The 72,089-nt window shown below is 39.2% G+C and overlaps 2 protein-coding genes and 2 long non-coding RNA genes across 9 annotated transcripts; 2 read left to right on the forward strand and 2 right to left on the reverse strand.

Annotated features, from left to right (window-relative positions):
• Window positions 1-3,191: 3,191 nt before the first annotated feature.
• DNAJC19 (DnaJ heat shock protein family (Hsp40) member C19) lies at window positions 3,192-7,371 on the forward strand. The gene is made up of 6 exons (XM_086754889.1): window positions 3,192-3,297; window positions 3,798-3,849; window positions 4,134-4,207; window positions 4,574-4,650; window positions 5,527-5,597; window positions 6,663-7,371. Exons 1-6 carry the CDS (start codon window positions 3,295-3,297, stop codon window positions 6,731-6,733), a joined length of 348 nt encoding a protein of 115 aa, XP_086611015.1. The 5' UTR covers window positions 3,192-3,294; the 3' UTR covers window positions 6,734-7,371.
• A 1,348-nt stretch (window positions 7,372-8,719) lies between these two features.
• Window positions 8,720-46,326, reverse strand: FXR1 (FMR1 autosomal homolog 1). Of its 6 annotated transcripts, none has more exons than XM_086754887.1 (18): window positions 46,172-46,326; window positions 36,184-36,236; window positions 31,426-31,519; window positions 30,081-30,152; window positions 27,725-27,873; window positions 27,179-27,272; window positions 25,407-25,523; window positions 25,137-25,307; window positions 19,822-19,900; window positions 18,862-18,971; window positions 17,842-17,928; window positions 17,050-17,107; window positions 16,900-16,968; window positions 15,012-15,179; window positions 14,128-14,328; window positions 13,273-13,353; window positions 10,657-10,748; window positions 8,720-9,739 (listed from the first exon to the last, which is right to left on the reverse strand). In XM_086754887.1, exons 1-18 carry the CDS (start codon window positions 46,220-46,222, stop codon window positions 9,569-9,571), a joined length of 1,917 nt encoding a protein of 638 aa, XP_086611013.1. In that variant the 5' UTR covers window positions 46,223-46,326; the 3' UTR covers window positions 8,720-9,568. The 6 variants fall into 6 exon arrangements, with proteins under 6 accessions (XP_086611013.1, XP_086611012.1, XP_086611010.1 ...); XM_086754886.1 differs by having other exon boundaries at window positions 15,012-15,215; XM_086754884.1 differs by having other exon boundaries at window positions 16,900-17,107.
• Window positions 46,327-47,207: 881 nt separating this feature from the next.
• LOC147599727 (uncharacterized) lies at window positions 47,208-58,770 on the reverse strand. The gene is made up of 4 exons (XR_015259358.1): window positions 58,200-58,770; window positions 53,491-53,765; window positions 48,747-48,909; window positions 47,208-47,582 (listed from the first exon to the last, which is right to left on the reverse strand). It is a non-coding gene; the product is annotated as an uncharacterized LOC147599727 (long non-coding RNA).
• Window positions 48,318-50,775, forward strand: LOC147599728 (uncharacterized). Its single transcript, XR_015259359.1, has 2 exons — window positions 48,318-48,687; window positions 50,573-50,775. It is a non-coding gene; the product is annotated as an uncharacterized LOC147599728 (long non-coding RNA).
• Window positions 58,771-72,089: the final 13,319 nt, after the last annotated feature.

The raw sequence follows: 72,089 nt of genomic DNA on the forward strand, positions 1-72,089 counted from the left end.
TTTCACAGCACAGACGTGCAAGTTTCAGGGTCAATGCAGGCAGAATACAAATTTCAAAAATTAAGACTCAAGAGTAATAACAATCAACATAAAACCAGAAATAACGTAACAGCCCTGGTAAAACATGTCAGCATTATGGCATTGCTTTCTTCTCAAATAAGAAGCGTAACCCAGGACAAGGCAGGTAAAAGATAAGGTAAAAAAATCCACAAGCATTCTTACAAAGTGAGAGAATCTCAGTTTATAATTAGTTACACCCACACTATGCTCTAATAATTATGATTATCAATTTAACGACAAAGTGATGCTACATATACCCAGCTAATTTAGCCACAGGTGAGAGAGTCCAGCATTGTATTCTAATACAGATATTGAGCACACAAAAAGATAGTAGAATCTCAAAACTTGCAAATGAAAAGAAAAAGAAAAGAGCTGTGAAACATATGATTGGCAGACTGGCATAGCCAAGGAAGGTGGTGTATGGGCAAAAAGCAGGAAAAAAATGTTAGCAGGAAGAAAAAAAAAAACCAAGATATTCTGCCTAAGCTCTATTTTTACAACATATATCTTAAAATACTAATAAATACTTTGCTTAAAAGTGCTTAAGAGATTCTCTATTTTGGTGCTCCAAGGTGAAAGTCTGCAAGCTTTTAACAGCCTGGTAGTTCAGCCACTGCACATACAGGAACAAGCAATGTAAGATCCGTCTGTCTGTGCACATGACAAAATATAACTCTGATTTTCACTTCAACAGATGTTTAACAGTCTTATATAGGCATTTAACACGTACATCACAAAACTTCTGAAAGCACAACCATCCATTTCACCTTCTGTTCAGTTTGTGGAAGATACAGTTAAGAGAAAGTACTGTCAGATTTCTGCAGATCTGGTTTTCTTATGTACTACACACTAGCTGCTTTGGATAGTCCAGTAAGATAAAGCTTCCAAAAGAAAAATAATCTTCTATCATAAGGTATTTTAACCCCAGAGTGGAAAACCTGAAGATATCAGTAGGATAAAACCCTTGATGGAAGAAACTAAAAAGCTTCAGTGTTTCTCTGGAAAATAGGAAGGGAGCAATTTACAAAACACAGTAGGCAAAATAAAAGGTTTCGTACTCCTACTGAGAGTCTGTTTCTTAAACACTCAACAATTTTGCCTTCCTCCTGATTTCAAAAGCAGACCTTCTGCAGAAGGCATAAAAACTGTAGTGCATCTATTTCATTTGAGCCCATAACAGATTATTAATTTTCCCGTGAATGACCTTCCATACACCACCGCAAGGCTGAGTGACAGAAGATCCAGAAGAACATAAAACGAAGTAAGCAGGCAAATAGAACAGAATTTTGATTTCTAAACAAATTGAAATTCTTATGGCAAAAGAAGTCACTTCCAACTTTATTTGTAGGGGAAAAAAAAAAAAAAGAAATCTTGTTCCATGAGGTTTTCTGCATTTTCTGGTTTTGTTTGATTCTAATATTCCTCATGATGCCTGATTCCTGCTTCCTATAAATCAGCAGTCGTAACTACTATTTCAGCATTGTGCCCCTGTGTCTATATGGCCACCAACACGGCCAAAAAGGTCCAGCTGTAGCAGCGTGAGGAACCAAGGCTTAAAAACCACAAAGCTACCTGTTGTATAACAAGCACAAGATAAATATTTATGTACAGAACCTGTACAAAATCAACTTTCAGGATTTAGCAAGACTTAAAATACCACTTGCCAAGAGGGTCACCTAGACAATTAGCTTCTGGAGAACACAACCTATATATAGATAATAATAGGAAACCATCTTCAAACCAAATCCTCTTCTACGTATGAAGAAACTCTAGTTAGCTACCAGACCCATATATCTCTACAGACTTTTTTCTTCCCGCCTAAAACAAACATCTAGTTGTTTTCCACTTCCTAGCTCCCCTTTCCGTATTTGAAAAGGTCTTAGAGGCTGTCAGGGGCCTTGTGCTCCACAATGAATGGGTTTGATTCCTTTATCAAACATAAACACTTCCTTTTGTTTCCATCTCATGAAACACTTCTACAACAAGTGTTTGGTTAAGTGCCTTAACCAAAACCTTTCTTCTATCCTCTTTAAAGTGCAGCAGGGTATTTTCTTGCAGTGTTATCTGGGTGACAAGGAAGGAAAGAGCCAGGAGTCTACCTCCAAACAGAGGTAGACAGAAGACATTCAATGAGGCACTTGAAATTTTAGTGAAAAAAAAAAAATTCCAGCTCAAACTGAAATTACGACATATTCAAAGTGAACACAGTACTTGCAGAAACTATACAGTGGAAAGGAAAAATCCTATCTTCCACTGCAAGAGCCAGCAACATTACAAGCTGCTTAGCCAACGATCAGCTCTCCTACTAAACTGCTCACGTGAGGGCTTGTGAGCCCCAGGCCTCGAGCAACCAAACGCTAGCTGCCTTCCGTCCCCACGTCCTCCAGGAGCCCAGGAGGACACTGACACGCTCTACAAGCACAGAGGATGACACTAAAGCTTTCCACTCCCGCAAACTAAATATCACTCAGGCTGTAGCACTCGGAGCTTTGAGCTGGGACCAACATGAAGCAGTGCCTTAGGGGCAAAGGTCTCGCTGCCGCCTTAGTCAGTTTCCAAAGCCGTGACTTCAGACTAGAACTACGCACAGACGGGCACTGCTACGACACTGCGTTATTAACGGATCCCTGAATCCCAGAATCCCAGGTTGGAAGGGAGCTCAAGGATCATCCGATCCAACCTCTCTTGGCCAAGGCAGGGTGTGGACAAGACGCCCAGCACCCCGTCCTTCCCGCAGCCCGCACGCTGTTACTCGTGCTACCCAAACAGCAGTGCCAGGCCTGCCATTCCCCCTCACAGCAACCACGTAACGGAGCTTGTCCACCTGCAAGCAGCGCCTGACATCCCCCTGGGCGGCCGGCGCCCGGTCCCGCAGCGCGGCCGGGAAAAACGACTTTTTCTAAAACACCGCTCCTTCCCTTCGGCGCAGGGCTGACCCCTCGCACAGCTCGTCTCCGTGCGACCCCCTCGCTGCCGCCGCCGCTCCCAGCCGCCCCAGGCCCGGCTCAGGGTACGCGCTCCCGCGCCCCCTCCCCCCGCAGGCAGCGCCCCCGCGAGCGCGCACCCCGCTCGGCGGCCCCGCCGCGCCCTGTCCCGGGGCGGTGCCCGCAGCTCGCTCCCCGCCCCCGCCGCTTTACGGCAGTCGGTGGCAGCTTTGCGGTCGGTGCCGTGCGGCGAGCCGCGGCGCTCCGCGAGCTGGGCCCGGCGGTAGCCGGGGAGGGGGCCGGGGCGGCCATGGTGAGTGCGGTGGGGGGCCTGGGCCCGGCGGGTCTCGCCGTAGGAGCCGGAGGGCGCTTACGCCTGGGCCAGCACGTCCCAAATCCTTCCCTGGGCCCAGGGGCTCGGCTTGTCCTTGGCCCGGCCGTGGTGCCCCGAGGGCCCCAGTGACCCTGGGCCGCGCAGGGAGGGCGCTGCCCCGCGCAGGCCGCGGTGCGGCCGTTGGCTCGTGCCTCGGCCCCGGTGCCTGCGGGCTTAGAGCGGGGCTGCCGGGCGGGACGGGGCCGCCTCCTGCCCCACAGCTGGGGGGGTCCCGCCTCTCCAGGCGCGCCCGACCCCCACCGCCAGCAGCAGCTGTGCCGCGCCAGAGCAGCGTAGCCCAGGTGCATCGTATTATGGCTGCTTTCCCCCAGGCGTGCTGTTTTCAAAGTCTGTACTAGTCTGACCTTCGGTAAAGATGGCCCGGGCGGGCTTTTTTCTTTTCCTTTAGTAAACAAATACTTTGTGTCTTCCCTGTGTAGGCCAGTACAATGGTGGCGGTTGGCCTGACCATAGCAGCGGCTGGATTTGCAGGTCTGTAGATGATGGGAAGACACTGAGCACCCAGGTGTACTTGTCATTGCCTGCTTCGGTACTGATGAATTTCAAGGTAGTTTAATAGCTGATACAGGGCACTCTTTTGGGAGAGCCTGTAATGAGAACCATGACTGTAATTATACAATATATCAAAGTTCTTACTTTTTGATGTCTCCAAAAAGTTTATTCCATGTTCTAATCCACCAGTTACCAGTTGCACTGAATTGCTAAATCTTTACGAAACTTCATACTTAGCTTTGTTCAACAACGGTTTCTTTAAGGTCGCTATGCACTAAAAGCCATGAAGCAAATGGAGCCACAAGTAAAACAAGCACTTCAGAATCTACCAAAACCTGTAAGTTTTTGTTTTATCAATAGCACCGTTTTATTTAAAAGTTTACTTGGTGAAATAACTACAGACAATTGTCTCTGTATAGCATTGCTATATTTTCTTCTAATACTAGACATAACTTTGTCAGTAATAACAGAATTAATCTCAGCAATTCTGGTGGTGGTTGGCTAACAGAGAACTTGTTTTGGCAAGTTTAAGTACCCATTTACGTGATGGTACTCTACTTTAACTGAATTTGTTTTTACAAGTGCAAAAAAGGCTTCGCAGTATTCTTACAGACTAAAAGCTCAGCAGCTACTAAAGCAATAATGAGCTGTTTTATCTGATAAAGTTAAAGATTAGTGGCTTTTAACAAATTTTCTCTTTCAGGCCTTCAGTGGTTATTACAGAGGTGGATTTGAACCCAAAATGACTAAACGAGAAGCAGCTTTAATACTAGGAATAAGGTAAAAGGAAGTTTATTAGAAATAAAGGGTAAAAAGGAGGCTACGGTGTTACCTCGCTGCTGGCCTGGTTTGAAAAGGATCTCATTCTTGGTGCTTGAGACTGGCCTGTGCCCAGCTTCCCTGGGAATGTCACTGCTGAGTCAGGAAATATGAAGTGGCCTTTCAGGACTTTTTGTACTTATTTGGGATTCTTTGCCACATACAGATCTGAGTAAATACGCCGTTTTCAGGAAGCCCTGGGGTTTACTCAGTATGGAGAAGACAGTTGTGGTGTTTGTTTCTGGTTCCTGTCGCTGCTGGTGAATTTCAGATGAATGCAGCGTGAAGGTGCTACAAACCCACTGCTTGCACGTGGGGTAAATTCATCATTTACTCTAGAGTACCTTAGGTGTGAGTGTGGCAGCTGTCCCTGCCAAAACTTGGAGACTTACCACCAAATACACAAATTTATCTAATAAGATACAGAGTAATAATCACTTCTGCTTGAAGGCAACTTCCAGCTGTGAAGTTTGTATATGAACAGTTTCTTGTTTGTTAGTTTTAAATAAATCAAGAGCAAATTTTATTTTATTTTGTATCTCCAGCCTTTAGGAGGTTGTCCCAGTAAAAGTGTTACAATACAGTTCTGTTTGTTTTGAACTGTGTGAGTGACCCCGTACTAGACTGCTATCGCTTGTCTTCTTCAGCACACAGAGTTTTGGAAAAACCTTGGAAACTCTTTCTAGGCTACACATCAATAATAGGGAAAGAAAAACATACACGTAAGCCAAGGAGTTATGGATAAGATAGAGTGCTTGCTTGTTCTAAGACAGCTTTTAAAAGTCTGAGGGATTTTATCAGGTTCCCATCAGTCAGTTTTTTCTCTCTCTTTTAAAGCCCTACAGCGAACAGAAGTAAAATTAGAGAAGCTCATAGACGGATCATGCTTCTGAATCATCCAGATAAAGGTAAGCAAATGAAGTCACATTGGTTAATTAATACATATTTTTAACACAGATTAACAGAACTGTGTAGGGAATAAGTGACTGATGTATGACTACCTCAGCTACTAAAAAAACCTAGAAAACTGAGTGAAAACAAATTTTAGAGTGCCTTAATCCTGATGGGTTTTGAGCATATTTTTGTGTTTAAATGCTCTAAAGCAAGCAGATTCAGTAGGTCAGCTTGTTACTTGCTCTGTTTTCTGTACGTATTAAGTTAAAATCTGATTTGTTAAAATGATATTTAAAATCACCTTAATTTTGGCGTTTTTAACTTTTTAATCCTCACTTAAAAGGTAAAATGGCTTCCTTTGAAGTGACTGTTGAACAGCCATTACTTTTGTGCACCAAAATACAAAAATAATCCTTGGGATACAGCTTTTATATATAATATCTAGCGGAAGTTAACTCTGAAATTAACTTTATTGAATATATGCAGAACCTAAAAGACTGCTAGGAGCATTTTGCCTGCTTTATGTGACCTAAATAAGTTAAATTAAACTTCAATAGAGTAATTCTAGTACTAGTAAACGGTACACATGCTACAAATACACACTACAAATCTTTGCACCTCACGGTCAGTTACAGTGTCAGTGCATTTGCATTTGTGGATTTTGTTTCCGTATCTTCCTAAGTCAGTGGTGTGTCATGTTTAAAATCGGAGCTAGTCCATGGGTACAGCAGCAGTTCATATGCTGGCCTCGGACGAGGGCTTCAGCTGCAGACTTGTTAGTTTAGCACTTCTGTATTTACAGACTTTGGGCTAAGTCATTAGTGACCAGTTCATTTATGACTGATAAAACTGGAGACAAAAACCACACCAGTAAACTAAAAGCAACGAAACAACAGGAATGAGCTGTCTGCACATTTAGCTGCAGTGACATGGCTCCAGTCATAATGCAGTTTTTCTTTCACTTGCGTAATTTTCAGACCATATGCTTAGCTTTTCCTTCCTGTGTACTGTGGCATTATTAACAACACAAATAAAATATTGCATTCATCTGATGTGATATGAGGTTATTTTTCTTTTAGGTGGTTCTCCATATGTAGCAGCCAAAATCAATGAAGCTAAAGATTTACTGGAAGACCAAGCTAAAAAATAAATGAGAGAGAAAATCAGAGGGTTTGTCCATGCAAATTATTATTTTTGATAAACGGCTTAAGAAAAGTTCTAATGTCAGTCTTTGACTTTATAAATGAAGCTGGATACGTGAATCCAGGGAGGTTCTTCCATCCCCATGCACTTCTTAGTCAGTTTTTGGCAAAATGTGTGAGGGAGTGAGGCTTGAAGTTTTTTTCATAGCTGTTCTTTATTAAGCAGCACAATCTGCCACTCAGAAAGATTTTCAGTGTAAAAGAGAAATAACTTGGTTTGGCCAGTGCACGCTACCAGATACAGGTAGGCTTACATGCTGTTACCTAATTTTTGTTAAACTAGCTGTGTTTAAATTCATGCTGCTATTCTTTCATATGCCAAATTTCACATGATGAACTGGTTTGGGGAGGTGGGTGGGGAAAAAATAAAATCAAGAGGATTTGTTTAATGGGAAGAATTGGGACAGATATGCGATTGTTTCTGAAATAAAGTGTAGGAAAACTTACTCAGTTGTCTTTGCCTTGCGAAAAACAAGGTTGGTTGAGCTGCTTAAGTGTTACTGATGGGTCTGGATTTTTTTCAGTAACTTTGTTTTTAGTGGATTTTTATAGCATTTAATAAATTTCAGATCTGTAATATCAGTAAGTACTGTAGTCCTATACATTGTTTTACACAACAAAGTTAGAAATCCCATAATAAGGTTTGCATTTGTGGTAATTAGGAGACAGGAACTCTTTACATAGTAGACCACTGAAGATACCTGAGCTGGATTTACTCTGCTGCACAAAGCCTAACGCAGACCAGCAGCTGTCTTTGTAAGTACCTGAATTAGGGACAGAGTTCTGTCATACTCTTAAGAATCTTGCCCATCTTTCTGCAATACAGTGGAACTGCTCTACAGCCCCGGTAAGGGTTAACACTCGTCTGCTCACAAATACAATGGCTCTCAGAACTTTCTCTTCTCCAGAACTACTCAGCCTCTACTTGTAGTGCAAGCTGTCCTAAATCCCCTGTGAACACTGGCTGCTCTATGGCTGCATTTCTGCAGAGTAGTCTTAGGCTATTTAGTGGGTAGTACCAGGACACCAGTAAAGAAGAGTTCTATGCCTGCACAAGAGAGGATCACATCAGTAACAGGTGTATGACATGAAAAATGTTTAGAAACTATAGAGACAGGGAGGGACAACTTTGCTTTACTACAGAATTTAAAGTGGAATAAAAAAAAAAACCCAGAACAGCTGGAACATTGCCATGCAGCAGTTCCAGAGCATGTGTATTTCAAGCCACATGCAGAATGGTATTGTACTTAAGTTTTTCCCTGCCAAATAATACTTTTTAAACATAGGTCTGTTCTTGTGTATTTTAAAAATTTTCTCCACTTTTGTAGCTGCTTGCTCTGTCCTGAGCATCAACACTTACCTTGTATTAAAAACTGCGCGTCTCCTTAAATGCAATACATACCCAGCCGCAGCGGGTACAGCACTGCAGCTGTAGCAGGCAGAGCAGCTGGGGTGAGAGGAGGTTCAGGAGACTCATTTTTGTCCTTACTCAGTTCTGATGAAATCAGGTAAGACAATTTTTTTTTCTTTTAAGTCAGTGCAACTTCAGCACTACCCATTTGCTCTGAGTTCTTAGAGCACCTCTTTGCTACCCATGTTTTTCCACACCTGTGTTTCCTGCTTGATTGCCTTTGCTTATGTGCCTGAAAAGATGGGTTAGTGTGTTATGTGCCTAACTTCTCCATCAAAAACAGCATCTGCATTAATTCCTATATATGTTAGTCAGATTCTCCAAGGTAAGTCTGGTTTTAGACTTGTTAACTGATGTTTTATATCATCACCTTAAAGAATGGAAGATTAGCATGTTAGAAAACTCTTATGAAAGAGTTAACGGTTCAAGCTGCTTTGCAAGTAGGTTTCAATTGTTAAAGTTAACAGCTTGAAAACCTTAAAGTCAATAGTAATTTAAATTTCTGATAGAAACAGTCAACAGATGGAAGATCAAAGTTTATTTTCTTTTACTACCAGCATACAAAAAAAAACATATTGCACATCAAACAACCAAAACAAAAATAAAAATACTCTACTAAGGACTAACATATGTAGTTTATACAGAATAAACTTTCTGGAAATTGATCTTTTCAGTAGTTCAGGTTATGTCTTAATGGACATGACTAATTCAGCTTAGTGTTAACTAAAGCTATGTTTGATTTTTAAATACTGTACAGTTTAATAAATAAACCAAACAAAGCCTCAATGTAGAACAGTCACTGCCAATGTCACCCAGTATCCCTGCAGATTATGAGAATTTAACAAATGTATTCCAGTGGTCTGCAGATTTTTCCTCTACATACAGCATTTAAAAAACATGTATTAAAACAGACCAGTTTCCAGACTAAACTAATGGAGAAATTACATTTCAGTGCAAAATATTTTAGACTGCATTTCTTTCTAGTATTCCTCAGGTGAAGAAGTGGTTGCATATTATTAAAAATGTAACAAAAGCAGCTAATGCTTTCATAAAGAGTATTATGTTAGGGATCCCCCTCACATCTTTGCCATATTTTGAAAACAAAATAACATTTCCTATAGCCAGCAATTTTGTTTATTTAAATGTTACATATACTATCTCAAGGCACATCTGATGATATATTTATAACACAGTAGGTGTCAAAGTATGTTTAACATATGATTTCTTCAGGATCCCTCCCCTTTCTGTATTCCAAAATGGAGGAACTGAAAGTGCGGTGTCAAGACTGGCGATCCATATTCTATCTTTGGCAAGCTTATACAAGCACTATTTTAAATGTAATGTAAGAGAACTGTAAACTAGGAACTTCAGTTTATGAAACACCATTCAGCACTGCTTCTTCCTGATTATTTCCATCCTCTTGAACAGTAACTTTCTTCTCATCAGGACTGTGCTGTAGTTTAGAAGGCTCATCCCCAGCAGGTGTAGCAGGACCATTCACTGCCTTTTCAGAAGGGCTGTTTTCATCAATCGCATCTTTTGCCTTGCAAAACCAGAGACAGGGTAATATTAACAATTCTGTAAAAATATACAGAGCGTAATCTAATTCTGTCCAGCTCACAGAGCAGCTCTGCAACAGGACACACCTCGTCTGCCTGTGCCAGCACCTGATCATTTACAGCATCCGCTACTTACCTTGTCATTTACAGAATGCTTCTGTATCAGGCACTTCTGAGGAAATCGTGCCTAAGTAACCCTGAGACAGCACACCCCCAGCATACCCAGTGTTTTACTTCACAACTTCAGTTTGTCTACGCCAATAAAGAAGTTAATTGAAAAGTTCAGTTTTACACTCCTTTCAAAGTCTATAGCAAGATGATTGTTAACTATATAGCAGTGGATCTTTCTTATTTTACTAAACTCAGACATAACACATGTTGGCAAGTTATATGTTACATTAGAAGTAAAGGAATTCTGCTTTATTCTGAATATTCTGCTTTAACCACTGGATAGTGTGGTTTTGGTGGTTGGGTTTTGTTTTTTTTTTTTTTTTTTTAAATACCAATTGCCACTCTGATCCTTTAAGTGGAACAGATCTCAACTCTAGAATCTTTCTAACATGAATTCTTTCTAAAATAGCTTGTACAATGTCACTAGACACACTACCTAATATCCTCTACTTATTAAGTGTTTTACAGATTAATTCTCAAGACTCATCCATGGATCATTTTCACATTTTATTATGTAATGCTACATTACTAAGTATAATATTTACACTGGTCACTAAAGTCTGCAATGTCAGTTCTGCTTACTCTGGGGCATTTTTGCTTGTAATGATTTATTCTTGAACTCAAATGCATTTGTAGTCAAATAAGCATGATCTAAATGAAGCACTCCTTTACTGTTCTGTTGTGAGGAAAGAGGAAAAAAGGAAACATGCGTTAACAAAAAAAATCTTACCGTTTCTTTCTTGGTTTTGGCTAGTGTCTCCTTTGGAGGGTTTCTCTGTCTACTTTGCGATTCAGCTCGTGATATATAATCAGCTACTGTTACTGTTCAAGGAAAGAAATTACAGTGATGCTTACATCAGAAGTAAAACTTAGCATTAAGCTTCATATGTCTTTTCTGTGCAAGTTAATGCTATAACTGGGAGACATCTCACAAAAGGCCTTCACACTTACAGGTATCAACTGCATAGCAAGGATCAATTTGTTTGTTGTTAAATAAAATTTTTACTAAAATCAGTGGTAGCATGATGATCTGAAGGTGGAACCTTAACATTAATAAAATAGTAATTTTGGTCCAATTGTAAATTTGATTGGAAAATAGGGGCTTTCTGTACTGAGTTTAAAGAAATCAGACTGCAGGCTCTTTAAACTACAGACTGTTTGGCACTGGGGTTTTACAGTCTTGAGTAGTGAAGAATTGCACACTGATTAAATGAAGGTAAGTTAAAATATGCAAAGAGTTGGGGGAAGTTCAGAGCATGGTATCACTTACGATAAAGCAGCATTCAAATCTTTCTTACTTCATGAAGCAACTGGCAAGAGAACTCTCCCTCCTCCTGGTATTCAAAATGCAATCCACAGTTCATTCTGGCTCGTGAGTGGCTGCATTAATCACGGTGTGTGTGCAGGCGCTCGGAGCGGCTCTGTACGAGCAAGCCCCTGCTTGAAGGCAGGACGGCCGTGTCTGCACTGCTACCGCTACACTTACGGGATGCCGGCCAGGGGTTTTCTGGCCTCTCTTCTTCTCACCACCTCAGCACATGTTCTTGTAGCCTGGGTTTGTCTTATCCTGCCCTCTTGTAACCACACCAATTGAGAGTCAATTCTATCTTTAGAACACATAGTACTACAAATTTAAATATACACTTCTATCTTTGATGAGCTAAAGCATATGAGAGTTGGCAAGCATTACCTACAGAACAGTACAGTCAATTCTATTCAGTATGCCATGCATTCAGGTGAACTATTTTTCTGGATTTAGGAATGACTGTGCATGAAACCTATGTCAGAATAGGAAGTACAGCACATTAATTTTCTGTTACAGTAATGGGACTTCTTACAGCTGGCTCCTTGCATAACTGTCAAGACCAAGTGAGTTTTTTGCACAAGGAGAATTATTTCTTTCAAAGTGAGGTTCTGCACCCAGCTCTTCTAATGTCAAGATGAAGCATGTTTTATGCACACAGTGTAAGACACCGAGTCTTAATATTCATGGATGTACTAGGAACCCAAACATACAGCAATGTAAATCAAATAATACAACTACATGACTGAAGAACATTGTTAGCATTTAAGGGAGGGGGAGTTCCTTCTGTCCCAATTTCACTCACTATACACTTACTAAGTATTTATGAAGAGATTAAGTTGTTAAAACATTTTTCACAAAGATGGTATAACTACCAATGCTCTTAGTATTGTATTTAAAAATATTTATTATGCAAACTGAAAATGGTATCTTGAACAAAGACATCAAGAGGAAGAAAACAGAAGTCCTGTTTGGAAAATGTTAGTTTGTTCTTGGAATACTTAAGATTTCAAAGAAAAATACCATAGCTTTTGTAGAGATGACTAACATCTCTATGTTGTTGTCTGAAATTAGTTTTTTAGAAGTAAAAGCTGAAATCCATTTTTACTTTTTCTGCCCCTTTATAAAATCCTATCACTGTTATAAAACTAGAATGTTGAGAAGCAATGGGTTACTTTGGGTGTGGTTTTTCTAAGGGGGTGGAGTGTTTTTTTTTTCCTTCCCCTAGGTTTTAGTGTAATGCAACAATTTTTTTTTTGTCTTAATCAAATGTTGTATGAGCACCACAGATATAAGACAAATATGGGTGAAATTTTGAACCTGTCAATCTAGAAGACCTTCTGTTACTACCTTAAGCCATGTAGGTACAAGCATTTTCTAATTAGGGCATTATATTGAAAATTAGCTAGTTCACCTTTAACATTTCAAGTGTTAGTACACACAAAAGAAATGCAACAAGCCACAACAACAAAAAAATCAGAAACATGCAATTTCATTTAAATTCCTCCTCCTTCCCACCCTCAATTTGCAGATGACTTACAAATATCCACAAAAGCCGAGGACTGATAGTAGCAGGCACAGGACTGGCAGATCCCACGTGAGCTCCCTCACAGTGCTCTGCCAGGGCACCCGCATCCTGCCATGCCAACTCTCGGCCTCTCAGCCAGTGCTGAAAAGGTTGTGTCACATTCGGTGCAAGTGCACAGGTGCCAGTGAGTGCAGATCATGAACGTTCTGGTTTGTCTGGACCCTGGACCACTGAACTCAACAGCAGTTTGGCTATTGACTTCAATGAGAATTGGATCAGCAGCGTAACTCATACATATGTCCAAGCAAAAAGTTAGACATCATAAATTAGTTTCATTAGGCAGATTAAGAACTTTTATAAGTTCTCCTAGTAGAAGAAACATCTTTCATCTTTATCTAGTAGTCTTATTAGTTATTGAGTAACCTTTTTATATTATGCAGCTATATGTAAAACAGCAGACACAACATTCTCTCATGCTTTTGACCTGCGATTACCCACAGCTCCACTCGAATTACCTGGCTGTCTATCTTCTGCCTGACCCCTGAAGCGACGCCTGCGGCTACGATTGCGTCGCTGGGGTTTTTTGTCACTATCATCTGCAATTGCAAAGTTTACCATGAACTATTTCTGATGATAAAATAAATAAATAAATTCTTCAGCAGTTTCAGCATGGGGCATTTAAAATGGCTTCTGTTAAAAGAGACAGGCTAAATAAGACAGGCTGAAAGAAAAACATAATTTTATACTGAAAGCATACACAATAATGCAAAAGCTAAATTTTACTTTTTTCTTTTTTGCTCTTGGCTCATTAAAACATTTAGGCATATGCTTAATGACCTCAGATTTCATTTATTAAATAAGTAACCGTATATCAGATTTTAGCCAGATAACCCATGAAAGAAGAGGGTTTTTCCTACATTATAAAGCAACAGATTGTATTCTTGTCCCAGTGAGTATCAAGAGAATTTACTGAGAGGAAGTACTTAAGCAGAAGCTGAGTAGAGACAAATTCACAGCTACTTAAGTAGCTTCCCTACACTGAGACTGAGATTACCAAGGAGAAAACAGAACGCTGGTCCAACAGCACTGTTTCTATCAAAAGAGCAGTACTAATGGGAAATAACAAGTTATAGTCTTTGGTATCTCATCAGACAGTTTTACAAAAAAAGAGGCACATGAAAATATTGGTGGAGCTCATTGAACAGCAGATTTCATGGCATAGCCATGAAGGAAGTCTTTAATCAGACAGCAACCTTTAACAGAACAATGACTCGTCACTAACAAAAATGAACACGTGTTTCACTACACTTACATGGACAGCACATTTTTTCTTAGCTTGTTCAGGGACTACCATCCAAATGTTTACATACCTAAACCATTCTCATTAACAGAAGCTGTATCAGACTCTGTCATTCCATCCATAAGAACAGCATCTTCATCAGTCCTTCGCCGGCGCGACCTCCTGCGACGGTTACTACTGTGGTGAGACTCACTAGCATCGGTATCCACCGTCTGGTCCGACTCGGTGTTATCAAGCAAGCTGTAAGGGTTGCTGTCCGGATCTTTAAGCACTAAACAAACAAAAGTTTTCATCTCAGATACTGTAGTTACAAATAAGTTAATTTCCAGGCTGACTTACATCTGTGTTTGAAAGTTTCAAAATCTAAAGCAACCTTATGAAAAACTACGGTATTTATAATTTCATACTGGTTCCTTTCCGATTCTAATCCAACAGTAAATATTCTGAGGCACCGCAACAGACACTTGTATTATTTCATCATAAAGATTTCCAAGGTGACATTTAGAGAATTTTTACTCAAAACTACTAAATGTGTGAAATACACCTTTCACTTCATAGCAGCATGGTACTTTTGACACTACTGAAGAACTACAAATCAGCACAGTCAAATTCTGAGACAACATAAGACAACTTCTGCTCTATGATTTCTTCTCTCATTCTGTATCTAAACGAAAGCTTAACTGAAAAGGCAGCCACAGGGACCGTGCCAAAGACTTATAAACTTGGATAATATCATTGTTATGTTTGTCAAGGAAATGAAGATCACTGTGAGCAGAAGATAAACAAAAAAAATCCAACACCACAGTGGATACAAGAAGGTATCACACAACTTTACTAAAATCCCAATGTATTAAGATTATAATGTAAAAATGGAGTATTTTAAAATAGTGAACAGTTATACAGAAAATTTCCAAGAACAAAAACTAAATTCCAAATACATTTGAAACACAGTACCAGAGCTAATGGATGACTTGCCACCACGAGGCCCACCACGCCCACGACCTCCAGATACACTACGTCCTCGTCCTCCAGGACGTCGTCTATTGTCACGTTGATGTCTGCTTTCTCTGTCGTCTTCTCCTGCCAAGGACCAGTCACTAAGTTCATCTTTTCTCTCAGATTCTGTTTCAGAGGGATTAGAGAGCTCAGAGTTTGTACCTTGTACAAGAGGGAAAAGAAAATTGGAAATTAATATGAAATTTGGGTTATATTCTGGTTTCAGATTCTCACAGAACTCTTCCAGCCAGCATGGCTGGATATATACATAGGTTTTATATACGCACACAAAATGTATAAATATAAAAATTACATAGATTTATTAACATATACTTCAAAAAGTATGTAACTATATATATACTTTTATATTATATATACTCATATATAAAAACATAGCACATAAAATATAACTAGAGCATAAGCGATCTATGTTTCTAAGATTCTCAACCTAAGTTTGCTTGTAGTAACATGAGAAATAAGGGCTCAGAGATTACCAGAACCGTAACGCATGTACACGGCTAAACCAAGGATTAAACAGCATTCCCTCTCTTTGTGTATACACCACAGGCATTTGGTGCAGTTTCTACACAGCTTCTCTGAAATTCCCAAGGACAACTTTGCCACCTTATAGCTGATGGCTGTTGCTAAGCAACCTCTTCTGGCCGCTGCAATGCTGCTGGAACAATTTAACTGTTTATATTAAATAGCATCCATAATATCCCACTGTCTCTGAGCTAACCAGACCCACACAGCTTTTTACTACCTCAAAATTCAACACCTGCTATTTATTTTAAGCATCCAGGAGCTCTCCCTGCTAACCATTCTGAAATAAAGATGTTTTGATCCATATTGTTCTAACATGCAAGTCCTGCCATTTTGGGGTGGGGTGAAAAATAAAAAACCAAACCATGAAGTTTTCCAAATGAACATCTGTGTGTATATAAACAAACTGAACCACCTTCACTATAGTTTAGTCAAACAATTCATGGGGTAAAAAACAAAGTTACAAACATTAGCATTATCACCAGAATCAACCTGACCAACATGGCATGATCCTGGAAGCTTGTCAGTGACAGACTACAAAATCCAAAAGAAGAACTTGTCTGATTTTTTAACAGAAGCAAGCTACGTGTAGATTATCAAGAGTAATTTACTGTATAGAATAAATACATTTTTTTTCCATGTTTACTGAAGAACCTATGTTTCTTTGTGAAATAAGTCTCTACTGAAATGCAGACTGTCTCCATTTGGGGAGCTGCTGCTGAATGAAAAGGGAATGTGCACACCTCCAGGGAACTCAATAGCAGTTCCTTGTTAATTTAAAAATACATCAGAATATCTCACTACATCTGAAACAAATCCAATGAGTTCCTCATCAAATTAAAGAAAAAAAAAAAGTCACCCAGGATTTTGTGCTCTCCCCATTTTAAATTACTTTGCTTTACTTTTCAAAAATACATTCATAAAATGGCCATGATCACAGACAAGCATTTTTCTCTTCCTTAAGCAGGACAATGCTAATTCCAGTTTGTTTTTTTTTTATTTGCATCTCCTCAAGAGTATCTGTAGCTCTTTCTCTTTCCTAGCTTTGTATGCTGGAACTACTGCTGCTGAAGGACAAGATCTTACCAGAGTTCAGTTTGCTCATTTTTTCCAGTTTAAAACTTAACTTCAACAAGACTGTAAATCTACTTAGGTGTTGTGAGCTATGTGAAAAATAAGATGACCATCCTAAATTTTCAACCCTACTGTCACTCAAGTAGGCCGAACACAGAGAAACCCAAAGACAGTTAGGGATGCAAAAGTATACCAAGGACTCACCCAATGGATATTCAAGAAAACTCACCGTAACCAGACGTGTAATTGGGGCCCCTGCGGCCTCTCCCTCTTCCGCTGTAGGATCTGGAACCTTGCACTGAGGAGAGGGTGCTCTCGTCAGTTGTGTAACCCTTTTCTTTTTCAGGAACTCTAGCAGAGGAAGGTCTGAAACCCATACCAATCTGACGCAATTGTTCATCAATCTGGAGCCTTTCCAGTCTTAGTTGTTCTACCTCCTACGTAAAAGGAAAGAAAAGAATTGCTGATAAAGAAACGTTCTTTCCCCTCACAAAATGCCATTGTCCATCCAGTCAGCTTAAAAACTAGCATTCCTGTAGGAGAGTTAACACCACCTCGAAGGTGACTGCAAATAACAGAATTCAGCTATGAGTTCTGCAATCTCTGAATTTGGGAAGAAATCCAAAACCTCTCTCTTAAATCACCATGCTGAAAGACTGTTTTTCAGATTACTATTACCTTTTTTAACTACGCTTCACCACACATCATCTAGTCAAATTACAAAAAAACCAAACTGATAATGTAACCTGGTTCAAATTCGTTATTCCTGTTAAGTCAACACCACAACTCCATACAAAGCCAACTGCTCTAATACCACACAGTACCTGTGTGTTACTATTAGAAATTCCTATCCTACCCCAACAGAGCATTAACCTCAGAACAGAACTACTACAGACAAACAAGATTACATATTACATCCCAAATGCCACTTAAAACAGTGTTCTTTACAGTCCAGCCCTTCCAACACCAACAGCACCAAGTAACCGTGATAACTTATTTAAAGGCCTCCATAATACCTGTGGGCAAGGGTGGGTTCGAGGCACCAAACCTTAAATCCTGATATACACAGAACAGTTTATTAACTGCAAATCCCACTGAAGTTGTTGCTCAAAAGTTCTGTTACTTCAACCAAACTTTCCTCTACAGATTCTTTCTTCCAAAATACACTCACCTTTAGATATGCGATGTGGTACTCTAAAAGAACTTGGACATTTCCAATGCTTTCTTTAGTACCAACAAACACAAACGGTACCATTCCCTACAGGAACAAAATGTCAGATCTTACTTTCAAGAACACCACTATCATCAAAACAATGCTTTCTTTTTAAATTATTAAAAAAATCTGTTTAAATTACAGAAGTGAGCTAAACACACACACACAGTAATTGGATCTTAAGCTGCACTGATGCACTAGAAACAGCTCAGAACAGGGTGAGGGTAGGGGCTTATACTGTCCAGCTTTCCCAACAACCTATGCTGGCAGTTGAGGTTACTTGACACAGTGTTTATATTCCCCCCACACAACACAACTGTGTGTGTTTATCACAGTAGGTGCGCAGAAGCACAGTTTACCAAGAAGTGTCCAGTTGTTAATTAAACCAACTTTACAAGACGAAGCACCTTTAGGAGATTTGATGTTATGATCTCAAATATTTAAGATATGTGAACACTAACACTGTCAAACTCAAATTAGTTCTGCAGCTGAAATACATATAGGAGAAAGATTAAAAGTCTTACTTCAGTAGCAAAAAAAGATCTCTTGATTTGTTTCATGTAAAATTTACTACAAGATGCCAGTCTGAAAAATCCTTAACAAGTGTTCCCTCTATATCCTCAGAAAAGTTATAAAACTGGCTTTGTTGAATAATCCACAAGCATCTACCCTAGGAACTACCCAAATCACAAACAGCACTTTTTGTAACATGGACATCACAAGCCTTAAAGGTCAGACATGGAAAGAAAAAAAAAAAAAAGGCGCATAGGCCACAACTTATTTATAAACTGTGTAACAATGTAGGGATGAAACAACGATCCCACTCTGACACGGTAAGGCAGCACTTTTAACTCATTTGAGTCACGCCCCAGTCTCTCTCTGCATATATTTCCCTACACATTCTTTGTTAAAAGATTTTCAAATCCAGTCATGTTGAATAAAAACCTAATCATAGGAAGAAAGAATAAAAGTACTTACATCTTCACGGGGCAGTTTATTTTCATTATCTCCTTCAATTCTCACCCTGACGACTCCAGACTTGTCTACAATCTCCTGAATCACTTTTCCATTTTTTCCAATAACTTTTCCTTCAGAGGGCAAGAATGGTTAATTTTGCACCAGTGCGCAAAAATATTTTAATGGGTTTCTTGATATTTTAAGTTATGTTTAACCTAATTGTAACAACCACCTCACTCTCCTTTACCATTCACTTTGAAGTTTTCTCCTACTTCACAGAGGTATGAAAAAATCAAAGAAAAGCCCACACTGTGCCAGAAGAAAGAGTTGAAAATTTCCAAAATTCAGCTATATATATTTATATACATGCATAGAACGGTAAGGACTGATGAAGATCATCACTATACACAAGTTTCAAACAGACCCAGACTAAGAGTAAAATGACACAAAAGTTTTGCAGAAAGCTACCATAACATGCATTTACAAGTTTTGGGAAGCTATACCTTCATAAAGCCGGAACACGGAAAAATGCCTATTTCTAACAAAGGATCAGACTGAGCAGCACTGCTTATTTATACAGCAGCGCACCACCATCCAACCACCACCTCTAACAAACCTGAACCCAGGAGGGAGCAGCAACATGAGAACTTCTATATTAAATTGTGGAATTCAGTTTCAGCACTTCTGAGTAGTCAATTTATCAAATAATGCTTTTACTAGAATCTGAACTTCAAATATTACCATTAAATTATACAGTACAAGTCTAATGAAACCGTTTTGTGTTAAAATCCTGACAAAGTATTATTCAACAATAACTTATGTAATTTCTTAATAATTCCCTGACACAGAGTTTTAAAAGATTAATTGCTTTTACTTAAATGGAGAAATCAAATATTGTACTGGCATCTAAACCTTCTTTGCAGAGTCATACTGATAACATTCCCTTTTCCCGAGTTCTCAAATTTTAGCAGTATTACATACCAACAAGATTTCTGGGAACTTGAATAAAATCCTCCACAAATTCCAAGTAACTTCTAGCCTTTTTTACAGCATCAGCAGTCTGGAAATGAATTTAAAAAAAAAAAAAAAAAAAAAAAAAGACAAAGTATTTACTTGTGAATGTAGTACGTTAAAAATAAAACTTAGTACCAACAGCTGCAAGCCTTCCTAAACATCAAAATTATTTTCCAAAATAAAAGAACAGAGATAAGATTGATCTAGTTTTCAATTTAATGTTAAATAAATAATTGAGTAAAATGCCCAGAAACAAAATTCAGGAGCAAACCATCAGTAATGAATAAAACAACTTTTTCTATGCTATTTTAAGATAGTTTAAACTATTATCTGCAATTTATGACAAGTAAACCTCAGACGTAAAATATCTTACAGGTATATCTTGAAGCATTTTCTGGTAGACATTAATTGGAAAAAAACCAGCTAATTCCCCCCCCCCCAATCACGACACAATTTTTAAATCTAGAGTCCATTTATCAAAAAAACCCCAATATAACAATTGTCACAAAGCTTCTGTACCAAAAAGAAACAAATTTGTATTATGTCCTACCAGCATTCACAGAAACTTCAGATCACAAGAATGCTATGTTAAGAGAAACTTTAAAACACATCTCATTTTGCCTGATGTCGCTGTGAATGACTAGTTATAGGGGCTATCATTAGATGGGCAAGCCAAACTGTAGTTTAACCTCTGCATTTCCTCTAAACCGCTTTGGAAGCATCCATTTTTTCTCCACAGAAACTGTGCTACCATCGATATAGCCAGCAATGTAAGTTTATTTTGCAATTTTGAATGTAGTTTTTAATGTGTAATACACTACTATATTTCCCAAAGGGCCACGTGGAAAAAAGGGGAAGGAGAAAATTAATTTTACATTTGCTTGTCTCTCGATAGTATCTAAAGACTACATCACCTGATAAAGGTAAGACAGTTCCAAGGTTGAAGAGCAATCTCTCCATAGAACTTCACTGGCTCACTGTGAGCAGTGACTGGCTTTACACCTTCTCCATAAGAAAGGTGTACTGATTTTTCAGAACAGCCTAAACAAAACAGCCACTAGGAAGTTCTCTCTTCTACAAAGTTTTTGTTCTCTTACTCATTATTCAAGACTACAGAAAGAAAACAACAAAAGTCAGTCACAGAACCTTTGCTGTAAGAGACTGATCCATACTGCACCCAAGTCTCAGTACCAAGCACAGTTTGCAAACATGCATTGATCCTCAGTGAATAAACGCTGCCAGAGCAACACGGTAGCTACTCCTCTAGGTGTGCGCGCACTGACAAGGCTTGCCCACCGCACAACCTACTTGTATCTTCAGGAAAGAGACTCGCTGAGGAAAGGCTGGGAGGCCACGGTCAGAGCACAGTGCTCTACAGGAGCATCTGACAGCAGTCAGGCAAACCGGGGATTCAAAGGAGCAATAACACTGCAGGATGGCATGGGAGTGTACAGACACAGCACACCAAGCCTGTTCAAACTAACTACACGTAGAGAGTTTTACATTTGCTCTACAAAAATTCTTCTACTTCTGTTTATCTCCTGTCTTATACTTGACAGGAAACTAAGCCTGAATAACTAACACGCACCTTCGGACAAACTCTCTCCTGTAACTGCAGGCAAACTACACTAGTGCAACCTGAAATTTACAGTGATCACTAAAACGGTGTACAGTATGTACAGCACCAAGGAATCTGTCCTAATAATGTATCACCTCTACATTGCAAGTAATATTACAACCAAGGCACTCTCCTTCCAGAATGCTGACTTCTGGCCATAGTTCACCTACAATGTTTTCCAAGACAGGACAGTGTCATTGCTTAGCAGGGAGAACTCATATAAGCACTCTCTTATAGCTTTATTATTAAACAACAGAAATTAACTGACAGTTAATTGAGGCTATACACATGCTGAAACATGAAACAAAGCTACAAATCAGCAACAGCAAAAGTGTAGAATTAAGGAACATATATCAGCACCTAATCAGTCATGATGGCTTTTGAGCAGTTTCCATTTTACACTCATGCCTCAGCCCTTTAATCTATTATTTTTTTTTGGCAACACATGAAATAAAAGTACCACCAGCTCCTGCATCTTTCAATCAAATTAGGGAAGTCCTAGAAGAACAAAAAAATTTATAAACCTCTACTTCTGGTAGAAATAAAAATGATAGCATGAGAAACCATGGGCAAATTGAATTTCAAGATAATGAAACAAGCAATAAAGCATGGAACACAGGTCATCACAGGGAGCAGAGGCTGTGCTGCACACTCAAAGCAGCTGCTAAAGTGATACAAACTTCAACACACATTAGCAATTTTTCACCTTCAATAAATCTGGCAAACAGGACACAACTAAGGTGTTCACAATGCTCTGTCTCAAAGGTATGTTTTATCAATTCTCTCCCAAATAAAGATGAAAGAACAGTGATGGCTTTCACAGAAGCAGAGTCGGGACGAGAAAATAAACAACTGCCTGTAACTGCAGATCTCCAGAGCACCCATATGCAGATCTACACTTTGCCACAAGCACTCAGTTTTTGCAGAAGTACAACCTGTATGACTCATTCACACCCCAACACGCGACAACATATAAAGTTGATTGGGACAACGTGTTCTCAATTCCTTATAGTCAATAATCCAGAAAAGGAAAAGAAAAATAATTTCTCTCTCTAAAAATCAGTGTGGACATGGACTAAAGACCTCAAAGAATTCCAGTTATTAGTAACTATCTTTCTACTAGTAACTACCTTCCTAACTTTGACTGACAGTCTACACGCCCATTCGTGCTTTGGTTACTTCACATAGGAGCCCATACAAGCAAGAGGCATCCAGGTTACCTGAAGAGTCTTTAAAAGAAAGATTAAGTGTAGTGTATTCTTCTAAACTCAGCATTATATCTCTTGCAGCAGGAGAGTTCTACATGAGAGTGCCAAACACTGTCTACTGGCTGTAGATTTTAGGGAAAATGTTTTTTAACAGTCACTAAATGTAGATCTAGTGGCTACATGCTGGTGGACTGCACTCTTATTACAAATGGTGGATCTGTCTCAGGAGTCTCGTATCAGTTTCTGACACAAGGTTTCAAGAGTCTCTCCAAAGTCCTGGTAGCTGTTTTAGACCTTCCCAAACAGAAAAAACAAAACCACCTGTGGGAACCATTTGAAATGCCTTATCCCATGTAGAGAAGGACAAAGCCCTCCTAAGTCATGACAGGGAACAATGCTTTTTCCATTGCGATACAAGTATTTTTTTCAAGAAATAAAATAAAAGGCATATTACTCTCCTAGTTTAAATGGAATTGAGCCCATGAAAGCTCCAAAGGGAAAACGAGTTTTCTTTCTCCAAAGGGAAAACAAGAAGTAACAGTCTCCTCAAAAAGCCAGGATAGACAGGATCTTGCTATCCTTCTATCCAAAGGAATAGTTATCACACAGTTAAGCATCTTAAAGAAAATGGTGTAAGAGGGAAGAAGCTCAAGTGTTAAGAATTGCACAAGAACTGAATATAACTGAATTTTGCCAGCAATGAAGGTTTAAGAGAAGCCTTTTGCATTTCTGGTAAGACTCTCTCTCTGAGGAAGCACAAAATTTCAAAAGTAGAAATAGCCACTGACTGTCCAAGCTCTGAAGTTCACAGTACTGTGGTCTCTGTAACAGGCATCATAAGCACCAGTTCAGGCAGAAGGGGAAAGGTCTTGGAACCAAAGTGGTCTAGACCAGACAAGTAAAAAGCATGAACAGCATCCCATACAGTTTAGCTTCCTTCTAATCATACAGCTTTTCCAATATTCTTTATCTCCCTGTTCCTTCCCTCAGAGATTCTGGCCCTGAACAACACTGAACTTTTATTTGTATTCAAAAGGTTAGGTATGGGAGACCCTCGGACCTTGATTACAATGTCAGGGACACTGGATCACTACTCCCACACATCTCAGAGCCTAAAATTGTCTGCCTGCGCACTGAGCCATTAGGGCCTGGCTGTTTGACAACTTCAGCTGAAAAGAGGCAAAAAGAATAGACAAGTATACTCAGATGCTGAAGCCCTCATCACGTGGAGTATTTAGTTTGTCTGGCTTTTTTAGAAGCAGCTATCACTTCTAGGAAGGACAAGGCTGGAGGTGTCTAAAGGCATTTTTATTTACGGGGCATCTGGTATTTATAATCATTGCTGTGCAATACTGTAAGAGGCTGGTGACAGTCATAACCTTTCTGCAAGTTTCAGCATCACACCGTTCATGTTAAAGAGATCGGAACTGGAATACACTAGAAATTCTACTGCGTTTAAGCTTATCCGATTCTTCTTCCTGAACAGTGAGATGTCAGTTACTGGTAGTACTAGGTTAAAGAAGGATCTGTTGCCACCCTGATACCCTGGAAATGTTTAAGGTTTCCAAAAAAAAAAAGGGCACAACTTCAGAGACACTGAAGAGTACAGAAGTTTGTCCTCCTCTCAGCAATATCAACTTCATTTGATGCTTGCATCACAGCCACGTTCTACTCCTGACATGCATGGAGCATAATTCAAGACCACAGATTCCTGAAACAGTAGGCAACCAAGGATTTCTGAAACACCAGAGACTCGGGCGTTAGTGGCACCTGTAGAGTTGGTAACAGGAGATAAAAACCCTCAAGAAATGCCCTGGCAGGGCCCTCCTGACAGTGGCATCTCTGTCACTACTCTTCTGCCTCCTGAATGGATCATTGCTCTGGTTCAAAGGCCAGCCACATTTTAAGGCACTTGTAAGATTTAAAGCACATCGGGTAAGAGTCACCTCCATCAGTTAATGGAATTAATTTAGAGCAAACTAGTATTATCTTGCCAAAACCAGGCTTAAATTGCCAAAACAAAAGGGTTCAAAGCAGCAGCTACAGGCTTTAACACATTTGGCTAGATGGGAGGATCAGACACCACACAGCAAATGAACTAGAAAAGGGGGAGGGGGAGAACCAACAAGAACAGCATATACAGTCTGAAGGGAAAAAAAAAAAAATCTGTGATCGAATAAAATAGCAGCAAATGATACTTCTCTCAGGTTAACCAAGACATAGCAACACAGTTATCACATACATCAGCACACAGACTGATTAGGACAGAACACATCTCAGAGGCTACCACTGCAACAAAGTCTTGTATTTCAAATACATGTAGTAGAAACTGCTGTAGCATGAACAGATGACTACTCAGCTATTTCCAGTTCTTAGTTCTGGGTACAGCTCTCACTACTGTAGAAGCAGAAAACAAGAGAAACGCTCATTAGATTCGTACAAAGTTTCCCCCTTACCTCTCCATAGATTCTGAAAGTACCAGTATCCTCCTCAAGTTCAATGGCAGTAACTCCTGGAACCTTTCTGGCTTGCTGTATGTTACTGCCATGCGTTCCTATAGCAAGTCCCATTAAATCTTCTCTGACTACAAACTCCTCATGAAATGCTGCAGCAAGCTGTTTTGTGCACTGAAGGGAAAACAAAGTAAGACTCATCCATATGCACTCAATGTAACATACAGTTATGTGCTCAGCTTCAAGCAACAAGAATTACAAGATATGGCTTACTTCCAAGTGTTTTGTAGCTTCTTCGTTTCTTGACATAAGCATAAGTTTGGTACGAATGCTGCGCAAATGCATGTCACTCAGTATATTCACTCTCTTCACTGTCGCTTCGCTGGCAGACTACAAAAGAGAAAGAACATGAAGTTTCATTTTTTAAGAAAATCTATTTAAACTAAATCACAAACATGATCTAAATTTCCGTTATTTACATGAACATTATTCTTCCTCAAAACAAAGCATCAGAAATTCAGCACAACTTCTGCAATCCAACAATTTTCTGTTTTCACTCACAGCATATTTTACACTAAGTATTTTGCTGGTGGATATACACAGTTACTCTTTCGCTTTGATGTTCCCCAGACAACAAACATCATTCTACCATACACATAATTGTCACTCACTGTCTGAATGGGAGAGCTAAGGGAATAAGCAAGGAAGACACAGTTGTGGAGAGTGAGGTTCAGGTGGATAATATTAAGTAAATACAACTGTGAAGAGAAACTAATGCTGGGAAAAGTCTGTGTAACCACATCACCCAAGCCACAGAAGGCAAAGGCAGGTATCAGGACCAGCACTGTTTAACACCTTTGTTTGTGACATAGATAGTGGGATTGAGTGCACCCTCATTAAGTCCACTGACAACACTAAGCTGTGTGGTGCCGATGACACACTGGAGGGAAGGAACATCATCCAGAACGCCAATCACATCCCGGGCTACATCAAAAGAAGAATGGCCAGAAGGTCGAGGGACATGATTCTGCCCCTCTACTCTGCTCTCATGAGACACCACCTGCAGTACTGCATCCAACTCTGGAACCCTCAGTACAGGAAAGACATGGACCTACTGGAGTGGGTCCACAGGAGGACCACAAAAATGATCAGAGGGATGGAGCACTTCTCCTATGAAGACAAGCAGAGAGAGTTGGGCTTGTTCATCCTGGAGAAGAGGAAGCTCTGGGGAAACCTTATTGTGGCCTTTCAATACGTAAAGGGGGCTTAAGAAAAATGGGGACTAACTCTTCAGCAGGGCCTGTTGTGATAGGACAAGGGGTAATGATTTTAAAATAGAGGGAGGTACATTTACACTAGATGTAAGTAAGAAATTTTTTACAGTGAGGGTGGAGGAACACTGGCCCAGGTTGCCCAGAGAGGTGGTGGATGCCCCATCCCTGGAAACGCTCAAGGCCAGGTTGGATGGGGCTCTGAGCAACCTGATCCGGTTGGAGACGTCCCTGCTTCTTCCAGGGGGGTTGGACTGGATGGCCTTTAAAGGTCCCTTCCAACCCAAACCATTCCGTGATTCTATGAATAAGAGAAAACAGTCACAGAAGAATCTAAATGTCCAATTCCTTAACAGCTATGCTGAACTGGTGCGGTTCTTCACATGGAAATGCAGCTGTAGGTCCAAATACACAGTGTAATATAGTACAGAGGGAAACCTACTGCTCCAAAGCAGAGTAAGGTAGAGTTAGCTTTGAGACATCTCCACAAATCAGTGAAATGGCACTCTATTGCAGATGACAAAAATAATAACAACAATGCCATTGAAAGCTGCTACTAAATTCAGGCTCTACACAGTGTAGTACTTGTAGCCTCTCCAAAAGGCCTACCCTCAGAGATAAAATTTAAACACATCTACTTATATTAAATCTCTCACAATTTACACAGCTTGACAAGTTAAATCATCTCCCATACAAATATAGAGCTGGCTATACACTCCCCATAAATAATACACTGAAATTTCATGCAACATTTACATAAAAATAATTACTTACCAGTATTATTAGTTGAGCAGTTTCAGCATGGTAAAAAATTCGACATGCTCCCACAGCTTTCTTGAAATCTTTATGTGCGTTTTCATTCGCACATCTAAGGAGACAAAGTGATTGTTATTTCAACCTGCCTCATCAAAACAGAACACACACTATCATGATCAGAATCAAGAATGTTTCGGTAGTTTGTGGCAAATACTGCTCAGAAACTGGAAAATTCCCACTCTCCTTAACATAGTCCCAGAGTTTATTTCTCTGGGGACTCTATGCCATCATAGTTACTTGGCAAGTCTCAGTACTAGGGGCACACTGTTGAGTGCATCACCCGTACAAGCCTAAACCAAGACGTGAAGCTCCCATCTCAGAACTTTCTTTTTCCCCACCCCAAAAGCTCAGCAAGGATCCCAGTCACTAGTTTCTAAACCAGCTATGGCATCCATAGCCACTCTTGAAGTTCTTCATGGACCTGAAAATGGGCCTCTAAAATAGAAGCCAAGAGGGGTTTTTCCCCACTCAAGTAAATGCCTTTAAGTGCGCAGAGCTACTCACGCATCTCTCAGATCTTCAGGAACATCCACTGTGCACTTGAAAAAGGTGTTCTTTTTGACAGTTTTATTCTGATTCACAGGTCGGAGTCGTTCGTAAGTGACAATTTCATTGTAAGTGGCATCACAAGCAGCATATTCAATGACATAAAACTATGGAAGAATATTTTTTCTTAAAAAAATTGTAACATCAGTAAGGAACAAAGACATATAACATTTCCAGCTTCACCAAGAAAATACAAAACATTAATATATAGACTAAAACATAAATCTGAGTTGATATAATGCTACATTTCTACACAAATTAGCCTGGACATATTTCAGTATCCATCTGATACCCCAGGGAAGTCAGGACACCGTATCAGCATAATTTCAGGCCTCACAAAAGCATCTTTGATTTTTCTCATGACCATCTCTCTTCAAATACCTACTGCAGTTCTGTTCCAAGTTCCAACATTCAAAATGTTTACTTGAGTTCTAATTCTAAAAAATACTTAATAGAAAACAACTCACTCTTCTTTATTTAAAAAAGGCAAATACACTAATTCAATGGGCAAACTATCTGTGAATCATGACATGAAAAGGAAAACAAAAAATCAGCCTTTTTGATACCTTCCTAAATTTGGGATAGTATGTAAGACAACTAAGAAGACGTAACAACTAACCAATAACCTACTGCTACACTTCTACCCAACACATGCAAAGAAGCTTGTGTGCACAGTATCCTCAAAGCCTGGCTTTGTGTTAGGAAAGCAACTTTCTCCTATGCTCCCTTTCACCTGTATGCAACTTAGGAAAATAGCAGTACTTTCTCCTCTTCCTCCTTCAAAGTTGTTATCTGTTTTTTTTGTCAACACACACAATTTACTCAAGTATCAGGAAAAAGTAAATCACTAAGGTTGTGACATACTTTTCCACATGCTATTTTCCAATTTCAAGAATTTAAGTTGAGCTCAAGTATCATCCTAACTATATAAAGCTGCTTTGACACGTATCACAAAACAAGTAAAAATAATGAAAAATAAATACAACCTCTGCATCAAAAAATTAACTCCTACAGTTAAAGATAATTCTGGTTATCAGAACAATCAAAGCTATCACTAGATACACAGTTGTTTGTTAATTTCACATTTACTTCAAGGAACAAAAATGCTTAATAAGGAACCATGTTAAAGACTGTACAAAGTAGCCAAAATTGAACCATGCCTTTTTTCAGGGGGGACAATTCCATAAAGTAACTAATTTGACAACACTGTATAAAGATACAAGCCATCTGAGGATGAAAAATCTTATTTTTTTCCCGTGCTCAAAAAAACTAGAAAATTAAAAATTGGATAAAACTGCATTTAAATTCAGAATTTTTAAAAAATTTCTCTTACTACTTTTTAAAAAATAAGCAGCACAGCAAGGTAACTGATAGTAAAACTCTAATTTTTTGTGACATGTAAGAGAAGCAGATTAGCCTCAAATGACAAACAGTTTGTCATTTAAATTAAATCTGTTTGTCTCGTTTTCTCTTTTTCTTAATGAGCTATTTATCCACAAGGATGAAGACACAGACTCTTCCTTTGATAACTGTTTACCACAACCTTGCCCTCACAAAGCTCAACAGCAGTTACTATTTGTTGAGAGGTTTTAAACAATATTAGAAATTCAACAATTGTTTTTTCTCTACTCTGTTCCTTTGGTTTTAGGAATCTACTACAGTAGAAGTATCAAAAAACCAGGACCCTTCCTACTAAAAAGTTAAATTCTCTTGCAGTCATTTCACAAAATAAAGCTTTAATGAGACCGTATCAGACACTCCCACAGTTCTATACGCTTAAGCATCTGAATCTACAAGTTACTTTGCAGGTGCAACTTTAAGAGTCAACAGTAAAATACAAACCTGACATATGTAAAAGCAAACCAACTAAAGCAGTGTCTTTCCACTACAGTCAATAGAAATACATACATGAAAAAGAACTCACAGCAACATATACTGGTAGCTACAGCATGCTTAATTTATGGCGTTTAAACACTGACTTTAACCACAGGTAAAGTGTACTGCTTTACTTAATTCTTAGCATCAAGATCCATTCACAAGGTAGATTTGCAGCAGTCCTGTTCTTATGCATGCATACAGTCCTCCAAGCAATTAAACACCTAATCATGGAAGTGACTTGCTCAGGTATAAAAACATAATCCTCAGTTGTGTAACACAACATGAGTAATTCCAAAGTGATTTCAACTTACAATTCTGTTTTGTCATGTTTTTGTATTGGTAGTATTTTATTCATAGTTTTTCCGTCACAAATATATTTCATATTTACTGTATTTAACGTAACAGCATGAAATCAGTAGGTTTTAAAATAATTTACCTCTCCTTTCATCATTCGAACTTTTGCCAGCCACCAGCCACAAGGTTCTTGGTCATTTGCTCTAGAATAAACCTGAAAATGAAAGTAGTAAGAAACACTGAAAGCACAGACAGACATCATTCACTTCTCTGCATGTATAATGAAGGAAGAACATCCTAACTTTTCTAATTTTCATTAAAATGGAACAGTATGCTACACAAAAGCAATTTTTGTATAACTTATCCAGGTGCATGCTTCTTGCACAAATTTTTATTATTTTGCACTACAAGGATTGTGAATGGATTTCCTTTGCATACGTTGCTGACAATTCAATAGAAATTTCTAAAGGAAGATAAAATCCTGGCTCAATGCTTATTCAGAGGCAATTCCCCACTAAATTCAAACATTGTCTTCACACTGAAAGTTCACACATAGGAGTAACTTCACAAGCAAGATTTTTATTTTGTTCTTGGATTACTTGGTATATCTAGGACTACTAAAATGAAACAAGTCATGACTACATATTTCACATTTAACAAATGCTACCAAGTTAATGCAAGATCAGATATATAGAACAGATAACTTCTGAAACTAATTTTCCACATCTTCTGTCAGTTTCATTTACTCCTTATACACTCCTCATAAGCCACAGTCAGTAGCATGCAGACTAAACAAGAAATTTTGCAATAGCAAGGAGGTAGAAAATAATCCTTTACATTTAACCTCTAACAAAGTCAACAAATAGCATGTATTTCAAAATAACTGAAAGACCCAGCACCTACACTACATTGTTTCTTAGATTACTAGCCCAAAACTATAGTAGTAACCTAAAGAAACTCATTACTTTGATTTTAAGGACAAGTAAAGTGAAAAGTAGAAGTTAAACCAATTGCTAAAGATACTACTATCAGTTGCGAAGAGAACATACACCTTTTAATTTCCACATTTAATACATCGGTTCTATTTAACACTGTTTCTCTGTAAAACAGTACAATTCACACAATTTCCTGCCAGGTTGTACCAGATGCTGGATCTGGGTTAGAACTCTTGTTATGGAAGAGCTTTATGACATCTTCACATCAAAACATTTCCAACAGTTACATTCCAGATCAAAAATGAAAATTACCTAGCTTTGTTTTTAATTCCAAAACATTCTCAGCAATTTTATGTTTCAGATTCTGAGAAAGTTCCATTGATAACTCTGTGAAAAACCTGTAATACCAGTTTCACTGAAAGCCTAATAAATCCAGTACCAGAGACAGGCTCCATTTTAAACCTTCACTTTGCTAATGTACTTACAATAATCATCACCACCTTGAACAGACAATGAGTTATGTATCACAACAGTTCATTAGGATAAACTCACCTCCACTTCATCTCCTTCACCAATTTCTTTCTTGATATCAGGTGGTGGTGGTAATCTGACTTCATTAAAGGGTACCTGGCGCTCTGGTTGCCAGCTGAAAGTTGAAGAGACATTACACATTATTGCTCGAACTTTCCTCTTGTTTTCTTAGTTTTATTTTTAGAACGCCCAAGTTTAGTTAAAGTTCTCTCTTTCCATATAATCAAGTCTGTTTCTTTATTGCTAAAAAGCAAACCTTATAAGCAAAGGAACAAAATAACGCTGTCAAGACAAAAATAATACCTGGGAAGATATTTAATGACAAAATTTTTAAATTAACTTAAAAATTTGACTTGACAGTGTTCACTAAACAACTTTCATAAAACCCCAGTGAAAAGATTATTAGATGACATTCTTACACTTCTACTGTTCAAGTCATAAAGCCTTTACATAGATATAAGCTTATCTTTGCAGTCCACCATGGGGGTTCATCCATTTATTCACCTCATACTTAACATTTAAATGACTTACCATTGACGTTTTAAGTATTCCAGGAAAATCTGACTCTGACCTTTAACAAAACTTTACATTTCTACCTATAAACTTGTTAACACTCCTCAGTGTCTGGCAAATAGATTCAGTTAAAAATGTACCTTTATATCTGCCTATCAATACCAATTATTTGCTAAGCATATAAAATTAAAATTTTACCTTCTTGTATGGAAAGGCTATTTATTTTACCATAGCTGGCTCTATAAAGCCTTTTACTTGTAAAAGTGTATATTTTAGGTGCATTTTACGAAGACTGCTGGAGCAATTCACATCCTCCATGTTCTCCTGAAATTCCTTTCCCTGCTACTCTGTAATACCATCAGCCGTTCCTCACTCTTAGTCAGAAACCCAAGTGAAGACTCTACAGAGGCTGAAATAAAACGAGGGGAAAAAAATACTCCCCAAAAAACTTATTAATTAGAATATGTTAGACTTTGACATGATATCTGTCAAAGCATTTGGGCTGGTTTTGGCTGGGATAGAGTTAATTTTCTTCATAGTAGTTGGTACGAGGCTATGTTTTGGATTCGTGCTGAAAACAGCATTGATACTACAGGGATGTTTTCGTTACTGCACAGCACTGCTTACAGAGAGTCAAGGCCTTTGCTGCTTCTCACATCACCTCACTAGCTGAGTAGGCTGGAGTGCACAAGAAGTCGGGAGGGGACACAGCCGGGACAGCTGACTCTAACTGACCAAAGGGATGTTCCATACCATATGACACCATGCTTAGCTTATAAATCTGGGGGAAAAAGGAAGGAAAGGGGGGGGACGTTCAGACTGATTGTATTTGTCTTCCCAAGTAACAGTTACACACGATGGAGCCCTGCTTTCCTGGAGATTGCAGAACACCTCCCTGCCAGCGGGAAGCAGTGAATGAATTCCTTGTTTTGCTTTGCTTGTGCGCATAGCCTTTGGTTTACCTATTAAACTGTCTTATTTCAACTCATGAGTTTTCTCACTTTTGCCCTTCTGATTCTCTCCCCCATCCCAGAGGGGGATGTTCACATCAGTACAGACAGGATCCAGTACAAACTTGTAATGGTGAGTATTACTGCAAGTTATTTGTTTTGCTTACCTCTAACACATGCAGACAGAGCAGCCTAAATTAGTGGAACAAGTCTCAGCATTAAGAGCAAAGGCACTTCCGTAACTTTCTACAAGACAGATACATGTATATGTTTTCTCTGAAAAGACAGCTTATGCTGAATTATCTCACTCAATAAAGATGTGAGGTATCCACACAGTTTTGCTCTAGCCACTATTGTGCACTTTACTTTTCTTCTAACTATAGTGTAACTTCAAAAAACCCCATAAAGATTACGGATAGCTTCTGTTGGAGTGGTAAAGTATTTTGGCCATAAAATGTTAAATCTCATTCTGTTTCTGAGAAATGGTGAAAGGGGCTGGCAAAAAGCCCTTGCAATTTAATTGCCCTTGTGCAACTATAATGGTCGCTAAATTCAGGATTTGGGTTTTTCCTTCCTCTCCTCGCCTTTGTGAAGTTATTACTGTCACAGATGCAAAGGCAAATAGTAAGACTTGAGGACAAAATGCATACCCTAAACTATAGGGTATATAAAACTTCAGTTTAGAAACAGTATGAGCATAATAATCATAGCTGAACAACAAGATCAAAAATGTTGCAAACTTAAATGAGCTGCTTAAAGTTGTCTTGAGCATTTCAACTGTGCCTTGCAGTTAAAGAGTCTAGCAAATGGGATCTTACAGAAAGTTATAAACTGCCCATAATGAGATGCTATGACAGAAGAAACCTTGCACCTTCAACGAAATCTGCTTGAAGTTGCAGTAGGCTAATGGTGGTTCTATCTCTAATCGTTTAAAGGAACTCCATCCACTAGAAGCAGATGGGTCAATATTGACTTACCCCTATCAGCTGCAAGATGTTTTGGTACTTTTTAATAAAACAGTGGAAAAGTGCACAGAAGACTCAGTTCTCAGAATATGAGGAGTCAAAAGTTTTGATGGCAGAAAGTCCAAAATTGGAGGACCTCACTGGTGAAATGCAAAAAAAAAAGATGTTTTCAGAAATGACTACTGACTGGCTACAAATTGTTTACTGAAAGGATTTGACAGAACTGATGCCTAACAGTCAGAAGGATTATCCAAATATCTGGCATCAATTACAAAAAAGGAAGTACTTGTCTCTTACAGCGAAGTCTTTCTTTCAATAGGGTTGCTTCAAACTCCAATGGTCCTATACGAAATGGCACCTCAAAATACAATTGTATCTCACAAAGTAATAAAAGTTTCCAGTTCCTGAGGCTTCTGCATCCGTTCTCCACCTCCTTACCTCAAAAAATGTCTCTTAAAAGGAATTAAGAATATCTGCCCAGGGATTAATTATTGCTATGGCCACAAAATCATCACTAGCAGTCTGTGCTAGTACACCAACTTTGGGAACCTTACAATAGCTGTAGATAAAGACCAGTTAACAATAGCAGAAAATGCAAACTGACAATTTAGATTGCCTTCAGCGGAGTAGATGTGTCTACTTCATTAGTGCTGATCACTATCACAACAGAATGATGCATTCAGGACAGGACACTTGCCAACTTCAGTTCTACTAAAGCCCTTATGAATTTAACTCAGTAAAAAGGGTAATAATTTATGAGACTTATATAACAGAATAATTCCACTAGAACTGTATATACACTTCCTGATAAGACCTATTTTTGGTCAACAAAACATTTGACATATGTTGTAGCCCATTCTTTTTGGAACAAGGCTGCTGCTGCCAGACTTTCTGTAAAAAACATGGATGACACGGATACTAAACACTAGAAATGTGTTCGCCAACAATTAGACCCCTGCTGTGAACCACAGGCACTTCCTTTAGCTTACTTGGCTTCAGATGTGAAAGCATATGCTTTGAAAGCAAAAAGCCTCCTAAATTAAAGTAATATGGACGTTGAAGATGAAACTGAAGACTTGTCACATCTCCTCAGACGTGGATAGGACGAAGAACTCTTTTTTTTTTTTTTCCCCTGTTTGTTGGGTATGAAAACCCAGGAGACAGTAACAACTTCCATAATCACTTCAGTAAGCATTAATAGAGATTATGGTTGCCACCTCATCTTCTAACTATTGTTCATAAAAGAAGGGCTAGAAAACACAGGTTAGAAAGAAACAAGGACTGGACTTTGCAGAGTAAATCCTAGGATTATTTTTTCTCCCTAGGATTTATTTTTATACACGTGTATATATGTGTACACACATACATGTACACACATATATGTATACACATAAACACCCCAGGATTATAAAATACTCTATAAACACACACTTGCACACTCCCTAGTATTACCCAGCAATCATTCTCAAAGAAAGGCTCAAAGACTAATCTACAGGTTGGTGCTGGCAGAGTTTAGCAACAATTTTCACATCAAAGGCTGATGCATTTTTAGGATCTCCACCAAGCAACTGGAAGGGAAACAGGAAGGAGGATGTACTCCCAGAGTATCTTCAATTAGCCCTGGAATCTCCCAGCTAATCCACTGTTCAGTCTGAATGCTGAACAACAGGTATTCATTTGTATTTTACTATGCCATGGATTATCTTTGACTTGCCACTACAGGTCCCTAGTAGCACTGCTGGGTTTATATATTAAATGAAGAGGACCTCATGGGTAATTCTTTCTCCAAATTTGCTTACACATTTGCACTCTTTTCCACTACAAAAAAAAAATCTGGGCCTTTAAACTGTATGTACATATAGTTATTTTCTCAACAATTTAAAGAAAAAAAAAATAATAATAAAGAAATCAATCACCGTGAGGATACTTCTGTTTCTCTGGTTGAGAATACTGATGAGCACTCCTCAGATCAGATATATAGAGAATTATTTATTTAACATAAGCAGCTTGGTATTTTCCATCTTCTTCTGCTTTAGTGTAAGAGTATCAGGCCTCTGCCACTGGTTATTATTTTAATTAAATGTGGCTGTCGTTTCTATGGGCATCAATAAAGATAACAAAAAATGTAAAGGACTGTGTGCCTGATCAACAGAATTCTGATACAGTGAATCAAGAAAGTAGTTCATGGAGACTGTGAACAGAATAGTGAGTCTGTACTTCTAGAACTATACCTTTCTAATGAAATTACTTCCTCTTAATGTCAAAACAAAAAAGAAAAAACACCACCAAACTCACAAACCAAAAATAACAATCTAATACTAGAAAGATTTTTTTTTTAATAGAACACTTACTTGTTTTCAAATACAACTGTGAGGGAGTCCTCATGAACATCTTTGATAAATCCCTAGAACAAAAACATTTTTGTTATAAGAACGCATGTGAAATCAAAACAAGGCAGCAATATCAACACAGCCTGAAACTAAACCAAACAGCAGACCACCACTAATACTATGGTTCCTACTTAGGAAAGCTCCAAGATACAATCCCACTGTTCACATGAGGTTGCTGATACTCTTACTTGGCTATTCCAAGAAATACAGTGCACAGGGATTGTTTCAAATAATTGCTCAAATCAGACCAGCACATTCACAACTGAAAACTCACTATCACAGTTTATTATTTTATCTCCAGGTGTGCACAACTGTTTTACAGGAACAAAGTGAGAGAGATCTATGCCGAGGGCAATTAGTACACCTCACAATACACCATCACATAGCTGTGCAGTGCTGTTTGCTTTATAGGTGTTCTTCTCAACACAAAACTGAATCCCAAACAACTGTCCTTCAGAATGGTACGACAGCATATTTGAATAAAGCTTGGCAATACAGGCTGTTACAGAGCTAGTTACAGTATCATCTTTCAAGTACCAAACCGGGGACCGTATGAGGCCAAATACCTGGAGGACCTCACAGGAAAACAAAGAAAGAATACAATATTCCACTTTTTTTTTTGTATCACGTTACTATGCTCTCAGGGACAATTGAGGGAAGATCCCACTTCCCTTTCTTTCTTTTGAGAAACAAAAGGCTTCTTTAGGGGGCACTGATTACGTCAAAAATCTAAAGACAAAGAACAACCTGATATACGCAGCTGTCCTTAAGTATTCACCCAAGGAATTAAGTTCTTGCAGCTCATGGTTAAGGAAGGTAGGCATGTTGCAAAAAAAGGAGATAAAGGGACAAGTAAGATCTTTCAAACTACTCCTGCTTTTGCTATAGCCTGGTTTTTGCCGAAGCACAGGAGGTCAAGAAGGAACCTGCAGTTCTAAAGGAGTAAAGAGAGTTGCATAGCTATGTTAAGAGAAGTTCCAGGAAATCTGCTGAATGGATTATATCCACTTAAGAAACTGCCAGCTGAGGAGGACGAAGAACATATCAGCTGTGCAAGGAGGAACAAACCCACAGAGGTATTATGTGTCAGCTCAGGGAAAGATAAATTTTGACACAGGAGATCCCTGAATGTAACTATGGACAGTAAAGGAGCCCATACGGACAGGTGGTTGCAAAGGGCCTATATAAACAAATCTCCTTTTACCCAAATTCACACTTGGGCAACGTTGTAAAGGTATTTGCTCAAAACTTGCTTTTCTGCTCTCTAAGCTTCACTCAAAACCATCTGCCAGGAACAGAGAAGAGTGGTTCTAGCAGAAAGAGTACTGGTCATCCTGAACAAAGCTGGTCACCAGAAATCACGAAAATCACCTCCTTGAACCACCTAATAAGTTCATAATAAAATAAACCCTTCCCAAAGGCCATTCTGCCACTGCAAGGTAAGGATAGCAAATCTCTCTTTGAAAGGTAAGCAATAAAATACACCTGTAATTGGGGACTTTCAGTTTCAAGGAAGTTTCTGGGTAGATAAACTGGACAGGAATACTGAAGTTGTATCTGTTTAAAGACGCAAAGAGGATACAAAATTTCACTGCCTCAAGCATGTGTTCGCTAACAACAGAGGTAATGCAGAACTTTTAGTAAATTTGTGCTACCAGTCTCCCCTTTAAACACACCCCAACATGGGGACAAATTAACACTGCATAAAGTGCAAGAAGTAAGAGTTATTCTATAGTTCAAACTCTGTTCAAGGACAAAACACCCAAGTCACAGCACTATGCACCGAGTTCATGCAGTCCAACATTCTGTCGAATAACAACTTATCAGCAGAATGCAGCACTTAGAGAACAAGATTTAACTCCCTACTACAGACAACCATTTATCTGCATTCCAAGAGTCTGTGATTCAATACTCATCTTTGCCTCCTTACGTTGCTTTATTTCATAGTTGAATCTCACTTTTTATGTTACTACATGTTCTCACAGTAGAGGGAGAAAAAAAATTTCATTTCTAATGTCAGTGTATAGTACCTAAAAATATATTCTGCAGATCTGAATTCAGTTATCTTTCCTTTGTTCAAAAACAGAACTTCAGAATCAAGAGAGATTCAAAATCAAGTACCATAAAACATCTGAAAAAAATGAGAACATAATCCTCTGCAGAGTTTAGAAAATCCTGAATCCACTGACTAGCTGCAGGTTTCACTAGTAAGACAAAAGAAGTGGCAAAAAGGAATCCCAACGGCATTGAACTTCCAGGATTTCACATAATTAATCCATTACAAGGTGAAGTCCAGCTTTCTCTGTAATGGTACAAACAGGTTTAATATCCACAACTGATTTCCAAGCTAACATTCTGCTGAAGAATGAGAAAGCTGAAGTGGAGAGAATGCAGAGAATATGACTAGCAGCAAACGTCAGCCGCATGAACAAAAAACACCGAATGCTTTTAAACAAAATCCGAAGTACAAATTCTCACAGAGAACTTGTATGTTTTACAGCACCTTGTGGGTTTCAGGACCTCTTTCACACAAGGAAGCCTTTCAGTTCAAAGCGTGTGTGCTGCTCTTCCCATACGAAACTACAACGCAGACATGTATGCAGTAACTTGCCTAAAATTATCTGAACAGTATTATCAGTTCGTATTTCCAAACAGTTTCACTCCACTGTATTTATATACAAGAAACATTCAAAATCAAATGTAACATTTATCAGGTATGCACTTCAGGTCATATGTAAAGCATTAAATAAAACTGCATAATTATTTAAGCAATTATATTATTGTGAGGTCTGAAAAAAGTGTGATCAGAACCTAACTGCACAAACACAAGACTAAAAGGGAAGGAGTAACATGAAAGTCAAAAATCCCAAGTATAATTTTTCCTACTAATATCAATTTCTCTACAGCTGTGGGGGAAAAAAAAAAAATTACATTTCCAGTAACTGAAGCACAGCAGTCTGAGGTATTATAGACTGTATGGTTTATCTGTAATATGACTAGAAATAATAAGAATTCAATATAGGTTTTAAATATAGTTTTTATAAGAAATTATTCAATTATTGCCAAGAAACATGCCAAAAGTATGATCAAAACATTTGTTGAAAGTAAGAACTCCTGCATAGTACTTTCCCACCTACAGCCCTCACCTTTACAGTAAGCAGTAGCAGTTGCCATTTACAACTCCAAGTTAAAAACAGAGAAATAGACTTCATGTACATCAGGATAAGATTTAGTACAATTGTTAAATTATTCCAAAAGCCTGGAGTTTTTTTGTTGGTGGTGGTGGGTTTTTTCTTTTTTTTTTTTTTTTAAAGGTTTTACAAAAAGTTGTGATGTTAAGATATTTTGCAATATAAAGCAGGCTTTTTAACATTAAAAGTTATAATAAATCCTATAAATTCACAAGGAATTCTTCAGAAGAGGTGTGATGAACATAAAACAGGAAAGTAAACACTCCGGTTTTCAACTAGGAATTTGAAGGAGTTCTTTATCAGTGAGGTAACCTATATAAATAGATCTGTACTCTATGTTTGCACTAGTCATGTCTGATACTGTATTAAAAACATTTTCTACTAAATTAAGTAATAATGCATCACTTAGGCTTAAATGCATTAACTTAGGCTTAAATGAACAAGGTACTTCATTACTAAAATTTAATTTAGCAGTGTTACCTAAGATAATGCCAATATCTAAGTTAGAAATGTTCTGCGTTCCTTACACATCATTCCATGTATCCTCATTCCAAAGAGAGGTGATGAGGTACAGCTCACAAGAGACCAACTAACACATCATCAATAAACATACTGGTATCAAAATCACATAATGGTGAATTTTATTATCAGCAAGTAAGCTTACATGTAACATTTGTGTGTGTTTTACACCACATACAAAACTGTGGAGAGGAAAGGAAGAAAAATTGACATGACTTCATCTTGCCAGACCTCTAATTTGGACTGTCCAGATATGAGTGTCAGTCATTCAGTTTACGCTGCGAGCTGGATCTCTGGAAGCCCATGTATGCCCTGCTTGCTGCAGCCTAGCTCATGATGCAGACAGAAGACTACACTGTACTACAGGGTATTAATATCATGCTGGCTCCCCAGGCACTTTGGTACAGACCTGTCTCTGCCACTCACTTGGCAGAAGCCAGGCTCCCAACACTAGCACCTGTAAAATGAGGGATAATATCACTAGGACTCTTGCCTAGATTTGGGAGCAGAGATCCAGCAAATCTAACAGAGGGCCATACCATATTCACTATGAACAAAAGGACAAGAAACTATGAATGGATTATTTGCCACCAAAATTGCTACAGCCGAGATTTCTTTGTGTTATAACACACATACACTCTTTCCTTTTTACCTGGGTTTTACTCGTGGATTTAGGATTAAGATTTGCTGATAACATAAACGGATCAAGACTTACTGGAGTGCCCTTACAGTGAACTGTATGTCTCTGTATACACACACACTTTTTTTTTTTTTTTAATCTAGTTCCAGGCAAAGCCACAAAACCTGTATAACAGGCAGATACAATCCAAGTTCCCTCTTCACTCCGCTTTCTTAAGTTTATGTGACCTCCAGGTAGGCTAGTCTAGTCTAGAAATGAGGTGCTGTTAGTTTAGCTGCAAACATTCCTTACAGGGATAGCCACTGTTTTGGCTTTTGAGTCACACATATCTGCACACTAAAAACTATACCAAGATCACCTTACCCATTGCTGAGCAAATTTCAAACAGTAAACGCTTTGGCATCTGGTACCATGGACTTTTTCTGAATCACTGACATAAAGGTCAAGAAGCCTATATCCAATTACCAATCCTTTCACTCCTTTCAGAAGCAAGAATCATTAGTATTTTTAACTAAGATTCACACACAACTGTTTCACGTAACAAATACATGAAGTTATTACTAAGGGATGTATCCCATGCTGACTCTCTTGGGTGGGAAAATATTTAAAAAAAAAAAATCAAAGCAAACAGAAGAAACTTTTAAGTAATCAAACCACTGGATAAAAAAAAAAAAGACTGAACTTCATAAAGTAGTATTTTAATTAGAAGTAATTAGCTGCACCTGCTTATACAAGGAATTGAGAAAAGAAAGCAGATCTAGGTTGCTGCAAAACACAAACATTACAAGCAGGCATTAGGTAAGAAAGAGATCCTCAACTATTATATCAATTTTAGCAACCACAGTTTAATTTATGACACTACTGTTTATTTGCATTCACAATCATAATTAGCATATGTAAATTCAAGGGTCCTTATAACAGTTATGCAAGAACTTCAGCACCAAATCCCCTGGTTGAGGCTTATTCCTGAAAGTCTAAATGACTCACATTACTGCTTCCCTCATATCTATATTCCCAAAAGGCAAAACTTCTGAAAGACACCCTCCACTGACAGTGTACGTCAGTAAGCAATAATCACAGCCTGTGGCATCTCCCTTTTTATCAACCTAAAAGGGTCAGGCAAACGGCTCATCAACAGCAATAATGACTACAGATACTTCTTGCACTAGTCTACACAACTTTCAAGAGATCAGTAATAATTTTTAAATGTCTGAAGCTTCCCACCCATTAGGGCTAGATATAATAAATGTTGAGCATTATAAGATCGTTGCGAAGTTTCCTGGTGTATAATTGGGTACCAACAGCTGTGTAAGCTATACTCTTAAAGATAGTTTCCTATTTTAATAGCCGTCAAGCTAAACACCAGTCGGAAGAACTCAGGAGTTGTTCTCAAAGCCACTAATTAAAAATTGCAAAAGAAAATTAAACAGTTGCTGTGTTTTTTATTAATACATAAACTTTTTCTCGCACAGAATTGCTTATCATGCTTTCACACTGCCACGTACTTCTCTTTCATATTTTTTTCCTTTAGTAATATTTTGGCTAGTTTCTACCTTGACGCCTATGCCAATTCCTGCTACCAGGGCTTCGGTTAGTCCTGTTACCAGAACAGCTGCACCTCTCAAAAGAGGAACAGACCACAAAGGAAGCACTTTAGAACCTGTAAATTCATGGTGGAGTTTCCTTCTAATTCAAGTTTTTATCTATTTCATACCCTTGTATACTCTAAACAGCTACGACTCTAGAAGAGAAAGAGTGCAAGGGCATGCAACACACCAGTCAGTTTTTCAGCACATCAGTTCCTACAACGAAGAACGCAACAGATCCTGCAGTTATTCAGACGCCACTGAAGGATTCCGGTAGAGGAAGTTACCTGGCATTCAACTTGTGTACCTTGGTCTCATTTTATTGTAAGGCCCAACCTATTTCATGTAAGCTGACATCTGAACTCATGAATAACGGGTAGAACCAGGGCTCTAATTTGCATATAACAAATATGGATGCTGAGGGAATCACTGGATGATAAAGAAGCTTTTGTCTTGTTCTTGCCAAGAGCTGCACAGACACCCTTCACAACTGGTAAGACCAGAGGCAATAAACACAAACTGAAAACACAGGAGGTTCTGTATGAGTGTCAGGAAACACCTTTTTTTTTTTTTTTTTCCTTCTTCACTATGATGCTGATCAAGTGCAGGCACAGGTTGCCCAGGGATGCTGTGGGTTCTCCATCCTCAGAGATACTCAAAGGCCATCTGGACATGAACCTGGGCAACTGGCTCTAGGTAGCCCTGCTCGAGGAGCAAACGACCTCCAGCAGTCCCTGCCAGCCTCTACCACCTCTGATTATGTGAATTACTTAATGATCTTAATGACACAGAGAATTATAATCCTGAAAACACTGCAGTCAGGCCAAGATGAGGCTGGGAGTATTCAACTTTCACTCTCTCCAATATACTGAGAGTTCAAAGAAATCCAGATACTTTTGGCCATTTCACATCAAAGAGAAAAATCTACTCTAAGGTCTCAAAGATAAAAACTAACCTGCAATCTAGCACTCACCTAGAAAGCATCAACTGTCCTCTCAGGAAGCCCTCACCACACCTCTAACATATGCCAACCCTTAACTAGCAGGGTTCATCAACTCTGTCAGTGCTGCTCCCTGTTCCACAACACAAACTTCATCTTTTCTTCAGTAGACCACAACTACTTTGAGTCTCATCAGTGCCATCTGTTCTCTAAAATTTTTCAATATTATGATATATGTAAAGGCTTCTGTGCTGCAGGGAGCAGCTAAATACTGGCTCTGCTGTATACTAGTTGAGAACCTGGGATAAAATACAAGATAAATACTGTCTTGTTCTCCAGAATGTATTATTATTTAAAGCAAAAGAAAAAAAAAAAGCAAAAAAAAGCATAAATTAGTTTGGGGATTTATAAATGAAAGGTTAAATCTAGATCATAGTATTTTTTGTCCGAGACAGAGCATTAAAAAGTTATCGTGGGGTGTCTACCATAACCACAGTTACTGTCCACCAATTTATGCATCATGAAAAACATTGACTTACCATATATTCCAATAAAGAGTATAGTTTTCCTTACTCATCTATAGCAACCATAGTGTATACATGTAAATACATGTAGTAAATACATGTACTAAACCTGAATGTCACCAAAATGAGGAACAATAGAACCTATGAACAGCATCATTTTGCATGGTCATACCTCTAATAACTATTGAGAAGCCCACTATAATGCTCAAACAGATTTCATCACTGCATTTGTTCTACTGCAGGTAAGTTGCAGATCATATTAACAACTCATTAAAAAAAAAAAACTGTCATGTAATTGTTTACATAATTATTTGGTCTTTACCTCTGTTGGCATAGCAGGATCCTTCTCATCTCATTTACCAGGAGGTATGCTGTGCTAATGAATCTGAACTCAAACTGTTCTGAGAATAAACCTCAAATTTCATCTCATCTTACAAATTCCGCTTTTCTCTTCAGAAATTTTTTGCCACCTTCTATACAGTGACATGAGGCTTAGACAAGACCAGCTTATTCTCAGATTACAAGCACTATTATCAATGCTTATCAGTGTTCAAAACAGGATACTTTCTAAACGAGACTGACATGTTTCCCTCCTTCGCTTTGGAAACTTAAAACAGAAAGTTACTAGTAGTGTTACTTAGCTCCAAAAATGCAGGCATAACCTCCACCTACCTCAACAGTAACTCACAAAATGGAGTCACTGACACACACATTTCACTGCCCTTATCTCATAAGAATAATCTTTTGAAATTGTGTTTCAGTTTGGTTTATTCAGATGTTTTTTGGGGGGTTTCTGTGGGTTTTTTTGCTCTCCACTTTAACAGTGGATTATTCTGACTTGGGAGTTTGGTCGCTATGGGTCCAATCATTCTAACCTGACCTCATCCACCATGAAGATGCCATCACTGGACTTAATCCTCATTTAATTCATCTGAGCCATTAACACCATTTTTAAGTAAAATTTCTGCTTTTGTTAGACACTGTTCACAGGGCTAAAACACATGATGGTGTTAATCCAAGCCTGACAATTCTCACTGATTTAGGAGGAGACGTAATCATTGCAGATTTTAAATCACATTTATTGTAATAAATTCTGTGTACATAGATCCCTTCAGCCCAAGAATTCAGTACACCACCTAACACTCCCATTAGTCTCACATTCCTCTTAAGGAGAAGAAAGAACTAATCCATGGCTGACAAAGTTGCCCAAGATGACATGGTAGAAAACAGAAAGCTAAGAAGAGTATCTCCGAATTCTGGGGGTCCTAATGTGCAGGGGAAATGAAAGAGACAAAAAAAAAAAAAAAAAAAAAAAGAAAAAAAATCAATTCTATTTAGTAGTATCCTGATCTAAATGCAAATAATCCTGATGTGGGTTTCTGCATGGTACTTCAAGTCCAACCAAAAATGTATGTGATTTACAACATTTATTATCTACTGACTTTGGTAAAAATTCAAGGGGCTTACCTAGCAAGGGGATATCGCTTACCCCATTACATTCTTTCCTCATAAGAGTATCTCCTATTTGTCTCTTTTAATAGCCAGCCAGTTGAAAAAACTAACTCCTGAAGTCAGCTGGTTACAATCCTTTAAACGCCAACTGCCTTTACATACTGTACGATTACCACATGACTTCCAAGCCAAATCCACAGCTGCACACAGGAAATTCAGAAGGAAAAAAAAAAAAAAAAAAAAAAAAAAAAAAAAGACACCCCCACACCCCTCAGTGTAATACTGCATGGGCTATACCACACTGTGTATGTGGTTAGGGACAATAGCTAAAGAGAGTCCTGAGATTAAATACTCCCAGAATACAGCTACACTGCGTGCTCACAATACTGGCTGGAATCAGCCCTCCTGGAAAGGAAGACAGAAGGCTCTTGCCATAAAAAGAGCTGGGATTCTTAAACATCTGAAGCCAGGCTTAGGGGAAAATGACTGACGGGCAGCAGCTGAGAGTATTTTGCATTGATCCTGTAACATCCTGACATTCCAGAGAGGGTGATGGTGAAGGAAGCTTTCTGATGACATAAATAAACTCGAAATCTTTTCAGAATTATTTAAATTATTTTAAAATTCTTATTTTCGGCTCAGTTCACCCCATCCCGCCCTTCTTCCAAAAATATCGCCCACCACCGCGCCCACCCACCCTTCCCAGCACGAAGACTAGGCGAACCCCCGCGCTGTGCATCCGCCCCCCCGGCCCTGCCAGCGCTCTCCCTTTCCCACTAACCTCCCGAGAGCAGCCCTTCCCCACCTGCCTCCTCACCACCTCCCCAAGCCACCACCGCCCCGCTCCAGCCCTGCCGCCCCCCTCACCTCACGCCAGCCCTCATCACCCCCCCCCCCGCCGCAGCCCCCCTTCTTCCCCCCCACCACACCCAGACACCTTCCTCCAACGCCCTTCCCCCCCTCACCTTCCCCTCCTCCGCGGCCCGGCGCAGGGGCTGGCCCCGAGGCCGCAACCCGCCTCTGGCCCGGCGCGGAAACCACCGGGCGGCCGCCCCCCGCGCTACCCCCGCCGCCACACCCTCCCCGCAGGCCGGTACCTTGTAGAAGGCCCCGTTAGAGCCGCGCACTTCCACCGTCAGCTCCTCCATGTTGAGAGCGCAAAGGACGCCGGGACGTGCTTCTAGAAACTGTCACCACGGGGGGGAGCGCTGCCGGGCTCCCCCTCCCCCTCCGCCCGCCCCCCGCGGGGTGGGGGCGGCCCCGCCCCTTCTCCCCCCGCGGCGCGCGGTGGGTCTGCCCACGCCGCGGGCGGGGAGGGGGGAAGAGGGAAGGCGGCGGCCGGCTGTCCTTCCCGCAGGGAACGCCCTGCTCCGCCGGCTGTGACCACACCCCCGTCCCCCCGCCCGCGGGAGTGGTGAGCGGCCGGCGGCCCCGCGCGCGCCTGGCGGCGGGGGTGGTTAGGGGGCCGCGGCGCCCTCAGGCGCAGGTGGCCGGGCGGTAACGGAGGGGAGTAGGGGCGCTGGCGGTGCAGGCCGCAGTCAGCGCTGCAGGGAAAATGCGGTGTTCTGTTGTTTTGTTTATTTGAAATGAATAACGATCCAAAAGGCCGGGCCTTAGGGGACACCTTCCGTTCCCGAGCCGCTTCAGGCGGCCTGGCTGGTCGCCCGGTGCAATCAAAATGGTGCCCGCTATCCGCCCGTGCTGCCTGCTTTCCCGCTCGCGTTGCTCGACGGGCTTTGTCCCTCCCGCTGCTCCCGCCTGCCGCTGGTCGCGGGGAGCGGCCTCCGCCTCGCGGGCCCGGCGCTGGGGAGGCTGCTCCGTACCCCGACGTGGAGTGGGGAACCGCCCGGTTGCAGGCTCTTCCTTCTCTGCCTCCATGTACTGCTGCAGACTAAATAAATAAATAAATACATAAAATGACGGTGCTATTCAGTGACCCTCACAGCGCATTTCGCTATCAGCTCACATAAGCTTAGTCATGCAGAGCTTGATGCAAGGCTTGTATCTTTGCCAAATGCATACTTTTTTTTTTTGCAATAGTTTTAAATATCAATAACAGTACTTTCAGATGTCCTTTCTGCTGATCTGTCCTGTTAGATGTCAGTCCCAAATGATCAAGAACACATCAGAGTATTTTACCCATCAAATGTTTTAATTTTTAGTTTCTCCGTGTTAATCTCTCAGTGTAACTTTTTAGCCAGTTTTAACCACGTCTGTCAGAAGAGTGAGGATTTCGGATAATACAGGCCTGAAAGTTTTGAGAAAGCTGGCTGCTGGGTAAGGACACTCAAAGGAGCCACAACTGCAGGAAAGGTTCGGGTTCAACGTCATGGGCTTCGCTGGCGTGGTGCTGGCTAACTCCGAAGCGGGCCAGGTGGCCGGCACGCAGCTCTGGCCGTTTGTACTCCATGCTCGTGTTGTCCGGGCAGTGATTTGAGGGCATGGGGTGAGCTGGGAGGGTTCTGCTGGGGAAGAACTGAAGGTCATAGCTGGAGCCAAAGTTACAGGCTGTGTGGACAGAAGAGCCTTGAGTCATTGTGGTGAAGCATGAAGGGAAATGAGACACAAATTAATTGAAAAAAAAAAAACCAATGGACTGCTTGTTCCAGAGAACACCATGGTTTTCCACTCCATAACTCATATATTTGTTTGGCTATGAGGTACTCTTTAGAAAAAAAGCAATTATGTGATCTACTCTTTTCCCATGCTGTGAGCATGAATATTCCAATTCTTGCATAATTGTTCGACAGGAATGTTGGAAGAGACCTTTTATTCTAAATATTGTTTAAATCTTCAGAAATGACCCACAGTTTATTCTGTCAGTAGTGCCTAGGCCATGCACAGGTAAGAGAGCCCTTCACGCAAAATGGTAGGTGTCTCCTTTCCTATTGGCAGAGGGCACTCAGGACTTTGCAGGATGAAGTATGAAACCTGATAATATGAAGCAAACAGTTGTGCGACAAAAATTCTACACCAAAAATTTTAATTGCCCCAAGACTGAATAGCCTGAGGTTCAGCTTCCAAGACACAGAGGTTCAACGTCAAATGCTAAAAAGAGGTGTTTGTGAGTTAAAAAAAGGCAAAACCAAACTATGCATGAGCTGCTGTCCTCTGGGGTAAAAACAGGACACAGATTAAAAAAAAAAAACAACTTCAGAACTGCCTGAGGTGCCTAAGTGCCACATTTGCAATATGGGGGACAGTTCTGGTTAATAATGATAAGAAGAACTGGCTTGAGCCAATGCAATCTGCATCTGAATGTCCCTGATAAAATTTGTTTTTCTGGAAGTGAGCACGCGATCGTAGTTAAAGTGACAGGGTTGTTTACAGATTAATATTGACGCAGATCGCTATACCTAGCTGAAAATGGTGGTAGAAGAGAGTTGTTATTATAAGGTTGTGGGCCATAATAGTTTGCAGCACATCAGCCAGACTGGCAAGGATGAATGTGTTCTAAGTTTATTTTTCACTTAATGTAAATCAGAAGTAACTACTAAATTAAATTACTTTATGTATTTACTGAAATAAGAAAAGAAAGGATCTTTACTCAGCTTTGGGAACTCAAGAGTCTTCCTCTGAGAGTAGTTACTTGCAACATTTTTCACAAGCCTAGGTAAGGTGATTATATTTTTGTTTTCATTTTGCAACACCCACGGTGAAATTGCCACCTACATTTCATAGAGCAGTTCTGGCCAGGGAGATACTATGAGTAAGTCTAGTTGAACCACTCTCTGTCCTCTGTTGAAACTGTTCAGCAACGCAGGAGGGAGAGCAAGCTTCATCATGCCAAAAGGACAGTAAGCACGAAATAGCAGGATTCTGTATCCTTGGGGCCCTTGGTTGGAAAGAGCAGAAAAAGGGGTTGCTTATTTAAGTGAGCAAAATAAAGGGGGAAGGATTAAATACTGAAGGATTAGGATTGTAGTCTTCAAATACATGAAGGCCGACAGAGGGGATAATGGTCAATGGAGACAAAGGCTATGAAAGACAGAAAACAAAACTAGCAAAGAGACTCCCAAATTGGTATAGGCTGACCATTAATAAATTTAGTCTGGAAGTTAGAGTTTAAAATGGGAGGCTGAGGAAGTTTCTGGAACAGCTTTTCAGAATGAAATAATGAAAGTTAATAAAGCCTGCCTACTTTTAGGATGGAAAAAGCATTTATTATGGCGATATATCATGAACAATGCAAACCGTATTTTCAAGATAGGAGCCTTCAAAAGTATTGATTCCAACAAACAAACAACCAACCCCCATCCTTATCCTTCCAAATGCCGTTCTCTAAAATTCAGAAAGTATGAGGACAAACTGGAGAGGGTTCAGGAAAAAGCCACAAAACCAAGGACTGAAAATGTAACTTACAGTGAAATAGTATAATAGCAGACTTTTAATACTTTGCAAGAATGGTTTTTTGGTCACAATCTGCAAGTAGCCAGGTAGGAGAAAAATTATAAAGGCTCTTTAGATTCCTATCACTAGCAATTTTAAAATCAAGATTGGATATGCTCTAGTTAATACCAAAATGAATTCATGGAAATTTTATCATCTGTGTAACTGAAGGTCAGAATGGAATTTTCATTCTGGGAGCTTCTGACATTAGACTCTGTTAAATATTCATCTTGCCCAAAAGCAGACAAATTTTAGCCATTTTCAGGGACTTAGGAGAGTGAGACAACTATGAAATAAAAACATAACTACTCAGAATAGTGATCTTTTTAACTAAGATTATATTTAGTTACGAAAAGATGCACAAATTGATAGCCCTCTTAAACTACCAGTAGGCTGATAGTTTATTTTTGAAAAAATTTTGTAGTTTTAAATTAATCGGTTACTTCTCTGCCAATTAACTTTAGTGCCTTTGCTGATACCAAAACAAGGGATATTCCTGTGTTTTACCGAACATATTCCTTACCCTTCAGTAAAATAAAAACCCAGAAGCATACTTTCTTAGCACATTGCGTAAAAAATAATTAGGCAAAAATCAACGCAAACTAAATTCAGACTTGTGCCTTTACTTACAAACACGGAGTGTATAATAACCTGGGTCTTGCACTCCATTCAGTGAAGGGAAATGCTGACACTTAGTAACTTGTGCCATAAAAAAATAAAATAATGATAAAATATTAATCTATCTTTGCCTTTAAGTGGGTAAAAACCTCTTTAGTTCAGTTGCTTGTTTGGAAATTTTGGCTGAAGGCTGATACCTAGGAGGGACGTCCATCCAGAGACTTCCAGTCTTAGCAGAAGCTTAGGCAACTGGCAGCACTTAGACCCTCTGTAAATTACTGCGCATCCCTAGTCCTCAGTGGAGACAAGCAAGAGAGATGAACATTTGAAGGATATTACGAGATAAGATCATATTGGCCTCATATCTTACCAAATAAGAAAACTACGTTATAACTCAGAAAAAGTCTTGGAGAAGTTGTTTTGAAAATGACATGCTTTGCAGTGCGGGGGGGTTTACTCATTTACATGTATGTTTTCTTTGTTCCACATAGTGTACTTGGGTGGCAGAAGGAAGTTTGTGAGACATGGAAAATCGGCTCCAGCAGACCTGTGCCAGTAGAGCGGTGGATCTAATGTTCTGTGGCACAAAACTGGTATTAAGATCTTGATACAGGTCGCCCTGTTGGGCTGCCACTGTATAAAGGACCAGTGGTTTGTTGTAAAAATGGAAATAAAACTCTTAAAGAAAAGCATATGTTTTGTTTTATTTTGTTCTTCACTGTGATTTTTTTTGCACTATTTGAATATTGAGCTGCTATCTATCTATATCTGATCTATAGAGCTGATATCTATCTATATCTTGAAATGTACCTCTACCAATTTTCACCAGCCTTTTACAAATGCATTCCTGACCTTTACAAATGAATGAATATTAGTCTGGAGGTTAGCCGAACTGAGTGTGCCATACCCAGATACATCTGCAAGTACTGTAAGCAGACACCACTTCTGAAAATAGGATCCACAAAAGGTGTTGCTAAGTGAGTGTATGTAAAAACATTTTGTGCAGTGCAGTTTAAACCCCTTTGTTTGGTATGGAAATTAGAGAAAGAAGAAATCATAAGTGTTCCTATAATTGCAAATAAACATTAGTAGCTATTTCCACCTGTCTTGAAAGAGAAAAATCTTTAAAGCTAGTTTATTTTGTATGTATTACAGCTGATAGCAGTCACAGTTATCTGTCTTTGTCTAGACACAATGAAGTGAAAATGTTTCACAGTTACAGGGTAAACCTCCCCCATGTTTTGTAGGATAGAAAGTGTTAATAATCCACAGAATGCAGTAGGTGTTTACTATTGTATTCTACTTCCTGTTACTGCAGTCTGAGAAAGAAAAAGTCACTGAGCTAATTAAATTATATAAGGAAGATGTCAAGTACCAATACTAAAAGAAAATTGGTTTTGACTACAGTCTGTATTTATGCTGAAGTAATGATGAGTAACATGATTCAGGTTTCATTTGTTCAAAGCCTACAAGATAACATGCATGCTCAGCAAAAGAAAAATATAAATCCAGGCAACAGACTACTATGTGAAAGTAATTTCACACTGAATGACAACATACGAACCTTGTTTTTTCACACTGGATGAACTTCTGGCTTACCATTGTTTGGCTGGTCTTCCTATTTTTGTCAGTAGCAGCAGAGGAAAGTAAGCAAAACAAAACTAAAAGTTTGATGTCATTCTAAAAGCAAAGAGAAGCACTAGACAATGCCTGCTGCAAGCACAATGTTAATTCTGGCACAATGCAAAGAAACTGCAAAATCATTTCACTGAGATTTTAATTAACTTAAATGAGAAGACTGCTGTTTAATGGACTTTATGCAATGTCTGAAGCTCATCCAGTCACGATACAGCTTTTCATAGGGTTGTCTTGGTTTGGTAATTTTCATCATCACTTTACTTCTGCCTCTTTTGAATGCTAGTGTGGATGCAGCTGATCAAAACTAACCTGGCTTGTGCTTGACTTTGTTCCAAACCAGAAAGTGAAATGCACTGAGCACAAGAGAGGGACCTCTGTGGTAGTGTGAAGTCGTAGTGAAGTAATGGTGTGGAAGGGCCTGTCATAGTATTTGCTTTAAACATCCAAGCCTATAGGTTCTCATCTCCAAGTGTTAAGAGTTATATTCTTTTTATCACTCTTGTTACCCACACCGACTAAAATTAATTATTTCTGTCTTCTGAATACTTTCAATGGAAATCAGGAAAGGAAAGTATTATTTTTTCTTTATTGCTGATCCAATTTTGGTCCCTGTTTGATCCTCAGACAAGTCTAGACTACCTTTGTTTTGATTTGACACCTGGGCCAACTTTTAATGTCAGTGTCATGTAAAGAGTTATCTGCATTTCTAATGTTGAACCGGACCAGAGCAGGGTTTCAGGTAAAATAGATTTATGTGATATGAATTACTAGCTACGTCTTGCAAACATCAAAATCTGCATGTTTAATCCCTGGTTCTGAGTATTAATATTTAGTTTCTTAAAGTCAAGGCCTACTCTAAAGGCAATGAAGTCTTGGGCAAGATTTGCAAGAGACAGTGGACAGTGGGCATGTTGCTATCGTAAATACATTATCTGAAGTATAGGAATTTAGCGCAGCAGAAAACCGAAACTCTAGCACTTAAACAAAGGTGTACCTGGGGTAGCAGAGCGATGCACATCAATCCAAATGAAGAAATGCAGTATGGAAGAGCGAGGAGGGAACTCACAGGTAGAAAGAAGTTAGCAATGCATCTGTGTAAAACTGTAAGCAAACAAACAGAAAAGCTTATTTCTGTTCCTGTGGGATTACTTGATATAATCTAAAGCACAAAGTAGTCCATTTCAAGAAGAGATTGGTTGTCAGCTCAAGGTACTGTGCTCTCGAGAGTTCCAAAAGCAGGTTTCTCTCTTGCCACATTTTACTTTTTGAAGGCCCCGATACAGCAAAGTACTTAGGCAGGTATTTTATTTAGTATCTGTATGGAAGGGCTATAAGAATGACTTTAAATAGTTGGCTTAATCAGTGCTCTTCCAGAAAAGAAAAAGAGAAGAAAGTGTTCTGTTAATTTGTTGGCAGAAAAATAATGTAAAACATTCTGAATATAGATATTTTCAGATTCCTCTGAAAAGTCCCACCTGTAGAACAACAGATACTGTAGATATATCTAAAAATAGATATATATGTATTTATTTTATGTATTGTTATTTTATATATATATATAAAGAAACAGCAGATAAATACTGAGTCCCAGTGCCCTAGGAGCAATGCAAGTATTTCATGGGCAAAGTACTAAGAATGTTGATATGTCAATGTCAGGATCTCAACATCTTTAAGAAATTAAATACTAATACTCAGAATAAGGGCTTAAACATGCACATTTTGATGTTTGCAAAGCATAGCTAGTAATTGTTACCACATAAATATACATTACCTGAAACTCTGCTCTACTGTCAAGACAATGAGGCAGTATGGTACAGATAGTATTTCACGTAAAATGAGTTATCAAGGAGTCAAAATATGTTTTCTGTGGCTTTTGTGATTGCTTTCTCAACTGAGATGACCTTCCTCTCGTGCATGCGTTCCAGCTGTATCACAGATGCCATTAAAGAGGGTGGGATAAAGTCTGGACTCTTGCCTTTTTCTTTTTTTCCATCTTTCTAAAAATACCGTTCCATTAATAGCACAGTATTTTCCCAGACTGCCTATCTGTTGAAATGAAAAAGAGAACTCATTAAGCTACTTTGGTGATAAAGTAGACAGTTCTGATAAAGACAACAAAAGTGACCATCCTTTTGATCTAATCAATCAATTGCATGACTACTCAGGCCATCATGTCTTTGGCATACTTCCACTTCCCTTTTTTCAGTTTGATAGCCTGATACCAAATGCTCTGGGCTGCCTGGCATATTAGACACTGCAGTTCCTGATTTCACCAGCGATTTGTTGCCACCAGACTCATCATCTGAGCCCTAAAAACTGAGGATGCTTTAACCTGTTCTTTCCACAGCTGTACATGCCCACTTGTTCTGGTCTGACTCCGTGGAGTTACACCTCCAGCTTTGCCCTTTTTCTGCTGGGCTTAACGTTTAAAATGCTGCTTTAGACAGTGGGGAAGAAGTGGCTAGTTGTCAGAAACCAAACAGGTTAAAGAGCCATCAAAAGGAGAGGCTAAGGAGGATTAATGCAAATAGATGAAATATGCAAGAAAATAAATAGGAACAAGGAGGAGACAAATGATAAAAAGGGAAGAGTCAAGAACAGCAAGAAAAGAACAGCAGAAGAAAGACAGGTTCAAACAACAGAGAGAAAGGTTCAAAATTTAGGCTTTGATGAAGAAAGAGATAAAAGTTTGATGAATTAAAAAGATGAGGTAAGAGAGGAAGATAGGTAAAATGGGTGATAAATGAGGAAACGCAAAAGAAAAAGAATTGTTCTAGGGAATGCATGAAAATACGTTATTGTCTCCTCTGACATTCACATGCTTTTTCTCACTAAAATAAAAAAAAAAAAGGGGGAAGGAGAGATGGTAGAAGATGTCAACAATGAAAACCCACAAGACTAACTCATATCTAACATATTGTTCATGTATTTGGGAAATCCAAGTTCAAATCAATTTCTTGCCAGCTTGGAGCAGGAATTTGATGGCAGTTCTTTCCCTGCCCAGCTGTGTGAGCACGTCTGTACCACACAGTCAATGTTGCATCATGTCAAGATCCTGGACTAAGCTCTGAATGAAGTAGTATTTGTATGGGAAGCAACATAGCCATGTAACGTAGTGCTGCACCCGAGCTGAGATACTGTGTTCCAGAAGGGTACTTAGCCCCCGTGGAATGCCAAACAAGCATGGACAAAGTGTTTCCAGTGTCCAAGGTAGCTTGTTCTGCCATCCTTGTATGTTAGCACATTGTGAGGTACAGATGTAATTCCAGCTTTTTCTGTTGAAGCTGTTTGTTTCACTTCCCAGAAATACTTCAGTGCTCACAAAGCTACAGAGTGTGTGAGAAAAACAGTTTAGATTTTAAGCCAGTGAATCCTCTCGTATCAATAATAATTACAAATACAATGGATTTTACTGTATAAAGTAAAAGTATGCTTATCTAAATCAGTTTGTAGGACTGGCAACTTTGAAAAAATTCACAAGTTCCACAGAGTTTAATTCACATGACAAATGTTTTAAGAATGAACATTTCCATCATTAAGTTACATTTTATTTTAAGTTAAATATGTTTTCTAAATGCATGACAATAAGGCCTGATGTCTTAGCTACCTTTACTTGTTCTTCTGAGAAAATAAATCTGAAATACCCCGAATTCCACACTCTGGAGCAATTTAGGTCTCCTTAGAGATCACAGTTTGAACTACAAATGCAATAAGGGCTGCATCCTGCTGTAACCGAAATCCTTCCTAAGTCTACTTCTGCTTTTCAATCTCTCTAATTTTTCATTAGATCAAGAGTCACACATTTTTGTTGGCAGTAAAGCAATTCCAATTTGAACCGCCTTCTGTCTTCAATAGGAATTTTCCCAAAGTACAGAAATAAAAATGTAAAACTTTGCTGTGTTTCATTACTTTCATTCTTTTGAACATTGCTTCTCTGAAAGCTCTGTGTGAAATTATTAGAAGGTTTTGAAACGCTTGTGAAAGTAGATGCATATATGGGACTCAAAGGGCCTTATTTAAAAAAGAAATTTGCCAGTTACCCAGATCTCTGGTTGGTTATGCCCATTCAAGGATACAGAATCTATCATTTGTATGATTATTTTTACATCTGAACTTTTTTTTTATACTAGATAGACTTGAAACTTTCAGGGTCATTTGCCCAGCATGTAGTTGAATGTCCTGTGCTATAGATTCCAATTAGCAAGACCACGTTCAATGGTCCTACACCACCAATGCTGTCTAACTGCTTTCCACTTGGCTTTATATGTTTCTTCTTTGTTGCAGCTGCAACCAGGTCTATCTACTCTTTGATAGAAAAATTTCAATTACCCCAGGGAGAAGCTTTTAGCTTTATTAAGCATTGAAGTCTACACATTTGTTCTTCTGTTGAAGAGCAGTTCAAAAGGAGAATTTCTGAGGAAGTAATCTGATAAATTAGGATAAATCTCGCGGACTTTCACTGCTAATGTTTTTCCTGTAACCTGAGCCTAAGAATCTGCTAACTCAATGTACAGTTAAGCATTTCTTTAACACTTTTAGCCCCTGACAGATGTTTCTTGTACTTTACAAGTAAATGGCTCTTCAGAGTTTTTTGAGACTGCTGTGCTCTCAGCATAAAATTGATGTCACAGAAGGCTGGCTAGCTGTGGTCTAGCCTTGATAGATAGTGACAGAAAACTGTTCCCATCTGGTAGCTTTGTATTGGCCTCTGAGTAAACTAATGGTTTCCTTTCTTAGATGATGGGTGTCAACCCATCACCTCCTTGTTGCCAAGAGTAACCTTAGTTATCTAAGAAAAAGCAAGGATTGCATACGCCAGATCTCTAATCTGCCCTCACTTTGTTGTGATTGGCCTCTTAGGGGAGTGGAGTGGCCAAGTGACGTGGAAGAAAGCTCACAGTAACACTGTTGTAAGTCACATCTCTTTGTAGAGATATAAAAAAAAAAAAAAAAAGAGCTGCTCTTCCTAATGCTGTCAATCTTGTATCTTACTTCATTGGTGGGTTCATTTATGCCAGTAAATAAGGCTGTCACTTATGCTTTTTAATGTTTGAAAATTCCGCAAAAGTTCCACATCAGTGGTCTGAAATAAAATCTTTCATTATTGTCTCTATCTTGCAAATTAATTTATTACTGTATTTGAAGTCCTAAATGCCTCTTGAAAGAGCTGAACATACAGTCTAACAATCTACCCATAAAGAGCAAACATGAGTTACACATTTAAAGAAGATAATCTTTCAGTTGTGTGGAAATCCTGTCACTCTTGCTTTTCTGTTTAAGCTTCATATAATAAAGCCCTTATTTCTGTTTTCAGAAAAGTTTTGGTTCTTCCTCACTCATCCCTGTTCTGTGTGGCAGAGAAAAATGGCACATAGAATTGAGTCTGTGAAAAGGGCACGGAACTGAATTAAATTAATATCACCGAATTAGAAGAACAGTAGAGTTCTTGGATGGAATATATTTTTTCTAGGAATCCTCAGTAAAGAGTGAGGAGGAAATAAATAACCATGGAGAGAGTCCTTCAAACCTGCAATCCCACGTAAGTCTGAAGCTATGGCATGCCTTTTTTTGAGCACTGTTAAGTAACAGCCACTATCAGTTTCAAACACAGGTAGTAGAATTTACATAAGCAAATCTCATGTGGCTAAATACTGCCCTATAAATAGACATATTATAATCTGTTATTAACACACAAGATTATATTGTCATAATACCTCAAAAATATTACAACTGGGGATTTTGAGTGCATTGTCACTCTTCACTCCTGGGCCTCCACCATAAGGCCAATATGCCACCTACATCTCTGTTACAAGACCCAGGGATCCTCTGCTGTCCCTCTGGACAGAGGCATTTCTCTTTTTTCTCAGCAACTCAACTAACAACAATACCCAGTAAAACAAAAACAAAGAAAGAAAAGAAAATCCTCAAACTGTTTCCTCTCTCTTAGGAAAACACTATTTCATGGTGCAATAAAAATATTAAGACAGAGGAAAAATAATTAAGATTATAGAAATTAATTCTGTATCAAAATCCACAGAAGGACTCCTCTTGACATCAAAGCTTTGGCTTCTCTTTGATAATGAGATTACACATCATACTTGATTTTCTACACATTCTTCTCTGCAGAGAAGATGTATTACCACCATCTGCCAGTGATTCTGCACAAAATTCAATCAGTTTAAAAGCAAAGGATATATTTTTGTACCACTGGGTTTGGAAAATCTGCAACCCAAGACCTGACACCATAACCCTGGCGTTGAAACTGTAGTTAGAGCTTGGTTTCCAGTGTTTCATCATGCTGTGCACAGATAATATTTTAGGCTTTCACTTCCAGTCAGTCAAGACCTCTGCCTTTCAAATTTCAACTTAAATCATCTATCCAGCTTCATTCAATACACTTGTACACATGTAATTACATGAAACTTAGTAAACAATTCTATTAACAGGACAAAAAAGTGGGAAAATTGCTGTCTCTCTCACCTGCTTGGGTCTGGAAAAATTAGCTGGAATAAAACACAGTTAGAAGGCAGAGGTAAGACTGAACATAAAGAAAGGGCTAACTTGGAAGCCCACAGAGGAGCAGAAATCTGCCTGCAGCCCGTGGAGGACCCAACGCTGGAGCAGGTGGATGCCCAAAGGAGGCTGTGACCCTGTAGGAAGCCCACGCTGGAGCAGGCTCCTGGCAGGACCTGTGGCCCTGTGGAGAGAGAAGCCCACACTGAAGAAAGTTTGCTGGCAGGACTTGTGACCCCCATGAGGGACCCACACTGGAGCAGTCTGTTCCTGAGGGCCTGCACCCTGCAGAAGGAACCCATGCTGGAGCAGTTCATGAGGAACTGCAGCCCATGGGAAGGACTCACGCTGGAGAAGTTCATGGAAGACTGTCTGCCGTGGGAGGGCCCCCACGCTGGAGCAGGGGAAGAGTGTGAGGAGCCCTCCCGCTGAGGAGGAAGGAGCAGCAGAAACAACGTGTGGTGAAATGACTGCAACCGCCATTCCCTGTGCCACTGTGGCGGAGAAGGCAGAGAAAATAGAGAGTAAAGTTAAGCCCAGCAAGAAGGGAGAGGTGGGGGAAGGTGTTTTTAACATTTGGTTTTATTTCTCATTATCTTACTCTGATGTGATTGGTAATAAATTAAGCTAATTTCCCAAATCGAGTCTGTTTTGCCCGTGATAGTAATTGGTGAATGATCCATCCCTGTCCTTCTCTCGACCCATGAGTCTTTCATTATATTTTCTCTCCCCTGTCCAGCTGAGGAGAGGAGTGATAGAGCGGCTTTGGTGGGCACCTGGTGTCCAGCCAGGGTCAACCCACCACAGTAACGTTTTAAGAGAAGACTTGGCAAGCTGTAAGAGAGTATTGGGAGTATTGGGCTCAGGTGCCAAGTCACTATTCCAAAGTTCAAGGTCTATGTTGCTGAATCAGTAATTGCTAGTACTGATGTTTACAGCATTGAAAGAGAGAAAGTACTGGAGGAAAGTCTTGCAGGTGCCAGACAGAGGGACATCTATATTAAGACTTAGCTGAATTGTTAATTTTTAGTTATCAGCAAAACCAAAGTAAGAATCTGCGTGCTCAGCTGAGAACATTATTGGTGCAGCTTGTTCATGCCTCAAAGATAACAGTTGCTTTCAGTATGAAATGCTGAGATATTTTTCTCCTAGGTTTGAGCTCTTCAGTTCAAAACATACTGCTCAAACTTGGTTACTAAACAAGCCATGAAATTTTTGATGTTTACATCAGTGTACAATCTACTGAATTTTCTGGGGTTTGGAATGAGTCAGTGCTGCCTGTGTGCTTCAAGAGGAGAGGGTTTTTTTTTTTAAAAAAAAGCATTTAAAATCCACTAAGTGGAAACCATACTGTTCATTAATACTGAACCCAAGCTGTGAAGCTCAGGAGAACACGGACTGAAGAATATCATCATCTCAGTCAGGGTGCATCCGACCTGTAGCTGGAGGCGGCCAACTTCGTACTTAATACGTGAAAACACTACAGCCCATTCTGGTACAGCAGACAGCTCTCATGCTGGAATTGGCCCATAAAGTATTTCCATCCTAGCTCCAGCCTTTCCTCTTCCCTGCCCACACCTTTTGCCTACTTCTTCCTCCCCTCTTCTGCAGCAGCCTTCAGCAGATGCAGAAAATGAGGTCTAGTAGCAGGGACTTCCAGGAGAAATGCAAGCTGACCGATCGGTGAAGAGGAGAAGAGTATTGCTGCTGACGCGGTGGAGGGGAGGGTAAACTGTTGAGGAGATGAGCAGGGCACTGCTGCCTGTGCCAGTGTGCAGAGGTTGAAGGCTGTTTGGGCAGGGTAGACAGTGCAGGAGAGGGGCTGCCTGATGAGGCGGTGGAGGTGGCTTTGACTGCTGTAAGGAAGAGGATGGCAGCTGCTTGCTGGGAGAAGGGACCCAGACTACAGCTGGAGATGGGAGCAGGGGGGTATAGGTTACAGGGCTTTGTAAAGCAGAGATCCAACTCACAGCTACCAAGGCTGCACATCTCCCTAATACAATGATTTATTATTTGATTTGATTAACTTCCTTCATGGACTTCTAACAAAAGAGCTTGTCATAATCATCTATACCAGGCAACTGTTTAGATTACCTGCTCAGAAGTCCTCCTCTCTACATAACCTTCACATGCTAGTAAGCAAACATCTCTTTATTAATAAAATATTAGTTTGAGAATTTCCCTGTTCCTAGTGATATTTCCAAGGACAAAGATCAGAGAATGTCCACTAGAGGCAGATTGAGGTGCTGGTGAATCACTTTCTTGAGGATTTATGGTTTCCCAGTGCAGCCTACAGTGTGAGACTGTGAATGGCAGTGCCCGTGTGTTAGAAACCACAGGAATTATCTACAAAGCATAAGCAAAAAAAAAAAAAATTAAAAGTGCTGGAGAACACTTCAAAGAAGGCAGGTCCTGCTGCAAGGATTCTGTGACAATCTCAGCCAGTGCTTTTCAGCATCTTCAGTTGTTATCTCATTTCAGTAAATTAAGACACCTCTATGCTTGATTATTATAGTAGTTCACAAAGCAAGGAGTAATTTATGTCTCTCTGGCTAATGATGGTACCTCACAGGCTGAGGGGACCACTTCAATGAAGTGGCATTGTATCTGAGAGCCGGGCACTCATGCACATGCAGAAAATGTTAGTGTCTTAATGCATTTTTTCCTCTCCAAAGAAAGCATACATTCTGTATCCTTCTTGTATCATGCCTCTTCTTGCATTGCTCCATTTCAAGATACTCTTTCTAGAACACGTCTTCAGTCCTTTCTCCATACAACTAAGCAGCAGGTAAGTCTATTACAGTCTCAGGCACAGGAACTCCCCTCTAAAGAAATATTCAAAGACATTGCAATAAAGAGGAAATAAACCCTTGCGGTATACAGCTGCTATTCAGCTGACAAATTAAATAGTGGGCAGAAAATAACACTACTACTATTACTATATATATAAATATTATGATGGAGAAGGCAGCAGCAGTCCTTGCCCTTATCTCATCAGCAACATTAGCTGGCACCAGCTAATGGGATCTCTACTACCAAGACTTGTCCAAGCCTTAAAAGAATCCATTCAAAGCAGAGAAGGAACAGAGAGATGTTACCCAGGTGAAGGATACAACACCCTTACTTTCACTGTGCTTTTTCATCCCACTAGTAGAACAGCTTTGTCTGTGAATCTGGCTACAGCGTGGCAGGAGTAAAAGAGAGAATATGCATATACACATCTTGCAAAAGTAATGCCACAATGTTAAGTTCAACAGGAATCCATAGAATCACTATCTCCCTGGAACAACCCTCCCAGCAGGTACTTGTACCTACAGGACAAGTGGCTAAACTATGGCTAATCCTCAGAAAACTCTGATCTCATACACATCACTGGCTTGCAACCATGAAGTTACACACTGCCACTGAATGCGTAAAGCTTGTAGCATGCTTCACAGTCCAAGTGGCCCCTGGTATTCACCAGAACATAGAAACCTCAGCACATCTAATTGCAGAGCTTCAGAGCAGTCTGTGCAGCCCCGTGCACAGGCTTCTTTCTGGGTTGTGAAGCAAGCCTGTAGTGAAGTACAGAACCAGCACCACCACTTGGTTCTTGATTACTTCACCTCTTCTTCCAAGAGATTGTAAGAACAGAGAACAGAAGAGTTGTAAAGTTTTTGCGATCTTCAGTATTTGCTTTTTCCTTTATCTGCTTTTATCCTTGCGTTTCTTTGGCAAGAGAAATCCAAAATATTTTTAATTTAACTTTAGGATTTGAAAATGCAGTTAGGCATGTTCATTGTAAGTAACTGTAGTTTATCTGGGAAAAGTGATAGAAAACTTTAGAATAGTTTTAAGTAGTCTGAAACAATAGTCTGATAAGCTTACATTTAAGAAAAGGAAGGTATTAGACACCATAGAGGAACTGAAAGGAGACCATCATATCTTTGTCGGAAAGTTCTGTTTAGGTGCTAAAGGGGTTTTGTTTTTTTTTCATTTCCCTATCAAAATATTAACCATTTCTGAGTTACTGATTCAGCAGCTGAAATTCTTTAGGACTTATACTCAAAGAGCTCATAATTAATTATTTAGAGTTTACAGTCAGTCTTTGGAACTGATGATCTGATTATTTAATTAATGTCATCATTTAATTGCAATCTGATATATCAATAGCTAACAAACATCTATTTGTATGACAAAATTCTTTAGTTAGTATTCATTCAGCAAGTGGACTGCCTTAACTTTCACTTCAGCTTAATACTGGTGATACCAGCTCAATTTTAGTTCCCCGTTTTCATTTTGTTTTCCTAGAGAGATGTAATAATTTTTAAAACAAAATGATAAATTTTTTTTTTTTTCAATCAGCAGCAAAGACCAAGAACCGTTCCATACTGAGTGAACATTAAGTGATCAAGGAAAAACCTGATGGGCCTGCAATTAGTGCTTGGGTCTCTCACATAATCCTACTCATAGATCACACGAACAGATCACAGTCAGTCATCTCACTCGGCATACAGATTTGTACCTTCAAACAAGGCACACTCCCAAAATACAACAAAGGAATCACCTCCATAGTGCAACCCTACCATGGCACTGGCCAACCAACAATCTGTTTTTGACAAAATGTGCTCCTACCACAATTAAAATTGGACCGGGTGATAGCTGCCTTAACCCTCAAGAAGCCTTCAAGACTGAGGATAATACACCGGCCAGCTGGAGAAAGTGAGGGCCCCATTTTCCTTACATCCATCCGCTGTCTCAGCAGTCAACTCATTCACACACTGCATTTCCTTTATATTCACACTTGGTGATCTGCTGCACTGCCTGTCGCACAGTCTCAGGGGCACTCTTTTGGCCGTAACAGCAGTAAAATTATACAGGGTAAACACATGCAACAATCTGAACAACAAACTTGCTATACTGAAGTAATTCTCTGTAGAATTTTATGTAACCCCACCCGACAGGTAATTATTTGAATATGAAGGTATTCCTAGACTGTTTGAGCTTTTCACACAGTTGGGACCTTGTCTCCATCAGGAGAGGAAAAAGCAGGGGACCTGAGGTGATGTGGTTCCACCTCCTGCTTCTACCTCCAGATCAGCCTTCTGCTGAGTTGGCACCTGTGATGCTTTCTAATCAAACAGTATTCAAAATGGGTTTTACCAAAGCTTTGTATAATCTAAAGCAAATGCCTTCTTTTCAACTCAAAGTCCTTTGACTAGATTTACACATACAAAGTCCTTCTGAACTGATATATGCAAAAACTTATAATTTAAAGATGGAAAACATGAGATGGTTACTGTTACTGCCTTCTCTTGCAAAAGCTGTAATTCTCCTAACACACAAAAGCAGGATCCATGACAGGAATGCAGTGGCCCAGGTTTTTAAGGATCAGTGTGCTACACCCAGTTGGGGCCGTGCTGCCATTTACGTTTTCTGCACATTGGTTCCCCATTAGTAAAACCCAGAATGTTCTAAGACTGCTAAAACGTGGCCTTATTTCAGAAGTGATGTATCTCAAATTGTACGTGACATTTAACAGTCATTGATAGTTTTTCTTCTTCTTTTGTGGTGGGTGGGAAAGTGCCTGCAGGAAATGTGCATTTTGACCTCTCCAACTTTAACCTCCAAAAACATGAACGGGCTGCATATTTGGACACAGCATGAACACAAGGAAGCTTATTTTTCTGTATTTCGTGATGCTGCTGCCACCTAGAGTATAAAATAATGTGTGAAGAAACAGCAGCAGCAGTATATAATTATGGATTTTGTGTAAAGAGTGAGCAAGTATAATCATCATCATAATATATTTTTCTCTATTTTGTTCCACTGCTGCCACCTAGAGTTATAAAACAAGTATATTATTTTTCTAACAACAGCTATTTAATTAGTGGCTTTTTATATTTATGGGTGATACCCTACTTTTCCACAATTTTCTGATCACTTTGGCTTTTCTCTTTGTACTGAATGTCAGTATCACCCAAGTATTGAATCTAATGCTCTCTTAAAAAAAAAAATAACAAAGTGGTTAAGACAAATAATTAATTTGTTGCAATTTTAAGTTTTTAAAGGTCATCTTTAAATAAGAAAATATTTTAGGTCAACTTGACCTGTTTTTTTCTGGTTGCAGAACATCATTCATCATAAAAATTTGACTTAATATTCATGTGAGACCCCCTAATCAGAATTAATAGGCTGCCATTGTCATTAATAATGACAGACAGCTGCTGTTATTCCTGTAAAAAACCTAAGATTTTACAGAACCTTTTTCTTTTTTTTTTTGTGGCACAGAAAGCAACACGCATGCCTTGGGGACTGTAAAACAATCAATAAAAGAAAATAATGAATAATAGGTTACCCAATCTGCAGTCACTAGTGCATGTGACCTCCTTGTATATTTGAAGGTTCAAAAGAAGTCTCCTTTGATGCCTAGTAGGTAACTACAGAAATTCCTGGAAGAAATCCTAGGCATTCTTGTTCTTTTAGCCTATTTAATTTTTAGACAGCTTTGGATGACTGCACTGGAGGTAACAGCAACCCTCCAAGATCAAACATCCACCAACTCTTTACCTGGATTGTTCCTTCCTCTTTGCTGATGTAATCACTTTCATTATCCCTCTTCAGGTGGCCTCCACAGCTTACTTTGTTGGGAATCCTTAGCTTGTCATGTCTAGTGGAAACAGTAGCACTTTCTATATCTTTGTTTGACAGCTCTATTACAGCGCCTCAAAACTCAGGAATTTAATACATAGGCCTCCTCAATATCTCTAATGGCAAATTTCATGAAAAAAACCCCTTTTCTTGGGCTTTGATCACAGAACTTTCTCTAGCTGGCTGTTCTTGGTTCCTAGTTACTCTAGCTGTGCCCCTTGCCTTCTTTCACCTACCTGTGAAGTAAAGCAAATGTCCTGGTTTTGTCTTTTCAAACTATCTCTATGAAAACTAGTCACAGCTCTTGTCACAATGGCTTCACCTTAATAGCAACATGAAAGTCACACATGCTTCTGTATATCCTCCAAATAGCTCACCCCAGGAAAACTGCTGCAGATAACACAGGTAGCCAAATGAAGCAAGGTTTTATTCGCAGGTTGCTATCATTTGTCTTTTTGGTTGGAACATGGGCGTTTTTGAATAATACATCCAATCAGTTCCACAATTTCTCAAAGAACGTCCCAGGCATAAATGCATATGTATTTACAGATTTAAGCAGAATCAAATGAGAAAGAAAGCTAACCAGGGAATATATGGAGCTCAGGTGTAGAGCTGGCAGAAGCAGAAGCTTCAATATGATCTGTAATTGTCTAGACACCAAAGCTATTAACAGCATGCAGTATAACAACAAAATATCTCATCTCTGCTTGTCTTTGCAGTGTAGAAATAAGAGAATTGATCATGGTGTGAAAGATAGGTCTGGAGGGAAGAGCCACAAGAGTCCAATATGTGTAAAGGATGAAGAGCGAATGGTATGGGGATGGAAAGAGCCTCTGTGAGGCTGGAAGGAAGGACGCAGAGCTGAAAATGTCCAGGCACTGGGAGGGCACCCTTAGTATCTGACACAGTGAAGGGGAGGGGCACTTCAGGGTGTTCCTGAAAATTTAACAAAGTGGGAAAGTGGTGGATAGGACCTTTGCAAGCTAGATAGACAAATATAATAAATGCTTATTGCAAGAAAAGGCCTAAACAGCAGTCTCCTGAAGTATACATCACCCTGAACAGTGATTACCATATGAGATTATACAAGAAAAATAATCCCATGCAAGCTTAGAAATAGCCTTTGTGTTAAAGGTATAACAAAAGCATTGGCAATAGGCTGTGTTATCTCCTAACCTCAGCTGTATCTGAATAACGACAAAAAAACCCAGATGTGTAAACTACATAATCACAATTCCAGCTGTTATAACCTCTTGCTCCTACTGTCTATGTCCTCAAAGACTATCCTGAGTTTTGTCTAAGGAGCTTCGATTCTTCCTGTAAAACCGACCCAGGGGTGAATGATAATACATGACTTTTATGAGAATGAACTACATGTTATCTTCCTGGATTAGTAACCACTGCCTGAAATGTATCTTTTTTTTTTTTTTTTTTCCAGTTTGAAATAGGGGTCATTTGTTGTCATATTTTGTTTGGTCTGCAGTAACAATCATTTTGGGACCTCTTGTTTTTGTTAGGTATTGGCAACTTTTTTCTTCTCCTTTGGCCTCTAAGTCTCAGATCTGGTAATTCTAATAGGCCATGTTGTTTTTGTGAAAAATCAATTTATCTGGTATTTATGCTGATTTTTCTTCTTGTACTTGTGACAGAGTGTATTATACTTCCACTGCTATAACAGAGAATTACAAAAATGAGGCAGTTGTAACTTGTAAGCAATCATCTATGAACTTGCATGGAATCCCATCTTGGCCAAATTATGATAAGCCTTTGTTATTCAGCATATTCTGTTCTAACTCAATATTTAAAATGAGAATTGATCAGAAGATTGCACCACTGGGCAATCATCTAGCAGAAACATTCATCCTATATAAGCTTCTTGAGGGTTTTTTATGTGTTGTTAGACTCAAAAAATAATCAATAATTTGTTTCTGTAACTTCCATGAGATTTTTTCTCATGCCAGTCCTTCTTGAGGCATATCAGTCATACTGTCCTCAAGCTCCACCCTAAGTGGAACATGCAACTGATTGTCGCCCAGGTACCTCAGCATGTCATGGTTCTTTTTAAAGGCTCACCTTGTTGTGTGCAACTGTCCCTTCCTTTTGGTGCCCTGATGAATTTGCCAGTGAATACAACTCCTATGTAGTTAGTATCTTTAATCCGTTTCTGACATTTGGTCCCTGTTACGTGTAGTACAGTTTATGTCTCAAAGTATGACACTAATTAGTTTTACTTCAGATAAGCAGTCCAGAGATAATTCCTTACTCTTCTAGAACCCTAATGATTCAGGTCATGGCATTTTGATGGCTTTTAATTGGTGGGCTGGCTTAACGCTAAAAAGAAAGTTTGTGAAGAGGTGTGTACTAAGAACGGACATAACACTTCTGAACCTCCTTTAGTAAGTTGGCTCTACTCAAACTAATGGCTTTTTAAAAAATATAAAATAATAATACTTCTGCATTTCAAAATGCACTCATGGTATCTGCAACTATCTTTGGATCTTCGCCTTGTTTTTTCGATAGTGAGCTTTTTGTTCCCTTAGTAGATGTCTGAATTTATTCAGTAACTATGATTTTAACCACTCAAGTTTCTTTTGGTGTTAACAGCTCAGCACAACGGATTTTATATCAATGTGTTACCTTTTGCTAAAAGCACACAAAGAACTTACCAATGTGCTTAAGAGATGTAAGAAAAGCATTTGAATCCTGATCAGCAGACAAGGTCTACCCGATACACATAGTTGATAGTTTGATTTTGCAGCCTGCTCTTCAATCCAAATTCACATGGGATCCCTGTTGCAGTTTCAAGTGCTATATTCATCTTCTTGTAATGTGATTCAAAATGGTTCAGACTTAAGAGTTTCCTTTCTGTTTACATTATTAAACAAGCATAGCTTTTGCTTTTTACAGTAAGTGATCAGGCTCATAATGCCTCTAGTAATTATTTTTCACTGAATACCAATATTTATTTTGAAATTTACATCCAGGAACTAATCAGGTACAAAATCCTGCTTTGGAAATGTGTTCAGAGCCTCAGATAGAATTGCTCCTGTGTGATTACGGCTTTGTCCCCAAGCTGTTTGTTCATATATGTGTGCTTGCTCTTCCACCTTAACAATTTTTCCTGAGTGGTACATGTTTGCATTATATAAGCAAGTCATACAAAACAGAGAAAGGTAGTACAATTTATAGACCAAATGCTATAAATGGGAAAAAGACAAGCTTTCCTGTGCTTATCCCTGTTTTGGGGTTTGAAATAGACACAGCAAAATGTAAGCTGAGATTTAATAGAATTATGCCAGCTTAGCTAAGCACACTACTGCATCTCTTTTCATGGAGCAGTTTTGAAATAATTTACAGTTGTCCTACATTTACAAAAAACAATTTGTCCTCCTTTTTAACCTTTTGCTAATGCTGTTTCCTGTAGTTGTGCCAAGGTATGTATTTCTAATGAATGCAGTTCAAGTCTGTAACTGTTTGCTAACACTATCATTTGGAAAGAAGGCTTTTTCAGAAGCTCTCAAAATATTAAGTCAATTTACTGCAATAATTGCTTTGGCCTCTTTATTCTTTTTACCATAAACATTTGGTCTGATCAACGTCACATTACATAGATTAATTAGCTAGGTCTGAACCATAATGATCAATGATCTGATCCAACACTTTCTTATAAAGAAAAAGTATTTTTGCCAAGTAATGTTGTTGATCAAAGAGTCTTGAAATACATTCCCTTTAAAAAACACTGTACAGCAAAAGACAATGTTCCAGCTCCCATCCCTGGGATTACTTCAGTACTTTATCCCATGACTGATTGCTGAAAAAGACGTTGTTGGCTGCAATGGGTTGAAATGTAACCACTGAACTAAAGAATCACAATCATCCATCCTTTCTCTGGCTCAGTTAATGTCAAAACTGCAGCAGTCTCTGCAGAAAGAACCTGCCCGTGTGCTCTGCTTGGCTGACCCATGAGGCAGCATAAAGCACAGGCTGAACTTGAGGCAGAACTTTGGAGAACTTTAAAGCATGTACAGCTATGGGATACACACATCTCCAACGTTAGACAGCAACTAGATGGAGCACCTGAGGAGATCAGAAGAAATTTCCGTAATTAAATCCCACTTTAAAAACAATGTCCTCTGGAGATCTAATTCTACAATAAATAGATTACAAATTCCACCTAAGATTTTTCATCAAGCTAGTCAAGCTGTCCCCCAGATTTTATCAGAATTGCACATCTTTGGTTTTTACTGTTAAGGTTGTCACACAGAGAAGAGCGAAGTTTAACAGCAAGCAGGATGTGAGCCTGGGAGGTGTTCAGTATCCACATTAGCTTTGAATAAACTACCAGTCTCCAAAAGAAGGCCTTTCCTGGTTTATTGCAGTATTCAAAACTTTGGATTTTGAACTAAATTTTACTATATAGGGTCTTGGTGTTTGTCTAGGTTTGTCCACTTTATCAGTGGGTATCCTGTGAACTCTGTCTGTAGTTACCTGCAATTGTGAGGACTGGACTCAGTGAATTAGGGGACACCTTCCAGTCCAGCAAAAAATAGTCAATTCCATCTCCAAGCAAAGGTAAACTCTTTAATTTAAACACAAGTTAGATGTAGGACTGTATCATCATGTTGGTCTCCCTAAATAGTTCTGCCAAGGTGAAAACAGAATTTTGTACAATACTGCCAGCAAGCTCATAATTTACCCTCATATTTCAGAACTGAACCATCAAATGTATATATTCATCAGATAGCATCAATGCTAATTTTTATTGATTGGCAACTGCTTTACTTCTAAAGCAGGCCACTAACAAGAGTCATGCTTTTCCAAGCAGTGCTATGCATTCCAGGTATAGCCAAGAATTCAAAATAATGGTCTGGAAAGCCAACTAGCATATTAAAAACAATGACTGGCAGATGTAGTGCAATCCTCAAATTTCTTCCTCTATTAAATTACATAAAGAGATAGTGCTACTGCAGAAAGAAAATGCTTGATGCCCTTGTTTAAAAAGCCCAGACTCTGCAATTTTGTCTAAAAAGGGGATCTACCAGATACCTCTCATTTAGGTATTCCAGTATAATTTCTCTTGTAGGGAATTTTATTCTAAAATAATAATAATTTTATTTCAGAAGAATTATTGTTATCTAAAGTCACTTGTAATAAGAAAGAAGCTACTTACATGAGGGAATTACTCCAGAACAGCAAAAGTGAAATAATTATTCTGCGACGGTTATGCAAACCAATTTCAAAATGTAGCCAAAGAATCAACAGAATATGCCCCCAGTGCAGGCTCTTACATGCTTGAGGTGGTGGATAAACTACAGCAGTGCAAATGTAGAAAATTCATTGAAATCCTGTGTTTGGATAGCTCTTTCCTGTGCTATTAGCTATGTTTACAATATTATTATAATAATTTAATCATTATTTAGTTGTACTGTAGTAAGTCCAGAGACTAGGCAGTGTTCAAGCAGACTTGTGGCCATCCCTTCCCCAAGCAATCAGGGAAGCCAGGTAAGGAACAACAGAAAAGTGGTAACTTCAAAAGGTGCTCGTATGGGGAGTTACGCCACTGAAGTCACAGGTTTTAGGCCTGAATTTAGAATAAAATTGCTTTTGTCCTTAAACAAGGGCTTTTTCCCTAGTGCCCTTTTCTTTTTTTTTCCTGTCTGATTTCATTGTGAAGACACAAAGCTGAATTTGCAAAATCACAGCCATTTCCATGGCAACAGATTGTGATGTTATGATGTCCACTGTTGGAGCAAACAAAACAAGCGCCCAGGCTGTTGGGATAAGAAAGGAGCAGGAGCACTGTATAACCTTAAAGATGCATTTTTAAAATCGCTGCTGGTTCATATCATATCCATTTCGCAGACATCCACTACCAGTTCCCCACCCAGCCCACGATTCTTTACAGAGTTCAAATGATGAGTTAAAGGGCTGGTCTGATGAACAGTAAAGTCAATGGAAAGTCTGCTGCTGTATTTTTGGGAATGGGATTGGACAAGAGAGCATGCCACTATGAATGTGATGTAGGTAAATGGTAGTATTCTTGTTTAAAGGCGATATAAAATAACTTGATGCCATGTGATTTATCCGGCATCACTAGATACACTAGATCTCTGAAAGATCTAGCTTGGGACTGATAAACTACAGAATTCTTGTCCTATTTTTTAATAAATTACAATCTAGCTTTAACATTCCACTGATTGTTCAGGTTTCCATTTGCCCAATAGGCTCAATTCTAGTTAGAAAGAGTGAGTTTTCTATTTTCTTTAGGAGAGACAATAATTTTCAGTATTATGGGTCAAATTTAAAATTTTATTTAAAGTTCAAGGTTCAACTCACACTAAAGTTCCAAAAAATTAGGATAGAGAAAAAAAAATACGAGGGAAAAATGAATTCTGATTCTATATATTAGCAATGTACTTGAATATAACATTATTTCTAGAAATATAAATGCTATCTTTAAAACTATGGAACTCAATTCTGCTGCCATTGAAGCCAATGGAGATTTTGTTTCAATCATCCCCACTGTCAGGTTTATATTTTAAAAAACATTTTATTATAAAGAGATATATATTTTAAGAGTGCCCCTTTGATAAATGCCAGTAGCAGAACGGAATCTTTGAATAAGCTCTTTGAAGCTTGCAGTTTTATGAGCTCAGTGCCTTCAGAAGCTTCTAAAGTAGTTAGAGACAAATGGAGACAGCTAAGGCTTTGCACGCTTACTTCAAACATAAGTGAGTGACTAACAGAAAATTGTAGTGGCCATTAAAACTTCAAAGTAGAAGTGTGACCTGAATATTACTTGCTATAGTACAGAATTTGTTACTGGAAGATCTGATCAACTTTTTAAATTATAGTATCTCCACCAAATGCCAAGATCATGACTTAGATAAATTATTCTTTCTCAAATAAAATTTTATTCCTGAGATTTCACTTATGATACCAGTGAAAGCAAGCAGTAGCTGGATAGTCATATGATGCTGGCTCCCCCTCCTTGCTTCCAGCTAAATCTGTACTCTTATTTTCTAAAGCTGCTGCCCTCATAAGCTACTCTGCCTTCCTACTACTTCTCATGGTATCTTTGCCCAGAAAGCCTTTCCTTCTGCTGCAGGCCATAAAATGGTCCTCTTTTCTTACAAATTCCTCTTCACAACTCACTTTTCCCCCAGTATTTCTTGAGCTATGGCCCAACTTTCTAGCCATCCTACAGACACGATCATGCAAATATTT

This window comes from Chlamydotis macqueenii, chromosome 9, assembly GCF_036417535.1.
Source record: "Chlamydotis macqueenii isolate bChlMac1 chromosome 9, bChlMac1.mat, whole genome shotgun sequence".
Classification (NCBI taxonomy): Eukaryota; Metazoa; Chordata; class Aves; order Otidiformes; family Otididae; genus Chlamydotis; species Chlamydotis macqueenii.

Excerpts from the sequence above, each read along its gene's own strand:
- DNAJC19 (XM_086754889.1), top strand. Across the intron at positions 3,850-4,133 it reads AGCAGCGGCTGGATTTGCAG|GTCGCTATGCACTAAAAGCC; the intron begins GTCTGTAGATGA and ends GGTTTCTTTAAG. Across the intron at positions 5,598-6,662 it reads TCTGAATCATCCAGATAAAG|GTGGTTCTCCATATGTAGCA; the intron begins GTAAGCAAATGA and ends TTTTTCTTTTAG.
- FXR1 (XM_086754883.1), bottom strand. The coding sequence starts at position 46,222 with ATGGAGGAGCTGACGGTGGAAGTGCGCGGCTCTAACGGGGCCTTCTAC. Across the intron at positions 31,520-36,183 it reads ACAGTTGTATTTGAAAACAA|CTGGCAACCAGAGCGCCAGG; the intron begins GTAAGTGTTCTA and ends TTCAACTTTCAG. Across the intron at positions 27,273-27,724 it reads CCTGAAGATCTGAGAGATGC|ATGTGCGAATGAAAACGCAC; the intron begins GTGAGTAGCTCT and ends TTGTCTCCTTAG.